The 67,519-nt window shown below is 41.3% G+C and overlaps 3 protein-coding genes across 3 annotated transcripts; 2 read left to right on the top strand and 1 right to left on the bottom strand.

Annotated features, from left to right (window-relative positions):
* Positions 1–7,353: 7,353 nt before the first annotated feature.
* LOC136561279 (polycystin-1-like protein 2) lies at positions 7,354–42,954 on the top strand. The gene is given in 44 exon segments (XM_066557522.1): positions 7,354–7,393; positions 7,396–7,800; positions 8,354–8,518; positions 11,067–11,252; positions 12,071–12,181; positions 12,604–12,751; positions 13,311–13,540; positions 14,188–14,592; positions 15,680–15,778; positions 16,495–16,544; positions 17,650–17,755; positions 18,355–18,562; positions 19,177–19,297; positions 19,550–19,691; positions 20,722–20,907; positions 21,077–21,222; positions 21,688–21,882; positions 22,716–22,841; positions 23,686–23,868; positions 24,870–24,994; positions 25,806–25,932; positions 26,823–26,957; positions 27,648–27,873; positions 28,127–28,320; positions 28,722–28,952; positions 29,174–29,275; positions 29,468–29,646; positions 29,993–30,139; positions 30,654–30,853; positions 31,008–31,234; positions 31,716–31,929; positions 32,870–33,098; positions 33,862–34,093; positions 34,533–34,629; positions 35,321–35,461; positions 36,169–36,354; positions 37,171–37,498; positions 37,597–37,730; positions 38,633–38,760; positions 39,092–39,252; positions 39,919–40,129; positions 40,646–40,747; positions 41,903–42,034; positions 42,829–42,954. Coding segments are annotated over 44 exon segments (7,566 nt in total).
* Positions 42,955–43,710: 756 nt separating this feature from the next.
* Positions 43,711–50,728, top strand: GCSH (glycine cleavage system protein H). The gene is made up of 5 exons (XM_066557315.1): positions 43,711–43,836; positions 47,203–47,282; positions 48,271–48,334; positions 49,891–50,022; positions 50,599–50,728. The coding sequence occupies exons 1-5, from the start codon at positions 43,716–43,718 to the stop codon at positions 50,694–50,696; spliced, it is 495 nt and encodes a 164-aa protein (XP_066413412.1). The 5' UTR covers positions 43,711–43,715; the 3' UTR covers positions 50,697–50,728.
* A 5,825-nt stretch (positions 50,729–56,553) lies between these two features.
* Positions 56,554–64,084, bottom strand: LOC136561375 (protein phosphatase 1 regulatory subunit 3E-like). Its single transcript, XM_066557668.1, has one exon. The coding sequence runs from the start codon at positions 64,082–64,084 to the stop codon at positions 63,131–63,133; it is 954 nt and encodes a 317-aa protein (XP_066413765.1). The 3' UTR covers positions 56,554–63,130.
* Between the last annotated feature and the right edge of the window lie 3,435 nt (positions 64,085–67,519).

Raw genomic sequence — 67,519 nt, 5'->3', positions numbered from 1 at the left:
CAGAGTAAATCTTAGGCTCCATTGATCATGAAGGATAAAGAAAATCTTTGCACAATTATATATTATGCAATTTCATATGGGGTTACCCTAAAATCCGATTTTTTTCAGCTGAATCACCGTTGTTCCCAAAATGTTTAACATCACTTCTTAAGACTGACTGATCTCTTAGAACTATAACAGCTATTTTATTCAAAACACAATTTGTGCTACAGACTCTTCTGACACATTTATTATATATTGTTCCTCTTCTCCAAACCTCCTGTCTTTTTGATGGCTGATCTTCACTCCAGGAGATCACCAGGACAGCATGCCTTGGTCTCTTTTTGGAAAGCACTGACAGAAGCACATGATAACAAAATAAAGAGCCAGATTAGAAGAGAAAATATAAGGTCTTTGTTTGAATTAGTAATACTAATAAACGGCAGGATTGATCCAGAAGGCTGTAGGAGATGAAGGTGATCAAAATCCACAAATATCTGGAGATACAAACATAGACAGGCACATCCACTGTACATATGCACATGGGTACTTGTGTATATGTGAGAGTGTGTGTGTGTGTGTGTGTGTGTGTGTGCATTCAGATGTTGATTCCCTTCATGCACAAAGCCAAGGAAGTGATTTTTAAGCAATGTTAGGGACTCAAAAGGATCTGGCAAAAAACCAAAGCTGCCCAACTCTACTCTCACTAAGCCATGGGGACTTTTTCTCTCTCCACAAAGTTCTGTTTTGCTTTAATATGTTTGTTTCAGTGTATCCTCATCCATTTATGTCTGCACTCTTAATGCTGCAGTTTTAATTATCTGACATGTGAGATGTCTAATCTGTAGTGATATTAAGATTTCCATTGAGCAAGCAAGCAATGGAAAGATTAATTCAAACCTCTTTTGCCTCCTCCACACCAAGTGTTCATGTAGGTTAAGGTTCAGCCATATGAGATAGCTGGAAACTGTGTTAAAAGTTGTCTGAATGGAAGAACAAGGAGCTGCAGATATCCAACAGCTTCTGAAATCAACCTAAATGTGTTTGGTAGCTAATTTTAGGTGTCTGTGACTGAAAGTTTTGTCTCATATGTTGGACAACTTAAATAAAGAAGCTTTATGAAGTTAGTTCTTCCTGCTTGTCAGTAAAAAATACTTCATTTACCAGCAAAATAATTTTTTTGTTGTTTTCCTCACACTAATGACAAATAAGCAGTTTAGTACAGTATGTGGAGATTAATTTTCTTGCCAACTGTGTGATTTCCCCCCTTTTTACATTGAAATGGCAACATATCAAAGCATTGATTTACAATTATAATGTGCAATTCTCAGCAGTAGAGGATGTGGATTAGGTGACTTTTCTAATTTTATTATTTCACAATGTTTCTTCTTGTTGCAAAACCCTTCAAATAGAAATCTTCCCCCAACCAAAATCTCACATTTCTCTCCACAGTTTCCTCTCTCTATTCACCCTCCATGACAATATTTTTGAAGTCACCAGCTCCCCACCACGTGCAGATTTGCTTATTTCTCTCTGCCCTAAACAGCTGTGGTGAAGGCCACAAGCTGCTTCCTCTTGGGCTCTTTCTCACTTTCACTTCCCTCCAGTCTCTGCATGCCCTGAGCTTCTCTCCCAGAATTTAAAAGGGCCATGAAGACATTTTTGGAGCCTGGAGTTTGCATTTTGGGTGTGATCTCTGTGGTTAATCTAAACAAAGCCTTCCAAGGCAGCAGAGCCTGTTAACTGCATTTCTAGTACAACAATAATGTCATTGACCTGTGCCTACCTTTGTACTTTTGGTTCACTTAGCAAGAAGCAAGTTATTGCCTTACAAATCACAAAGAGACCAATTAAATTCCTTATCTACATTGTACTTAATTTATTTTAATCTCAATCTTTTGCTTCTAGAAATTAAGTTCTAAAGAAAGCCCATTAACAAAGGTCAAATTGACTTGACATTTATGACTTTAAGCTGTGCTAAGAACTTTAGCTATCAAGTTATCTATTACTAACAAATAAATAGCAAAACTGATATCAACTTAGGAGTTGTTTTTGCTGAAATCACACTGATTGCTATCTCACTTTCTAGAAACACAAGTTCTTATCTTTGTTAAATACTCTTTTATTGGCATGATCTCATTTCACAAAACTGCCACCAGACTGTTTAGAACCACATCTCTTGCACTGTCCAGATATAACTGCAAACATAAATTACTAATGTAGTTTGTTCAAATTTAAATAACAATAGTTTTTCTATATTATTCTGACCAGGTATTATTTGGGTCAAAACTGCTTTATCATATACTATTTTGCTCATTATTTGGACAAAAATAATTAATTTCCTTTATAAGATTTTAATTGTGGGAAGGGGAGTTTTTTGTGGGATTTCATAATTTCTTTGATAAACAGAAGTATTGCTTTCTTTTTTACAGTCATAGTTTTAATACCTACCACGAGAAATATTGAATTGTTCATTAAAATAAATACATAAAGTCACTTAATATTAAAACTCTTCAAGTACTGAGGCATGGAACTGCTGGCCTACCCATACTGAGTATCCATCAGACTGAGCCTCCCCAAATATTTAAACACTAGACATTAAAACAAATAAACAACCACAGTGCCCACATAAACTTCCTTGCTGTAAGACTTCTATAATCCTATTTGCACCTTTCAACATCCTTATTTACATGTTTTAATATGTAAATTATACAGTTCAGTCATGTGTTTTCAAGTGGGCAGGATGTCAATGTGAAGGTTGGCATTCACTTCCATGACTGAAGGTGTAGAAATGGGGTTCACAAATGGGTACAATGACAGAAATTAATGTTGCTGCTCTGTCCTACCTAGTAGCCTACTGTACATCTTTGGGGGAACATAAAGAAAACTCAAAAGGCCTCTGTTCTGGTTTTTGTAAATGGCAACTGAGCGTAGGGGGCTTAGCACAAAAACAGCGTTCCCAAACAGGGAGGCTGCTGAGCCTCCAGTCCTCTCATGGGGATTGTGAAGCTGATCTCTTTTGCAAGCTGTTGAATATCTATTCATAAGAGATATTATCAATGAAAAAAACTTGTCACAGAGCTTTTTTCCCCTCTCTGTTTCCATGCCCTGTAAGCTCTGAAATAGCTCATAATAAGCAGAAGAAAAATGTGTAACCAAAGATAATTAAGATAATAATAACCAAATTAAATAAAACAAACAAGAGGTGGAAACTGAAACACCTTGGAAGTCTGGCCAGCTTTCCACTTATGGAAACCTGGAGAGACTGCAGAGACAGTGGCTGTAAATGATGGCTGTAAATTCAGATCCAAGCAATTTATTTTACCTCTGTGTGTGGTGGGCAAAGTTCAGTCCATTTGTATCTACCAGTTAATGTTTTACCCAAAGAGGGCACCTTTAACACTCTATCAGTTCTCTAATTAAGATATTAAAGCAATGGCAGATCTAAATTGTGCCACTTAGTCAAATATGATCACAAGGACACATGAGGTGTCATCAGGTTCTTGAGATAGTTCTGCTCCTTTCTGTGTGAACTTGGGGCTCAGTTTGGCCATCAATAACCCCAGCTCAATAAATGTTCTAAGGGGCCCACTCATCCTTTTCTTCCTGACAGTCAAAGTTCTGCTCTGAAGGCAATAACACAGGGGAAAGAGCTGGGAAAGAGGCAGGGACTGAGGCATCAACTGTGGCAGTGAGAGAAGGCCAGCAATGAGCCCAAAGGCAATGCCAGACACTTCCAAGGGGACAATTCCTATGGGAAGACCCTCAGGGACTTATCTAGGTGATGAATTATCCAATTAACCATACACATCTTAGAAACAGAAGTGATGTTCAAACCAACAGCTCCTGAAGTAATCCTACTTATCTTTATCCTGACCCCATCATGCCAGGCATGAAGGTCTAATTTAATTCTTGCACCCTGTACAGATAAGAATTGTTTTCCCTGTTTTTATAAACAAGATAACATCAAAATTGCAACTTGGCAGGGATCACTGGTAAGTTCAGTGTGTTGCCTCATGGAAAATTAGACAGTAGAAGCAACAACAAGACCAAACCCTTTTCAGTCAGCAATAGCTGGGTCTCACCATCAGGATAAACAGCACAGGAGAGCAGCAAGGAAGGAAGTGGGGTTGTGATCCACCTTCTTAAACTAATTGGCAAATGGGCATTTTTAAAGCCAGATGAAGAGATGGAAGGTGTAGATGTGGAGTCTGCTCAGGACTCAGTACCTCCTACCTATCAGGGTAACAATGTTCTTCACACTGCACAAGTTTACATGACACAGTCAAATGAGGTACTCATAACCTTGTCTCAAGTTCATGATACCTGAAAATAATCTTTTTTCTACCTCAAAGTCAAAGCAATAGAAATAAGTTTTCCATTTTTATGTTTATTCAATTAATAAATTAAACACAGAGATGTTTATATTCCTGATAAAAATCAATATATTACATTCAGTAATATTCAGGAATGTAAAGATGGTAATATCCTCCTATGGAGAGTAAATTTACTTGCTCTTCCTCAAGGCAAATGAACAACAGCCAAAATGAGCAGGGGTGTGATTTATTCCTTCTCTTTGGCAGCTCTTCACTTCCTTAATTCTTCAAATCTAGCATTTTCTGGTCTCTATTATGGATTGTCAAGCTATTCTGCAGTGCTGCAGTTTGAATCCCAGGCCATTCTCAGGCTGTCATGATGCAGTTTGATCTGTGATCTGCACTGGGGCACAGATCAGGACCACTCCAAAGCCAATGACTTCTGGCATAAGAAAGCTATTTTTAAAAAGAAGTCATTCTGTTGAGGAAGAATGCAAAAGACATGTTTCCCACAAGAAGGTAAATTCAAGGAGCACTGTTTCCTTGACATCAAGTGAGTTCTCACTTATGAGTGAAAAGGGTTTTCAGAAGTTCCTCTCTTCCTGGAGACCCTAGCTGCTGATTTTGATGCTTTAAAAGCAGCATTTTCTTTTCATGTAAATGCTTTTCTCATTCTTGTGGCAAACAATAAACTGACAGAATGCTTTCCTGGCATTAAAAGTATAAAAAGTCAACAAACTGCCAAAGAAGGAAATTGTCTTTCTTCCACTCCCCATCTGCTGCAGGCAGCTGAAGGGTAACTTATAGCAACCGTAGATTAGGAAAAAAATGCATATTGCTATAGAAATTGCCAACAGTAGACTCACTTGGAGAGCTTGGCTTTATTTGTAGACATTTCCAAACATTATTTGTTCTTTTTCAGGGCCTATTTCAAATTCCATCAAAGCCAGAGACAAGACTTCCATTAATTTCAATGCCTTTGGAGCAGATTCACAGGGGAGAGCCTGTGGCACCCTCAGCCCTGGCATTTTTAGTATGTTCATGTAGTCAGATTTCCAGCAGCAGAGAAAGAATTGGACAAGGCTACAGAACACATTCACCATAAAAGTGAGCTCCTACTGGAAATATCTGTATCACCAAGCCAGTACATTCAAGTACAGTCTCCTTCATCATGCCTGTGCTTTCAGAAACAGGCTGTGTTTTTCTTAACTAGAAGGATAAAGTGGGAGGGCTGGATGCCAGCTGCTGTGAAGCCTGGCAAGTCAGCAGGGCCCAGGAAGAAGCAGGGAGTCTGAAGAAAGCATCATGCAAACATACAGTGGCCAATTAACTTAAATGCAGCTGCCCTCAGCTTTGGCTGCTGCAACAGCTTGAATATAAAACCCTTGGACTGGGTGTTCCCAAACTGAAGCCTGTGAAGATTTGTATGGGGCCTGAAAGGGACTCCTAATTTGCAGACACCCCCAAGAGAAGCAGCTGATAATAGTAGTTACACAGTCTAATCTGGGAAGGGGATGGGTGTCTGGGACAATTAGCTAATTAGAATATGGATTGGCCTCCTCCAGAGCTGGGAAATCCAGTCAGAATATTCACATCTTAGCTTCTCCATAAGCTCTCCCTATTAATCAGTCAGAAATTCATGTGGGATCTGCTCCAACAGTTCCATAGCTGAACTCTTGATTTACAGGTATGGTGAGAAGGAAGACATCCAGAATAGTGTATTTTCTTCTCCTTTCCCCTCATCCCCCATTAGTTTTCTACCCATTAAACACTTTCCAATTAACTTTATCTTGAAAACCCTGATAACAGTCATGCTTTTTCCTGCTGAGCAAGACAGCCATAAACTGCAGATCCAGAAAGGTCTTGGGATTGAAGTGCACTTTCAGATATTGACTGGATGCAGTGCATGCACTTGGCTTTGGCAGAAAGCTTTGGAGCTGGACTGGCACACTGCAGGGGTGGGCACTGCCTTCAGCCCAGCAGTGCAGGGCAGGAGGAATTTCTGCACTGCAGGAATCCATCAAACATCAATCCATGCTGACTCCTCTGTGCTCTGCTAACTGGCTCACTAACCCATGTCTAAATATAAGTGCCTGTTCTTCCAGTTTTGGGTTATGGTGGTATAAATTAATAATAATGGCATCAAACTCAATGGAGTTAATGCCAAGGACAGGAGGATCACAATAGCTAAAATCCTTATTTGTACTGTGCTTCTACTAAGCTGGTGGCTTTGTAAACCTGATGGATATCTTTTATAAGGAAGCTGAGATGCATTTAGAGATTTCAGCTCCTAAATGTTGCTGGGCTTGCTTCCCAAAGTCCATCATCAGCCTTTGGAATGTGCTAATAGGGCTCTCAAGTAGTTCTGATGATTAAAGCAATATTTTCATCTTTCCTAAATCATTGATTTAAGTTATGGCCTTCTCTTCTGCCTCCCAGCAGGTATAAATACTGCAGCTCTGAGGAGCTGAGCAGCTTATCTTTTAAGGGATGATGGGAGCATTTCACTTGGGGTGTGGAATTCTAAGCAGACACACCAGTCCAAAATGAAGCTTACTTGGAACAGCTGAGATGAATCTGCACATGCGTAAACAGGAGGGCAGGATGGATCTGATACAGTAATTATAGACATTGCATTAGCATCTAAAGAGGCACCTCAATAATTATTAAAAATAAAGCAATCCAGACCAATTAAATGTATCTAGAGAAGCAGTGTGTTTTCCCATCTCATAACTCCTTCTGTTTCTCTTTTTTTTTATTCTCACTATTTTATCTCTTTGCTGTTGTAAAGACCTCCCAACCTCAATGTTCACACAATGAAGCCTTTGATGTAGGAGCTTTATCTCACTTTTCCACATGTCCAACAGTAGCATATATCAACTTTATCTTCTCTGCTCACAAGGAAAGCAATGATTTCATGTCTTCTCCTCAAACTGATCTAACATGGGATGTGACATTTGTACAATAGAGCTCACAAGGGTCAGTGCAGGGACTCAGCATCAGCACAACACCCCCCAGGCACAATCACAATTATATATTAGAAGTTCTGTTCTGTTCCATGTTCTATTGCTGCTGTTGTGGCAAGCAGCAAAGAGGAAGGAGAATGCTGATGACATGAGAAGGATGACATCTCAAGCTTTTGAAGAAGGGAGCAAAAAGAGTGGTGTCCTGGTAAGCAAGACCAGTGTAATGCACAGCTCTGGGCTGAGAATGTGGCTGGGGATCACAGTTCTGATTTCTCTTGCTGTGAGTTTGGCTGTGGAGGAAGCAACTGATGAAGGAATACCTTGTTCAAAGTACCAGCAAGCTTTCAACCATTCATGCTATGAGTTTGTTAGACTTCAGCAAACCTTCACAGGTGCCCAGAGCTGGTGTGAGAGAGGAGGAGGGCATCTTGTCTTTATTCAAAATGAAGAAACTCAAGAGTTCTTGCAAAAACATATTGCTGAGGATCAGGAATGGTGGATAGGTTTGATCTCAAACTCCTTGCTGAATGAAACTGATGGTAAGTGGTTTTAAAATCTCATCTTTAAAATTCTATCAGCTCATGATGCTTTCTTAACATGGTAGAAAATGCAGTAAGTCCCTTTGTAGAAATCTGCTGAAAAGCCTCTTTTGTTGCTGTATCTTCAGGTTTATATTAAGATGTTTAATTGCCTGCTTCACTTCCTTGTTGCATGTTATCACCCTTTCCATTAGCTCTTGTGGTGGTATGAACACTTGGTGAGTGAGAGCAGCTTGCTGAACCCAGTGAAACAAATGTGCTGGGTTAGGTCTCCAGTGGAAGTCAATTCATCCCACTAGGAAGTGCTGCAAGGTCTGATGCAAGGGAAATGGTGAAATCTTGAGGCTGGGAGGCTGGGAGCACAGCTGGAAGTGGCAGTGTCTCTTTTCATGATTGTATCAGGTTCAATATAAAATTTAATTGAAGATCATTACCCAGACTAAACCATCTCTGCTTCAGCAGGAGCAGGGCTACAATCCTGCTCTGCAGGCTCTGCCTCTAATTGTATTACTGTGGAAAATAAACATTCAGGACACAATTTCTCTGCTTGCAGGGTCAATAACTTGGCTGGACACTTCAAATATCATCTACAGTAACTGGTACAAGGATCAGCCATCTTCCTTCTCATCCATGTGTGGGTACATCCTGAAGAATGCCAAGTATCAGTGGGGTGTGACTGAAAATTGCAGCCAGGAATTTGACTTCATTTGCGAGTTTGGTAAGATGCACAACAGCTGGAACAGTGAAGTGAGTGTGCTGTGATCATGATGGGGCATAAATTGCCTTGTTGCTTTCAAAGTAGCTGGGAAATAACTTCATGAATCTTACTAAATGTGAACAAGCAAAAAGTAATATAACCCCAGCTGGTGCTCTTTTTCCAGTGTGCTGATAAAATCTGATCCAAAGATCTGACCCACAAATCACTGGGAGATGTAGGTGCTCAGCAACCAGACAATAAGGTCCAGGGTTCCAGCAGAGGGTTGATAAAATAGAAACAGATCTGAGAGTGAATATAATGTGTAGCTGTCCACATCTTCAGTGGACATAAGCTGGCTATGTTAAAGCATGGCTACAAGAATAAACTCCCACGGGACCATAATACCTGGGGCTAGGTAGGACCCGTATGGCTGTACCATAAAAACACTTTTTAATGTGTGCCAGAATAATTTCCATTTGTAACTGAAGCAAAAATACAGGCAGGCTTCCAGAGGCACCACTCCTTGCAGCCTGGAGTCAGCAAAAGTGAGAGCAAGTTTTTCTTGTTTCTTCTGAGACCCTTCCACCATGTGAAGTTCAAGGTTTTCCCAGGTTAAGGAAGCAGACAGGAACCTGTACTTCCTGTGCTCAGACAGAAAATCCACAGACATTGTGTCACTCAAATTGTGACTTGGAACAAGCAGTTCTGGAAAGGAATGCTGGCAATATCATCCCTTGAAACATATAGATATGAGGGGAATTTGTGTTCCTCCCACTTTGCACAAGAGTACTTTTAACTGCAGCTACAGCTGTGGTCACAAGCACTGGAAGGACAGTCTGGCTGTGGGCTCACTAATATAAAAAGGCTTCCAATCAAGTATGTAAGTACAGGTTTCCACAAGCCCTAGAACTGCTACTGCCCTGTCCAGCAGTCTGCTACTACTGACATAAATAACAAGTTGTTCTGCAATGAGCAAAGGTAATAAAGTTTTGTTTCCTATCCTGAATTTCTGCTCCACATCCCTTCTCTACTCTCCTCAGCATTCCCAGTTCACCTCCATATCCCCAGCAGGTCCTACCTCTGCAAATACTTTTCAGTGCCTCAGCTCCCTCCCCTACAGCTACTCCAGAGCTCCAGCTGTATGTGCTGGTCACTTGAATTCCATGTCCATGGTATTGATGTAGCTCTTTCTCTTCTCCCTAGATATTGCATTTCATGAAATTTTAGGGTGTTGGAGGTTTATATCTATACATCAAATTTAGCTGAAGATGACTAACATTAAAAATGACTGGGGGAGAGGAAACTGGCAGACAGCACAATCCCTTAAGCTTATTTTTCTTGCAAAGACAGACTAAAATTATTTTTCCATTACAGCCACAGTAGACAACTGTCTGTTTGTAAGGAAACTATCATCTGTTACCATAGGATCTGACTGAGATCCCATTAAATTCAAAGAGCAACAATATCCTACACTACATTCATCATTCCACTACCCAGGAAACCAAGACCAGATCAAGGCAATTCTACCATTTGGTGTTCTGTAGGTTAGCAGTTTATTATAGTAAATATATATGTATCAAAGCAGGCTTTTTACCTAGACACAGACTAAGTTTTGTCCATCTTTCCATGTAAAAGTTGCTGAGACAGCAAATACTGTGAGAAACCTGCATATAGAGAACAAAAAAAAAGGCATGAGATAATGGTCCATACTAGAATTTACCAGCAAGTTATTTTTCAAGCTTATTTAGAGAGCTCTAATCTGCAAACTGATCATGTTGCTATAGTTACAGCCAGGCTTAGCTTTAGCCTTTAAATAACAATAGCACACAATTATTGCAGTGTGCACACACTGGCACTGTTAATCAAGGGACTTGAGGGGAATGATCCAAACAACAACGGGAGGACAATGTATTTAAACCTGGAACAGCTGAAACAAAAACATCCTTTTGCAACACTCCCATATGAGAGCAGTTATTCACATCCTCCTCTTCAGGGTATTAAGTATCCTGATTACTACAGGAAACTAAGAATTCTGAAAGATAATTAACTGTCCCAGATTAATCAAAGAATGAGGTGTATGTATTTAGAGCTATGACCTTACCCATCTGAGCAGTCCTGCTGAATGAAGTCAGTCAAATATCACACAGGAACAAAGGAGTCTCTGTAGGAGAAATGGGATCAGCTCCCATACTTAATATGCAAACTATTCTCCAAAGCAATTACCTGGATATTATGCAATCCATACATCTCTTTCGGAAGTAAGGAGCAACTTGAAACCTTCCAGTATTTCAGGTCAAACAAATGCTAAGAGTTTTTCACAAAATACTATCTATTTTTAAAATTAAAATATTTTTGCTTATTGAAAATGTCCTCAGTATTTAAAGGCAGTAAAAACATTAATCTATTAATTTTTACTATTTTGTAATTTTCTTACATTTTCTTAATTGTTTAGCTTAAAAGGGAGAAAAAGAAAGAAGGACAAACAAAACAAAATGGACATAAAGTAGAATTGTAGCAAGATTTTTCAGAAATTCAAAAAGGTAATATTTGGGGTTTTTTCTCCTATTAGAATCTGGCCAGAGCATTGCTTGTGATAATTCCAATGCCACTGTACAGTGTGGATCAGGAGAAGTGATTCAAATTGAAGAGAGCTTCTATGGGAGGAAGACCCCTCACTACTGTGTGTCAGAGACTCCTCTGCAGTTCGACAGAGATGAAGGCTGCAGCTGGCTCAGTGTCAAGGATGAAGTAGCAGGTGGTATCTCACAGCATTGCTTGTCAGAAACACAGAGCATGGACCAAAGTTCCTCGTGCCTCAAACACTTTATCTGTTTTCCCAGTAGAGTTAGCAAATGGGAAAGTGGATTATTCCTAAAATTAAGGGAATCACAGAGAACTTCTGATGGGGAGGAGGTTGCTACAGGAGGCTGGATAGAAAGGAGGGGTTTTGTGAGAAGTTCCAGAGAAGGAGAGGAGGAGCTAAACGAGGGATTTTTGGGAAGAGCAAAGATTCACAGGAGGGGAGGAGCAAATGAAGGGCAAGGGGTGTGCCTGACCAGGGTGTGGCTGGCTCCTTAGTGTAGGAAGAAAATATGTGAACGCACCGATTCCTTGACAAATTCAGTGTGATACACAAGCTTTGGCAGAGATGGAAGGCAACACATCCAAACAAACCTAACTCCAAAGCAGGGGGGGGTGACAAGGCTGCCACCCACGGGGACATGAGGGCAGGAGGGACCTGCTGCTCCCTGCCACCTGTCAGGCACCCACCCTGCTGGAGCCAAGGGCTTGGATTCTAAACAGTGACTGCGGCCGGTCCCCCGGGAGATTCTTAGGGCTTCCAGCCAAAATTAAACGAAACAATTTTTTTTTCTTTTTTCCTTTTCAAATTCAGCTTTGTTCCAATAAAATGAATTGTTGCTAAGAAATGCCACAAAATAAGCAACACACTAAAGTCAAAGTGATGTGGAAATTTGTCTAGAAATCCTTTTTGTTTCTCAATCATCTTTCATCTGAGCTGTTGTGGCAGTAAAGGCAAAAGCCATGTGCTGATCTGAAATGCTCCCTTTGCAGGCCAGTGTCACGGGCTGCAGGCCTGCCAGGTGGCAGCAGATGGCACTTTCTTTGGAGACCCTTGTCCAGCTTTGGGAAGCTATTTGTCTATTCAATACCACTGCAAGGAAGGTAAGAGGGAGGGGGATGCCCACACAAGAAGCCTGTCCTGTTTTGAGCTGTAACACTGAGACCACTGATATTGATCTTAAAAATCACTGTTCCATCCTCAGGGAAGAAACTGGAATAGTGGTGGTCACTGAAAATAGGCACAAAAATATAGATTCCCTGTCCTAACTGAGGGTTCTGGGTAGAATACAAAGCCCAGAAATTCAGACACATAAAACATATTTAAATGAAATTATGTTCCAACAAGAATTTTGATTACTAGTCATGGAAAAGAATCAGCTCCCTGTCACACCACTAATGCACACAAATTAGCAGCAGTACCAGCTGTGGTTTGGAGCATGCTGGCTCTCAATGCCTGAAAATAAATTGAATTTTGTAAGGAAAGTAGACAAACACTGGCACTGAATTGGGATTGTGCTTTGCAGGTCTGCAGCTGGTTATGAAAGACACATGTTTTGTCTTTGAAAATATCACGGTCACTTTGATCTGGCTGCTCTCACCGTACTCTGGGAACCTTTCCTGTACCATCAGCACTGGAGATGGTCACACCATTGATCCTTACTACCCTCTAACGTAAGATATAGCCTTCAGTTCTCTTCAGACAAACAGTACATGTCATTGCTCGCACTTTACTGAATGTGCAAAGTCTCACAAATGAGATGTTAAAAACTAGATAGCTCAGTAATAGAACATACCTATGAGAGACTTGGATTCTGCAAAAACCTGATTAGAAATCAATACAAAATTTTATATTAAGCTGCCAACCACAATCTTTCTTCTATTATAACAAGTGTTTCCTATTTCCAAGACTATTTATTCCAGGTCTTAAGACTCAAAATTACTGAAAACATGTCAGTAATTGCCAAACTACAAGCAAATATTATTTCCTTAAGTTTAAAGAGTGGGGTTTTGATAACAAAATATAACAAGGACAAATTCTGTAGTTTTTATTTTAATTGCATAGATATCCTGTCTTTAATAGATTAAACATTTTTCTGATGGATTTAAAAATCAGATTTTGTCTTAGTGGTAGGAATGACATTTAAATTAATGAAATTTGGGGATGTGTTATCATGTAAGGTGAAAGACTTCCCAGGATGATCTTTCACAACAAGTTCTCTTTCTATTCTAGACTGGTCAGCAACCTCACATACAGGTACTCGTCTCCTGGGGAGTTTAGTGTTTTTGTGGAGTGCACCAGCAGTGAGTGGCACGTGATGGCCCAGAGGCAGGTGACAGTTCAGGAGCAGGAGGATCAGCTCAGCATTACTGGGTGCTACAGCCAGTACGGGGCAGGGAACAGCTCCTGCTGCCGAACGCTCTATGGGGAGCTGCTCTGGATCCAGGTTCAGCTCACTGGAGGTGAGGATCATTGCTCTGCATGATTTAAAGGGAAGGATTATTATTGCTATCCATCAGATAGAAGCAGGATTGTCATGATGCAAAATAATAATTCTTTTTAGTCAATGCTTTCCCACTAATTGTATTCCTGTATTCTCTCAGTTCCCTTGGAGGGGTCCTTTCTCAGAAATATTTCACCCCCTAAAGCATAAGTATAAACCCTTTTTTCCTATTGACAAAGCTGACATGTTATGTACAAGCATAACTTTAGTCACAAAAATCTATGTGATGCCAGTCAGAATATTTCTATATTTGAAGTCAGAAATTTATGGAAATGCTCCTCTGATTAGATTAAGAGGATTCCACTCTGAGCTGGACACATTTGCTGGTGTACATTTCTTTCTCACTTCAAGTTCCTGGAAGCCACATATGTGCTGAAAAAAATTAAAAATGAGTAGTGTATGTTTGAATTCTCTTCTCAAAACATTCCCAGCAGAAAACACGCAATAGATTTGCATTAAGTCACCTTAAGTGACTTTATTAAAAATGACTGCATTGCTGCAGTGTTCTTGTGACTCCTGTATAAACACTGGAATTCTGCACAAAGCAGCTGGAACTTGTTGGCCTGTTGCACAAGCTGTGAGAAATTTTCATCTGTGTTTTTGCAGGCGATGGAGTAACCTACAGTGTGCTAGCAGATAACATGACACTGAGTGAATCCAGTGCAAAGGAAGGTCTTGTCCCCCATAACCTGACACTCAGCAGGGCCTCTCAAGAGCTGATAGGCCCAGGGATGCACCAGCTGGAAATCCGAGCATCCAGGAGCACGATGGCATCGCAGATCTCTGCGACTATTGCTGTTCATTTAATTGAGCCAGTATCTGGAATTCAGGCTGCAGTGGCTTCCCACACTCTGCAGCTGGGGCAGGACTTGGAGGTGAATGTCTCTGTGTCCCATGGTGCCCCAGAGGAGCTGGTGTTTGAGGTGATTGGATCCAACCAAAGCCAGTGGCACAAAGCAGACGGCCCTCGTGGGGAGCCGCGGGCGTACGGCGTTCCCGTGCCCTGGGAAGGTACAGCAACAGCAGCACCTCCTGTGCTTCCAGGACATCACACATCAGCACAGGTCACATAAACAGGCACAGCATCCTGGGCTAGGGGACAGTAATGCACAGCTGAATTTGTCAGCTTTTCTGACTGCCCAAAGTCTGCAGAGCAGGATGAACAGCACAGTCCTATGTAAGTGAGCTAAAAAATGGAGCAGACAAATGGCTCTGCTCTGCAGAGTCAGAGCAAGGCTTCACCTGATTCTTGCAATGGAAGACACACAGTAAAGAGACATAGGGTTTATTTTTTCATGGCTCCCTCTGATTGAAGTACAAATGAGGACATTTGCTTGAACAGCAAAGTGTTTTCCTCCTATTTGTTCATTATGTTTCAAGTTTAGACTGCTCTGCATTTTACATTGAAGTAATTCATAATCTGAGGAGTTCTCAGTAGAGACGACAAAGAAAAGGGGAGTTTTTCTGCACGTCCATTTCCAACACATAACTTTTGTTGGAGTTAATTATGAATAAACATTTTACTAATATTATCCTTCCATTATTACATAGTCAAAGCCTTTAAAATGTGGAATTAGGCAGATTGTGCCTAAGAGTTAATTAACAGTGGCAGAAGATAAAAAAGTTTCCACCTCTAATGAGCTATTCCAGCCCCATGCCAAAGTGGGAACAGTAGAAGCTAATTATGATTTCATTTCATATTTTTAAATTATTCAATATGAAAGTTTTATTTGTTCTCCCTGTACCCATTTGAACATCCCTTCCCCATAGCCAGAAATTTTCAAACAAGATAACTGCGGTCTCAAGATGCTTAAACTCATTTGGCCTCCAGTGTTTGTACACCTCTACTTTCCTGTGTGGTATCATAGTCAGTTGACAAAGAATTGCATGACAAGGGCTAGGAAAAGGGCAGCTGAGTTATTCAGACGTTGAGATAAAGGGGAAAAACATCCAGGAAAAGCCTTTCAGCAGTGGCCACCCATCAGAAAGCCCCCTGAAAACTCTTAACAGAAAAGAAGGGGGTTTCCTTTACAAATTTACCTCAAACCTGTTGGACTGGGCCCACTGCTACTCTTAACTGGCCCTTTTCCTTCTCTAGGTACTTATCTAGTGAAAGTGGTGGCCATGAATGACTTCTCAAACATAAGTCTGGATCTTGGATTCATCACTGTGTTGGCAAACAGCTCCCATAAAAAAGGTAATTACATTAATCTGACAGTGCTGGTTTTCACCATGGAAGTGTCTTTTTGCAATCAGAGCATTTCATGGAGTGTTTATGGTTTGCATGTAGTAATTGCTTTCCTTCCAGCAACAGTGCTGAAAACTTTTGTGGAGGCTTCTTCCTGATGAAGGCAGATTCCCTGACTTTGATGTAGTCATAAATTAGCATCACTCTGTATATGTAACACATTGCACATTTGCTGTTTGTCCTAGAAATAATGAGTGAAGTTTATGGCTTGGGACATAGCTTTGAAACCAGAAAATATTTGCATCACAGCAGTCTCATAAATTGCTGTCACTAATGGCTTCTAGATGGCTCATCCTTACATTTACAAGAGCAGATTATACCAGCAATAAAATAACCTTAGCACTAATTGTATTGAAAGTTTTCCAGTGCTTTCTACCAATTTTCCTTTGTACATCAGTGAAACTCCATCACCTTCTGTGGATATATTTTGATTTATACCATTATGTTTGAAGAATCAGGATCCTCCCTTGTCTGTGATGAGTTTGTTGTTACCATTTTACCCATTTGACTGTGCTGTTTGTCACAGCTCTGGAGTCTGATTCTTACAGCCCCATCTTTCACACTGTCACAAGTCAAATCCTTTGGATTTAAGTCATATTCACTGAGGATGTCTGAAAGTTTTACAGGTAGCACTAAAATACTCTGTTCTTTTTTGCATTAAACAGATTCTGATAAGGAAGAAGGCAGCTACAAAACAAATACCCCAAAGAAAAATGTAAGTATTATTTAAGGACTTTACTTTAAAATTGCTTAGAGACTTTTCTTACCAGTGAAAGTGCTGTATAAGGCAGGGAAAAGAAGTATTTTCAGCACAGTAAATTATGGACTAGATGTTCTGTTCTCCATATGGCTTAACACATAATCTATACCACAAGTCTTGGAGACAAATGTGTTTACAGGCATTCCATCTACAATGCATAAAAAAGATTAAAGAAAATGAACTTTTCACAACAATTCAGTTTTGTAAGTTAAAATATGTTTAGATGAATTTTTAATTCAACTACTTGACTAATGTAAACCTCTCTCTGGAAAGTGATCCTTCAAGTAGAGTTTAATACATTTTATATCGTTCCCAAGTGTTTTCTGCTTTTGTATTGGAGTGTTTAAATTATCTTGCAATGAAAAATCTCCCAGTTTTTGGCAAACTAAGAAGTTAATGACACACCAATTGCTAGCAGCTGTCCAAATTTAAATAATAAAAATGCCAGATAGAATGTTTTATCATGTTAAAAGTCTAGTTTTCAACTGTAACACTAGCAGATAGACCTCAGACATCTGCTATGGGAGATACACTCCTTCACAAGAAGCCATCATGCTTTACAGATTGCCTGTAAAAATATATTGCATCAGAGGAATATAAATCTAATCCACACCCAAGTTTATCACAGTTTGGTACACAGAAAGACAAACTCACCTACCCCTTCTCCTCCTTGTTTATAGCTGCAATGTATCCAATTAAGATAAAAAAGGAATGCACCAGAAGACAAGTGGTTGTTCAAGGGTTAGAAGTCTTGGTCCAGATGTGAAGGTTTAATAGGAATTAATTTCCTAAGTACCTAGTTTTGAAAATGGGAGCTGCACTCCTAAACCAATTCTGCAATTGGGAAAATTTTGCCACACAATTTTTCTGTGCCATCTTCTTCTATTCCCACTGCTTCTACTGCCACACTACCTCTGCTAAGAGAAAGATCATATAGACTACAGATCTGCATCCAGTGATTTGGGGTCTAAATTTCAGACCTTTTTCATTATAAAGAAGAAACATATGTATGTGTTTATTCATATTTGTGTTCTAACTGATACATTTACTTCTTATTTAGGATCACAAAATATATATTAAACCAAGTCGCCATGTGGATCCTTTCACAACTGTTACACTTGGCTGGCCAGACAACAACAATAATTTCAGTTTTCTCTGGACCTGTGGTTTGTGCATTTCCTGAACTTTTTTCACCAACTTGTACTTGATGAGTAACAAACTCACTGTTGTGTCAGATCCAGTGTTGAAAATCTGACTTAAGGATGCTTCATTTTCTGGCTTTAAAGTTTGTCACTCACTGTACATGAAAAATGTCCTTCTACCCAACCCTAGTTTTGGGACCAAACTAATTATGTATATATTTTGGCGTAGTACTCCATTTTGTCTTCTCCCAAAGGTTTCAGTTTTTCAGTTTTTCAAGATCTACCTGTCCTAAGCTTCTCTCTCATAGCCAAGGACTAATCCCAAGTGACTTACACAGGCACTTGCAAAGTACATGTGTCTCAATAAAACAGCAATAATTAACATTAAACATGATGCAAACACATTTCTGGCTGAAAAAAGGATTGGGATTCAGGCCATCTGTGTTCTATCCCCATAATTATCCCTGACCTCATCCATGACTTTGGGAAAGCCTGAATCTGAATCCAGATTACCAACTCTTTAAATTGTGTTCAAGAAACTTGTCTCTAAAGCTCTTTGAAACTTATGGCAGGAAAGTCCTTTATAAGCTGCTGTTCTAACTATAAAGGAAATGTTTCTGCAGGAGCTTGCTGGCCTGCCTGGAATGAATGTGTGAAGCAACAGATAATCCTAATCAACCAAAGTGAGGTGCAAATCCCACCTTCCTGCCTTCCTCCTCCAAAATCAGCTGTGACTGTCAAGATTACCATCCAAAACCATGGCAGTGAAGAGAGGCAGGATGAGCAATGTCTCTATGTGACTGCAAAACAAGAACTGCAACTGGAAATCAGGTCTGATTTTAAACCTTGGTATTCACAGGTTAATATTATTACTGCACAAGCATAGTGCAAGGCCACAGTTTCCAATAATAATGATAATAAAGTAGTATTGTACTTTTAGAATCATAGAGAACTAGAATCACGGAGTACTAGAATCACAGAATGCTTTGGGTTGGAAGGGACTTTAAAGATCATCTTGTTCCACCCCTCAGTCATGGGCAGAACACCTTCCCCTAGATCAAGTTACTCAGAGCTCCATCCAGCCTGGCCTTAAATACTTCTAGGGATGGACCATCCACAGCTTCTCTGGGCAACCTGTGCCAGGGCCTCAACACCCTCACAGTAAAGAAAACTTATTGTTCTAAATCCGTTTGCATCTTACCATGGTAAAAATTACTGACCAAATAAGTCTTGCTGCATTTTTCAGTCCATGTTTTTGAACACAAACCTTTTACCAACTGAAACACATTCTTCTGAAAACCACTTAGGGTTTTTGACCCCACTGCAGTGTTGGAGATTTCAATGTCAACCTCACTGAAACAACAGGAATAAATGCCATATGATGTGTGTGAAATTTCTCCTAGACATCTCATACTATGTGTAACTCCCATCTTACTTCCTTACAGGTGTGAGGCAAACTGCAAGCCAGTGAATGTTAGTGATGAAGTTGTTTTGAGTGTCTCTGGACAGGACGACTCCCAGGCCATATATTATAACTGGTATTTAGAAAACACATTCCAAAACAAGGTGAGAGCACCAGATTTGTCAAAAATACTGCACACACAAAAATAAATATCCACAAAGCCATATGGCCTCAGTGGGATATTTTGTCAAATGAATGCTCAGAAAATACTAGTGAAGATGGAGACAATGAGTGCCTGGATTGGGAGGGGTTACAATGAAGGGCACCAAACTGCCACCCTGCTCCTGATAAATCACAGGAGAAAGAACAGCAAAAAGCCTCTACTGCCATGTGTTCTCTTCTGTCTGATTTTCCAGTCTACAACACTTCCTCTAGCCTGTGGCCTGACTGGTTTCCAGCAGAACTCTTTGAATTTGCTTCAAAGCAACTCATCCACGTTGAGAATGACCAGCTCCTTCTTGCAGACACAGGGAGAAGCTTTTCAGATTAAAGTAACAGGTAGGGGCTAACAGGGTTTTTAGGGTTTACAGATTCCTTTGAGATAATCTCTGCTGACATGACATATTGATGTCATACATGCATAGCCTCACTGACAAATATGAAGGTAAATTAGTCCACAAGTTGAAAGTGTTACTTTATATGGAAGTTCTTTAAAATAATGAGGAGATAAGTTTGTTCTGGGGTGTTGCACAGCAGGAGAAATTCAGTTATCTCACTCCAAGCTGTTAATAACTTTGTTAAGGCTCACCTGAAACAAAGTTATGCTAAATGCTTGATCAAATAGTAGCACTTTGCTTTATAATCAGACATTAACATACTGGAAATAGTTCTTTTGTGTTATGGTTGATTCAGTAGCAAGATTTCATTGCTCGTTAGCCCAGCCTGCCGTGTGTGTGCCCGATAGGCAGCCCGGTTACTGGGTGGGCTCGATGCAGACCCGGTTACTGGGTGGGCTCGATGCAGACCCGGTTGCTCTGCACAGCAGTTGTTCGGTGGGCTCGATGCAGACCCGGTTGTTCGGTGGGCTCGATGCAGACCCGATTACTCGATGCAGACCCGGTTGTTCGGTGGGCTCGATGCAGACCCCGTTGCTGGGTGGGCTTGATGCAGACCCGGTTACTCGGTGGGCTCGATGCAGACCCCGTTGCTGGGTGGGCTTGATGCGGACCCGGTTACTCAGTGGGCTCAATGCAGACCCGCTTGTTCAGTGGGCTCGATGCAGACCCGGTTACTCGGTGGGCTCGATGCAGACCCGGTTGTTCGGTGAGCTCGATGCAGTCCCCGTTGCTGGGTGGGCTCGATGCAGACCCGGTTACTCGGTGGGCTCGATGCAGACCCGGTTACTTGGTGGGCTCGATGCAGACCCGGTTGCTGGGTGGGCACGATGCAGACCCGGTTGTTCGGTGGGCTCGATGCAGACCCCGTTGCTGGGTGGGCTCGATGCAGACCCGGTTGCTGGGTGGGCTCGATGCTGCCCCAGGCTCTGCTGGGCTCGCTCCTGCCTGACTCCTGCTCCTTCCTCTTGCAGCCAGGACTGAGCGAGGCTACGGGGAGCGCTGGTTCCTGCTGAGCACCGTGCCCCCGCCCGCAGCCCCCGGCTGTGCCCTGAGTCCCGAGCGCGGCTCGGTGCTCACCGCCTTCAGAGTCTCCTGCAGCGCTCCTGGCTCGGCCGGTCCTGGCAGGCAGCTCACCTATTGCTTCTATGTGACACCAGGTAAGTCCCCAGGCCAAGTGTTTGGCTTCTCCTGACAAGAGCAGAGGCACAAGCCGCCCTGCTCTGCAGGGACCTGCTCACGAGTGAACATGCCCTGGGTCCCCTGCTCTCAGAGAGCAGGAGGTGGCTCTGTGCTGTCTGCTCCCTGACCCCTTCTTTCCTGTTTCAGATTCTCTCCTGGATTGTAGCCCAGATCCTGAACTCTTCCCAGTTTATCTTCCACTTGGAGAAGAGGAAAATGATTTTATTTTACATGTGAAAATTATTGTTAGCAACAACTTTGGTGATACAGTTCAAACAAATGCTTCAGTGAAGGTACACAATAGAATTAATTTGTTTCAAGAACTCTCAAGTGGATAACTAACCCATAATTGACTTTTGGAGTTTCCTCCTCTTTTAGATGTACTACTTCCTTCTGAATGTGCCATAATCACCATTTTTCTACCTAACAGAGACGATTCTCTGTGCGCTCAAGGTCAAAAGATCTTCCACTCCCCCTTTTTCTAGAACAAAAGTCTAAAATAATTGTTTGGATATTGATTGAGCAGTGTAAGCCTATTTACTGAGTATCTGTGTAGGCCCAAAAGCCTCTTGCTTCTTCCCCAGTGCCACAGTAAGGAGATCCTTATCAGGCCATTAAAAATAAAACATTGAAAATGGGGAACATGAAGTTTTATGTCCCACTCTATCTAGGCTGTGATTAAGATGATCATGGAAGCTGTCCAAAGAAAATTATAACAGCCTTGGCAATGTTGAGGGCATATCTGATTCCTTCACCAGGTTGGACCTGCAGATATGATGGATGGGAACCTGACCCTGCAGGCTGTGGTATCTGAGAAGGCAAACACCATCCTAAAAGATGGGAACAGCAGCATGAGTCTCTTCCAGCTGTACAAGTCAGTGGCATCTGTCCTTAATCAGCAGATCCAAGAGGAAAGTTTTAACATGTCTTTACAGACAGACACACGAAAAGAGGTCAGCAAAACACTTTCTTGCAGTAAAATGTCATATAATGGACTCTTCATATTCTTTGACAGCTCTTAAGTAATAAAAAGCTCACATATCACCACTTGAAATCAATGAAGGTTTCAAGTTTCTAGCATCTGTCTCAGTGTTTGGCACAGGTCTCAGCTAGTTTTCACTATTTGTCTACATAAATTATTTGTTTTATCATTCATCAGTAAAACAGTTAATTCTCAATTGTTATTTCATTAATTTAAACTAGTTAATCTAAACCTAATTTTCCCAAGCAATTTAAATATCAAATATCAATAAAATGGCATATCTAGAGGGATAAATATCCTATCTAATTTCCCCCAAAAGCACTAGATGGCAGGTAATTTTCTTTAGTCCATTTTAGCCACCAATTGATGTTTCAGTCACAAGCTGATATTTGTACAGTGCTTTGAGTGCCTCAGATGAAGAGATCTAGAGAATGTATCCTTCAATTAAGATCCATTATTTAAATAACATCAATCACACATGGCTCTGCTTTCTCTGGAAGTGGCATTTACACAGTAATTCACATACATTAGTACAAATTCTCACAAGTAACTCTCCTTGCTCTTAATGGATGTTAAGTGTATGAATTCTCTGTGCTGGGAGGTAACATAAAACTCATGATTATATAATTACTAGGGCAAGTGGCATCTTGTCAGTAGAGCTAATATGAGCTCAAATGATCCTTGTTGTGGAGTCTTACTCTACTGCATAACTTACAGCAAGCCTGGCTGTCAATACACAGCACTATTTTCACAGTCCTAATTAGCATCTTGTTCCTTTGCCTAATTATCCCTTTTCATCCCAAGCTCCGAGGGCTGATGCTGACAACTCTCTCTGTTGTTAACATAACATCAATGCAGACTGCTCTGAAGATGTCAGAGGTATTGAAAGAAATCACTTACAGGAGTGAAGAGCTGTCTGTCTCAGCACAGGTAAGAAGCAATTCATCTTAAATTTCCTCACACTAATAGTAGTGACTCTAATTATCCCACTGACCTTGGAAGAGTTTCAGTGCCTTATAATTATCTGTTCTTACCTGTTTTTTCAACTGTACCAGTATGTGTATTTTGACCAGCTGTATTTTGACTCTGTTTAGAGTAAGTAAATTCAAGTCTCAGATATTATCTCAGCAATCTCTACAACCAGGCTATGACCATTACATTCATCATACATTTTTGAGACAGAATCCTTAACTTTTAGTCAGAAACATGTCAGGGTGCACGTTTTCTCCTGTAAAGCACTTTTAGAACCCTGAAGAAGAACTGCCCCAAGAGGGTTTTTCTAGAATTGCCCACATTCGTTCATCCCTGATCCTGGCACTGCACAAAATGCAGATAGGCAATGGTCAAGGATCATGTCAGCACCCAGGGGAGCTGGGCACGAATGTGCAGGTTGGTCTCACAATAGTATCTCTTGAGTCTTGTCTGGAAACAAGGCATTATTAGTAGCTGATGCTATTTATGGTTATGGGGTGAGGATATGGCAGGACAGAACAAACTGTCACTGGGGGAAGTTTCCCAAATATGCAGGCAATAAGAACAGCTGCCCTGATTTCTGATGTATTATAGAGTTGGAGCGTGACAATGGCTTGGAGCATTTCAGCAGGATGTGGTTAACTTTGGCAAGACAAGAACACAGCTCAGATCCAGCTCTTACCCAACAGAAAGGCTGCTCAGCATTCACAGGCTGTGGGGAGGGATGCAAGCCTGCAGTGAATTTGCTTGGCTCCTTCACTATCCTGGGCTAAAATCCGGCTAATGTCAGTTTCTTCTGCAGGTGGAAGCCAGCAACACTCTGAAACATGTCAGTGCCTCCTTGCTCACTGTAAACACAGAGCACAGCAGAGATGGTCAGGAGTTAAAGGAAGCAGCCAACTATTTGTTTAATGCAGTGAGCAGTGTTCTTAAAGCTTCTGTAGAAATCAGAGCTGGGAACACTTCAGTGCCAAAGGCAAAGCAGGTAATTTAGATTTGGTCCAGTTTGTACTGTACCATGTGTGAATATTTGTTTGCTTTGGGAGGTTTTTAAAATCTCTGCTGTCTCTTGTATTTTTAAATTGCCACTGGGAAAGGTTCATTGTGACACCATGATAGACTTGAATATCAGAGGAAACTTCTCCCCAGTTAGACAAGTTAGATTGGATATCTGTTAATGAAAATGATAGAGGCCTCTTAAGACTTGTTACATTGAAAGCTGAACAGGACAGGGAACAGAGCATCAGCTCTGACCCCTCATTGATGACAAGCATGTTGCGATTTTTTTCAGATTTGCTTCTATCCCGTCCTTTTGCCCCATAATTCAAGGAAGCCACAGGTATTAAACATTCATGATTGCCACCACTACTTCACAACTTGAAGGAGCTCTGGTTGCTGCTGACACTTTTTCAGAAAGCTCTGATTATCTGTTCAGAAAGACACAACTTATCTGTTTTGTCCTGCCCTTTCCTATCTATATGTGAATTGTCACAGCTAACTCTGTGAGTGTCCTGGGCTTGAACATATTTTAATTTCATCACTGCAAGGAAGTAGGGATGAAATAAATCTGAGAGAAAAGATTATCAACTGGACAAGTTTTCCAACAATAACCCACTAATAATACACAACTGACATGTAATGAGGTCTTGCTTTTCCAAGTAACAAAACACTAACACGTGCAGCTAAGGGCATTAATACACAAAAGTACATGAATGTATTGATAGATGTCATGCTTGTAATTTCAATATATATAGGTTATAAATATAACAATATAGAAGTAAAAATCTGTAAGGCATTTATTTGCCACAATGAGAATTACAGAAACTAAATTGCAATAGAATAACTTTCTCTGAGATTAGGAAGCTTATCACCAAGTTTGTCAGCTTAGTAAAACACCAAAATTAAATGGAAGCAATGACAAATAATGTGCAGCTTGATAATCCTGAGTACCTTTGTTGTAAGTTTCCTCCTCCAATTCTTTTCCAGAGTTCAGTGTCACACCAGCTCCTGAGTACAGTTGAAAATCTCCAGAGTGCCCTTCTGTTTGGGAAGGCACCGGGTGATGAGCCAACAGTGCTCACCTCTCCCTCTGCCACAATGTATATGCACAGGTAAAAGCTGCAGTGTCCCCCACCGAAGCTTTTGTGAGCTACAAATGTTAATTCCATTGTGCTAAAACACAGTCTTTGAAAGTAACTAAATACTGTAGGATAATGACAATTTCGAGAGTGCATCAAGTCTGTTGTTAGTGACTGATAGTAAGAACAGTTTGGACTCCAGAAGCATCACCTTAGAAATTCCCATGCTGTGTGTTCTTTAACCAGCAGAGAATTTGCTACAATTTCCTGAATGAGGCAGTAGTCACTTACTTTTGAAATTATGTCGAAAACTCATGTCATACCAGCTAAGGGTTTCTTCTCTTTTCCAAGTTGCCAATAATGACATGTTATATGGAACTGTAAGCAGCTTGGCAGAAGCAAATAAAATCCTGAGGAGCCTGATGAGCATTTTCCATTCCCTATAATCATCCCTAAATTGTTCCCTGAGAGCCTGGTTTTCATCCACATCAAACTGTGCATTCAAATCAAGAGCATGTTCACACAGAAACCAAGGCTTTCAAATAAGTACACCTTGGTAAAACTTCCTCTCCAGATGTGCCAATTCCACCCCTTTTTTGATGATTCTATGGTAGTATTACATGGAGTACTGCATCAGGGACAGATTCATGTACAAAGTATTTACTGGCAGACTTAGAAATAGTTTTGCAAATAAATTATATTCTTGAAGAGAGAAAGATTCCTCTGTAGATATTAAGTCCATGCTATTGATGTTTGGGGTTTTTTTTTCTGGTGGCTATTCTTCCTTTTATTATTTTCTTTCTCTTTTATTCTGCTTTGCTTATGCCCAACCCTAACTGGACAGATTACAAACAGAAAGCATGGATAGCACATCCATTAACATCTCCAATTCCAGCTCTGCCAGCTTTACTCTCCCACCTGCTTCCTCTCTCAATATTTCAGGAGTTGATGGCGAAACAGTGGATATAAGGGCAAGTAAACAGCTTTCATCTAACTGTATTTGATATCCAGCTTACATTCCTCATCTAATGGTTTTAGAATTGTTTATCCTTTCACAATGAACACACAAGCACGTGTCCTTCCTCCTGTCATGCCAATAAAATTATTTGAAATTATTGGTCAAAGAAGCCTTCATTTATCTTAGTTGCATGAGGGTGGTTCAGCAAAAACAACTGAATTCTTAAATTCCCCGTCCCATCAGCCCCTTACATACACTTTGATTCACACGTTCATGGCAGGAGCAGGCAGTGGAATCAATCAATACCTCCACATCTGTTTGCTGTTTGTTTACATCTTATGCTCTGAGGGGGATGAAACAGCTCAGAGTCCATATCACGTTCAAACTAACCTACAGCAGCCTTCTTTCATCCCAGCAGGAAACAGCTGAGTGTGGGGACTCAGATCCTGCAGGAGACAAATGTGCTGATGGTAGCACATCCCCCAGCTGAATTAGGACATGGTGGTTTTTTCTCTCAGAACAATAGATTGCATATCATTGTCATATTTTCATAATAAATTTTCTGAAGATCTCTCTGGTTGGTTTGACCCTCTCAGGAAACCCCTAAAATCCCTGCAAACATTTTTTTTCATTACACCTCTTCCAACTCTACCGGAAAGGTGTCACGCTGTATGAAAACAATAAAGATTGTTGTACACATTCCAGAATAAAAATCATTTTCAAGGTTTATAGACCCACCTTAGAGATAAGGTAGAGTCTTAATAAAATCTTTATGCAGACTTCTTGTAAGTTTACTTCTATTTGGGTCTGAGCTCATTCTTTAACTATTCAGCAATTCAGGGTGTGAATAAAATGAAATATTGACAATAGCTCAGTTGTCTGATTGTTAATATCTCCTAACAGATGGTGAGCTTTGCCATGAATCCCTTTTTCTCCAGTGACAGCAGTTTTGACATCAGTGGAACGGTGGGAGGTCTAAGTCTAACTGGTCTGGATGGTTTGATCATACCAGTCAGCAACCTCAAAGAGAACATTGAGGTAAATCCACTATTTCCTAACTTTCACCCTCCTTTCTCATTTTTTTCTTCTCTCTATTAACAAATTGTCATTTATGTTATCATTTGTGAGGTGAACACAAATGCTGGTAGTGTTCATTACATTAGATGATGTAATGAACACTACCAGCATTTAATGAACACTACCAGCATTTATTGGGGTGAAAAAAAAACCCAAGTATTTCTGACTTTTCTTGAAAATGAGGCATTTTATTCTTCCTTTAAATGAATGTAATAATGCTAATGGTTGTGGAAATAGATTCCAGATTACAGTCATCCCAAAGCAGAATGTGAAATCTGATTTCACCAACCAGCTACTGTATTTATTGAACTACACTTTGGCTTCCTAGCCCATGTATAAACTGACACGTAAATCATTCATACATGTGCTTTATGCAGCCATTGTCTCAGTCATAATCACAGTTCTCAGTTCAGAAATGCACTAACCCTAACCCTAACCCTAACTCTAGGCTTTGTGATGAGTCTACACAGATTTCAAATTAATTTTTCAGAGGTTAGTTGACATTAAAAAGAAAATTACTTTGAAAGTGGTATTTTTTTCTGGCCATGATTTCCTGATGTTATGAAAAAAGATAATCTAGCATGTGGGCTGCATGCTAAGAAGAAAAATGCTTTTCTGTTTTTAAACCTATGTCTTTTTGTTTAAAAACAGATCATGTTACCAAGGCTTTCAGCAACTCAGGAAGATAAGATTCTGCTGAATCTGGGCAGTTATAGCACTTTTCAAGTAAATGTTACCTCAGAAGGCATGTCTGTAGTGATCCACCTGGAATCTGAACACGACATTCCACTAATACTTTACTTGGGCTATGGTTATCACCCAAATGAAACCAACTATGATATGAAAAATCATTTGTTCTATAAGAAAACCTCTGGAGGTAAGAGAAGTGGTTAGTGACTCATGAACTTGCAGAATGAGCCTTGACCATGAGTTCAGGTGTCTAGCTCATCCTTCAAATTTCCAATCTCTTGAATAAAGTATTCATTAACAGGAGCAAAGATTGGGATGATTTGATCAATGAGTTGCCTAGAATGATTTCACACCTGTTTCTTTGCTTCATTTATTACATGCATGCTTCTGAATTAGCCTTTCTATATATATACGTTGAAACTAAAATATTTATGTTCAAGGTGAGATGAACAGCTGGGTTCTCAGCCCAGAAGAACTCATTTTTGGAGAGGGAACCTACTATTTCATGGTTTTACAAGATATGGGAATGGATTCAACAGTCTACAGTGAGCTAACCATAAATGCCACTTGCTTTGCATCCCGCTGTGTGTTTTGGGACGAGCACCAGGGAGGCTGGAACAGCTATGGCTGTCATGTAAGTAGAGCAAAACAAAACACTGTGTCTGTTACACACTTCAAAGCCAGCCCTCATAACCACCATCTGTAGTAACTGACACCATGAAATAAGATCATTCTGAGATGTTTTAATAAACTCAAGAAGTTTAGTCACGTTGAACTAACCTTTAAACATTCCCATTTCCTGGGATGAACTTCTATATAAGAAATTGAACCATTCTGACCAGGTCATAATGTATTGTAATGCCCATTACTGGTTAGGTGTTAGAATTAACATTCTTTATTGGAACTTGAACAATTTGGTGTGCAGCAGCTCTCTACACTAACTTACCAATCTCAGCACTGTCTTTTCATTTGCTTGGTAAGTCATTTAATACTTTGAGGCCAGATGTTTTATCAAAAATCTTTTCTGGGTTTCAGGTAGGACCAAAAACAAACCCTAGCAGCACACAGTGCCTCTGCAACCATCTGACCTTCTTTGGGAGCTCCTTCTTTGTCATACCCAATGCCATAGATGTCAGCAAAACAGCACAGCTGTTTGGTACATTCGTGGACAATCCTGTGGTGGTGACAACTGTAGGATGCATCTTTCTGATATATGTGCTTGTAGTTATTTGGGCTCGAAGGAAAGACATCCAGGATGATGCCAAAGTAAGTCTCCAGCTAATAAAGTCCATGTATTCAGGCCAATTCCCACCATGCCTAGCCTGTTTTAATAGGAAGTCTTTAACCAATCCTACTCCTTTCCCTGTAACTCTCTGTTTACTGGTTTGTAATCATTGTTCACAAGATCACAAATTCCTACTCACAGCTTTCAGGAATCTGTACTTACAGGAGAGCTAACACACTGCCCATGTTGTGTGGCTCTGCAGGTGAAAATCACAGTCCTGGAAGACAATGACCCCTTTGCTCAGTACCGTTACCTTGTGACAGTTTTCACAGGACACCGCCGGGGTGCAGCCACAACCTCCAAGGTATCAGTGCACTGTGTGGGAGGAGTTTATTTGCTTTGAGAACTGGATGAATAATAGAGCACCTGAGGCTATTGAACAGGAGAACTCAAGTGCACTGTGTGAGCCAGAAAGCCCTTAGATTTGATGAAAGAAGAAATAATCACATTTAGGATGGAGATATGCAAATCTTCATTTTGCCTTTTTATTTTCCAGGTGACTCTCACCCTCTATGGACTGGATGGAGAGAGTGAGCCCCATCATCTAAATGATCCTGATTCACCAGTCTTTGAACGTGGAGGAGTGGATGTTTTCCTCCTCTGTACCTTCTTTCCTCTTGGGGAACTGCAGAGTATTAGATTGTGGCATGATAATTCAGGGGACAGTCCATCCTGGTAAGTGGAGATCTGGAGATGCCGGGAGGTAAAAACCCACTAAAACCTTTTTATAATGTCAACAGCTTTCCCTTTCTAACACTTGAAAATTATCCTTTCTGCAGTTCTAGAAAGAAGTGTTAAATTCTAGTTTTTGCAGCTAAATAGACCAAATCACTGCCTAAAGTGCAGGACCAGGAGTGTTTCCCATATCCCATGTCCAGTACAGGATGGGATATGTCCTGTGCCTTACAGTTTAGCCACCCCAAGTAGCTGAAGGTCAGATTTTGTCCTCCACAGTCTTGCTGAGCTCTGGATTTCACACACTCAGTGGTATGTGACAGTGCCCTGTGTGTTTTTCCAACAGGTATGTGAATCGAGTATTAGTCCATGACCTGGCATGGGATCAGAAATGGTACTTCCTCTGCAACTCTTGGCTAGCCATTGATATTGGAGAGTGTGTCCTAGATAAAGTGTTCCCAGTAGCAACAGAACAGGACATGAAGCAGTTCAGGTACCTCCTATTTCATGGATTTTTTTTTTCTCTTGATAGCAGTCAGTCTGGAAAAACAAGGATGACAAAAACAGACCAAAGCCCTAGAAAAAAATGAAAACAAGGAAGGTCTTCCACTGTCCCTAAAGAGTTCTGAATAAGGGGGAGAGAGAGGGAGGATGACTACATAAATCATTACCCTAACAGTAGTACCATACTGAAAATATTGGTGCTAAAGGATAGCCTGACAGAACAGAACCTACAGAAACCTACAGAAACCCAAACATCTTCTCTTAAGTGTAATTTTCTTGACAATTTAAATAGGAACTATTTGCTTTCCCCCTATGCTGTGTCCAAAAGAAAAGGACATAAGTAGCTATGACCATGCAAATCAAGCCATGGTATTTGATCATTTCTCCTAATTATTACTTTTGCTGATAGTGCCTAGAAGCATAAAAAGGTTGGAACCCTGAACTAGGGTTTTGTTCTTTCCTCTCCTTTCTACATATCCATTTGATTTCCCTCTTCTTCCCAGCAATCTGTTCTTCATGAAGACCTCCAAGGGTTTCCAGGATGGGCACATCTGGTACTCGGTGTTCAGCCGCTCCCCTCGAAGCTCCTTCACGCGAGCCCAGCGCGTGTCCTGCTGCTTCTCCCTGCTCCTGTGCACCATGCTGACCAGCATCATGTTCTGGGGTGTGCCAAAGGACCCTGCTGAGCAGAAAATGGATCTGGGTAACAATCCTCACCACTGCTTGGGCAGGCAAATAGAGAGACAGCAGAATCTGGAAGCAAGAGTTGATTAAATGGGTTTTTCCCAAGAAAGAGACTTGATGGTTTATTTTGCCTGGGGTTATTTTTCCTTCTCTGCTCTGTTTGACCTTGACAGGTAAGATCGAATTCACATGGCAGGAAGTGATGATTGGCTTTGAGAGCTCCCTCCTCATGTTCCCCATCAACCTGCTCATTGTGCAGATCTTCAGGAACGTACGACCCCGGCCAGCCCAGCAGAGCAGAGAGAAGAAGCCGGGAAAGAATGGCCGAGTGTCCCCAAGCCTGCCTCCCACCCCAGGGGCCACCCAGGCTGCCTGTCTCACTCCGGAGGCTGTGACAAAGGCAAGTCCCAGTGAGTCCTGCACTGCCCTCTGCTGCCATACACTACCGGCTTCCCCAGCTCCACAAATTTCCCTGTTTCAATGCTCTTCAGCCTGTCTGAAGAGAAAACCCAATTACCACTGGTGCAAAGTGCCCACCTAAATGCAATCCTTCATTAAGGTCTGCCTTTGTACATGCCAGCCCTTGCACAGTTATTGTGTGTGACCAAATCACTGTGTTCAGGGGGTAGAGCAACACAGTGAAGATAAAAGGTATCATGGACCACATCTTCTCAGGCACGCTGCCCTTTTGAACCACAAAAGCTGCCTTGCTGAACTCACTGAAATCTGCCTGTCACATCCAGCACTGTAGGATGTGCTATTCTTATCCATTCTGGAGATTTTAGCAGTTGGTGCAGCTCCCAGCCAGTGGTACTGTCAGATCACATCAGCTTAAGCCACTGCAGCCAGAGTCACTGCTGTGTTGCTGCTGTCTTTCCTAGGACATAAGAAGAATTGCCAACTCACTCTTTAAAGCCCTGAAGACTCTATCTCCCACCTCAGCACCAGACCTTGAAAAATCAGCTAATATCAACACACTCCTGTCATTGGTTGAGGATGTCATCTGTCAGCAGAACAGAGCTGGGCAAGGGTTTTGTGATGACAGCAAGAAGGATGGCCCTATAATTGTCACACTGGGTGCTATGGATATCCCAGGTAAATAACACACTCTGAAATACCTGCTGAAACCCTTGCAATGAAAATGATGATAGCACTGGATGTGATAACCCAAGCTCTTCTTACACTCTGACTCAAAGGCAACTACAGAATCACAGAATAGCTGGGTTAGAAGGGATCTCTGGACCCCACCATGCTGCTCAGAGCAGGGTCAGTGGGAGCAGGATTGCCCAAGATCAAATCAGTCAGATGCTGAATGGCCCCAAGGATGAAGACTCCACAAATTCTCAACTGGAGCAACCCATTCCAGTGTCCAATATCTATGTTTTTTCTTATGTTCAGAAATTTCCCATGTTTTAAGATGTGCCCATTGCCTCTTGTTCTTTCACTGCACCACTGAGCACCCAACTAAGTAAAAACAAATGTGAAATCTCTGTTTCTTATGTTGTAGAATCAAATGTTTGCTTTGGCTTGGGAGCTGGATCAGCATCTACAAATGAAAAGACTCACAAATATCACTTGTTTCACAAACTCTTTGACCTGTCTTCTTTTTTTCTTCTTGGCCTTGTGCTGTTGTTCCTTTCAGTCTGACTCTCAATTAAACAAGAATATATGAGTAAATAATCTCACTGATTTCATTAAGACTCACATTTAGCTTTTCCAGGGAGTCTTCCAAGCTACTAATTGCACAGGTAAACCATGAACAAATTAAGAGTTGATATCTGATCTGACCTATTAAGATTTTAGGACTGCTGTTTAACTCAGTTGCCTTCTGGAAAACGTTGCAGGCCATGCCAGCAGAGGAGTATTAAGTGCTAGTACTAAAGCTGCTTTTACATGTCCTTTCATATGTTACTCTTCACTTCATCACATTCATGATCTTTAGCTCCAGAGAAACCATCCTTTGAACAGATGTGTTCTAATCTATTTATTTTCTCAATAAATAAATAAATTTAATAAATTTATTCTTTGTCTGCAGAAAAAACAAGAAGTCCAACTCCAGAGAAGAGAATTTGTGACCAGCTGAAATACAGTGGTTACCATCGCTGCTTGTACATGCAACTCCAGCATGTAGAGATGGAGCTGGAATTACTGGGGCCCCATAAATTTCAGATGCCTCAGAGTTACACACAAGCTGTTTGTCAGGTTCAGCATATGAAGAACCTCCTGGAGAACCAAATCTGCTCATCAGCATCCATCAGTGAGGGGTAACCCAGTTCTCATTCTAAGTATAAGTAAATTCAGGTCATGAATTCAAAATTGGACAGGATGACACAGCCCAAATAATTGCTGCTTAACATGTGCTAGATAACTATTATTAAATCTGTAAAAATAAGTCTTACTATTATACCACTGCAGGAGCTACAAAGAAATTTCCATGCACTGTGAACTGCACACAAAAGCAATAATGACAGATCATTGCTGTTTGTCATTTTTGCCTCCAAAGTGGAAAGTTACAATAAATGCCATGTGATAGTAAAGGGCTGGGATAATCACCCAGCTCCAAAGTCACAGAAGTCTTTTAAAATGTATGGATAAAGAAAAATTAATAAGCAGACAAAAATAGTTCTGTGAAATCTGATAATTAAGTTGGAAGTATTGAAAACAATTGCACTAATTATGTCACTTGGCCATTATGGTGATCACAAGAGATGCATTCAGCAGATTTAATGCACTCACAGCTTTGTCAATAATTCTACTGGAGATTCAGTTGTGCATGAACTGAGGAGTAAAGAAACCCATCACATTTATTTTGATTTTAGCTGATCTCTGCACACCTCATTATTTTTTCTCACTTTTTGTGTATGGATACTTTTTGGTATCTATATATCCTATATAACTGCATTAATTAAAAGAATATTATGATTTTATATCATAAGATGTTGCCTGTTCCCAGTGAACCCGATGGCTGCGATTTTGGTTCCTGTTCCATCACAGACTAATTTTTTTCAATTCTCGTTCACTCTCAAGGTGGTCCCATACTCCAAACTTGTCCAGTGATGACAAGAAAAGTTCTTCTCCCAGAGGGCTGCCCTGGTGGTTTGTGTTCATTGCTTGGTTCCTTGTGGCAGCCACCAGCAGTGTGTCCGGGTTCTTCACCATGCTCTACGGGCTCCACTATGGCAAGGAGAACTCCATCAAATGGCTCATCTCCATGCTCATCTCCTTCTTGGAAAGTCTTTTCATCACACAGCCCTTAAAGGTGAGAGCCTCAGAAATGCAACCACCAGTCAAGATGAGCTCACCTGCTGCCATTGCAGGAAGACAATGTAACACGTTCTAAAGAGCTGCAAGATTTAAGATATAAAATGAGAACTCTTTGCCCTTCAAACAAGAGCAGGCAGGTGGTTTAGAGTTCTGATGGGTTTTGCTGACATCAACTCCATTAGTTTCAACTCCCTTGCTTTGTCAGGGTTTAATGAGGCTTCTGACTAGTGAGGATGTGTCACAGAATCAGTTTAGCTGGACAAACCCCAGCACTGTGCACTGTTCTCTTGTTTATGGGCTTCAGCTGCATGGGTTCAACAAACCCAAGCACAGTTGTATTCCTGCAGTGCCTGGATCCAAAGTGATCCAGGTCAAAACCTGAGCTTCATGATATGAAATGGGAATATGGTGACTCTACAGCTGATTCCTTCCAGGTGCTGGGATTTGCTGCTTTTTTTGCTCTGGTTCTGAAGAAGGTGGAACATGAGGATGAAGAAAACACAGCTATTGATGGACCTTTATCTGCACCAGGTAACTGCCTGCAAAGTTAAAAATTATTAAAGAAAGTGCAGAATTCTCCAAGCTTTTGGAGTGCTTCATGAATAATTCTTGACAAAGCTCAACTGGCTTGCAACAAAACCTCTAACTATTCCACAATTTAGTGAAAATAAATAAGTGAACAGTAAAAAATTCACCCTTCATGTAGAGTGGTAGGTCTTTATCTGACAAGCATAACTAAAACCTCTCACAAAGAAATTTCCCACATCCTTTAAGCCCTATATGGATGTTCTCAGGTTACATACTTTTCCACAGCCACAATTATCTGTATTATTCCCCTAAACTGAGCAGTGGCTTCTGCAGTCATAATCATCTCTAAATAAAGCCTTCACTAGCAGACAGGAATCCTAGGGCACAGCAAAGTTATCTGATCTGCAGCTTCCTCCCTGCTCAGCCTCAGGCTATGAATACACCACCTGCTGAGATGCTCAGCCTAGAGAGAGACACCTGGAGCACACCTGGTCCTAAACCCAACACAGTTTTTGTGAGCTCCTTCCCTCTCCACTGTTTGCCTTACAGTTGCTATAGTAATTGTTTAAATCACATCCTCTATTCCTGAGGGAAAGCATTAGATAGAAATGTTTCCTTAGAAAGTCCAAACAAACAAAAAGCAGGACATGGATGATAATTAACTAACTCCAGGGTTCACTGCTCTCCCTCACAGGTGATTCATACCCTCTCTTCGGGGTCCGAAGGGACAGTAGGAGCAACATTTACCGGCCACCTCCTGCTGCTGATGTGGAGAAAATGAAAATCAGCTACATGAAGGAGCAGAAAGCATTTGCCCTCATCAGAGAAATCCTGGGTATTACCCATATGTAGATTATCTTGTTTTATTCAGTAATACTCATCAGTAATTTTACTTCAGTGAAAATATTGTTCTCTTGGGTGACAAAGTTTTGGCATATCTTCTTTCTGCCAGCTTTCTGCCAGCCATTATGATGTACAGACAGGCTGTTCCCTGGCAGCTGGAGCTGCAGGGAGGTGGGAATGTTAGCTGGAGCTAAAAGTGTGGCTAAGGCTTCATTTTATGGTAAAAAAACACATCACAAACATAAGAGATTAAAGAAAAGCAGAAAGGATAAAAGGAGGAGGTCAACATTAAAATCAAGCTGAAACCAAAGAGCAGATGGAGGCCATCTTTCTAAAAGCATATAGTATCTATAGATAATGATTTATGCCCCTGTTTATTTCCTCTAAAATCAATGGCAAAAAAAAAATTACCTCAACTTCACTTGGAACAAAGTAACTTTATTTGGAGCTACCATGACTACTTCTATTCAGCCTTCCCACTTCTTTTCTTGACTGCTACTCATATTCCAAATGTGAAACACTTAAACTGCAGCACATTGAAGTAGTTTGGGTGTACTCATTAGCACTGATCACTCAGAGTCTACAAAGAACCTCCCTGCCCTCATGGCTGCTGGCAGCAGTAATCATTCATGAAATCTATTTTGAACAGCTTTGTTAAGCCGGAGCTCACATGTGTTGTTTCTTTCTGTTTTTTTCCAGCCTATCTGGGGTTTTTATGGATGCTGTTACTGGTTGCCTATGGGCAGAGAGATCCCAATTCCTACTATTTAAATAAACACATTGAGGACAGCTTTACAGATGGATTCCGTGATGTCTACAGTTACCAGGATTTTTTCACGTGGGCAAACACTACTTTACTCAAAAATCTTTATGGATCATATAAAGGTGCAGATTCATATTGTTTCCCTTCAGCTTGACAGATTCTGAAACTTTGTTTTTAATACTTATCTCTAACTTTCATATTTGAGTGGAGAAAGGGACTGTGAGTGTATGAGGCTAGCAAGGAATCTTATAATATGAATACCAGTGGATAACAAAACCCCACAGCTTGACCCTAGGTTAAACATCCCCTGATATTTTCCTTATATTTAATATAACCCAAAAGTTCTGCACTGCAATGCTAAATTTTTCACATTTTTTATTACTTACTCCAGATATTCAGATATATCAGAAAGTTTACACAACTTTCTTTGCATAATTAAAAAAAAAAAAGGCAGACAGGTGGCACCATACAGCTTTCCCTCGGAGAGTTGTTTGCATCATGACTTGTGTCAATGTGAAGGCAAATTATGCAATACCAGCATGTTTCTATCCACCCATATCCAGTAAAATATGACCCACTTTCCAGCTCACATTTAAGGGTAAATATTGAAATATATTAGCAGAGTTGTTCTTTGGACATGAACACTGCATGAACACTATGGGACTCGAGGTGAGTCCCTTTTCTCCCCCAGGCCTCACTTTCCCTGTGTATAAAATACTGATGGGGGTGACACAGAACTCTGTTATTTTGAATATTATTTAAGAACTCAGTTCAAATCAATATGAGGGTTTCATTTTCATGACTATTTTGCTTACAGTGTTTCCGAGAAAAAGAATATATGGCAAAATATTAATGCATCAGTGAATCATAAATGAAATGAAGAAATATTATTAATTTTGTCATATTGCCAGTGCTGCTCTTTTCCATCTCCTGTTCAGGATTCATTACAGATGGCAATTCCAAGCTGGTGGGTAGTGCTCGAATTCGCCAAGTGAGAGTGAAAGGAGACACCTGCCCCGTTTCTCCCAGACTCCAGCACGTAGTTGAGGAATGCCACGCTCCCTACTCCCTACAAACAGAAGATACATCACTTTATGGGGAGCACTGGAATACCTCAGGCCCTGATAACTCCTCTGACTTGAGCTCAGCATGGCACTATCAGAGTCAGTCCAAACTGAGAGGACACCCCAGCTGGGGTAAATTTGCTGTCTACAGTGGAGGGGGATATGTGATTCACCTGGGAACCGACCCTAAAAATGCCTCCAGGTACCACTTGTGTTCTTGTAAATTATCAGTGCATCCTCCATGTGATACTGTCTCATTCCTGTATGAATTACATCACTGGTTACACATTCTTTTGGCAGAATTCTCCAGTACCTTTTCAACAATGTCTGGCTTGACACCTTCACAAGAGCAGTGTTTGTTGAATTTACAGTCTACAATGCCAATGTGAACCTGTTCTGCATTATAAGCCTGATGTTTGAAAGCAATGCTTTAGGTGAGAGCCTTTCCTAAGTTACACATTTCTGAAGACAGCAAGAAATGCACCTACAGAAGGTAGATTTACGCATTATCAGTGTTTTCCTAGTTCTTTCCTCAGGAAACACAAGTGCATTAATAAATCTAATCATGAGAGAATCAATGCAAATTTTTTAAACCATTTAGGAAAAATGCAGCATCTCAGTGATATAGACCATAATGGAATATCTTATGTTTGCTTATGCCGTGGTCATCTGTTGACAAAGAAAACACGACACTGAAACTTGATCTTGAGAATTTACACAACAGGAACAAGAAAAATTCTGTTTCCTAATCACTTCAGCGAATCAATACAATATTAGGACCAAAATGCAAATAATGGTCTGGGTTTTTTGCTCCTGATGACTTCTAATGTATAGCTATGTAATCATGTAATATATAATCTGGATACAACAAAGAGAAGAGTAAAAGCAGATTCTGGTTTAGGGGGTGTAAGAAAACATTTAGTCTGGGAGCAGCCTCCTTAGACTGTGTCCAAGTATTGGAAAATGCCCAAATTGAGCTCATTTTGTGTTTAGAATGAGATTCAGATTTTTAAAAAAATTCGAAGTCCTCCTGCTGTATTTCTCCATTTGCAGTCCAATCCAAACTCAGTCCTGCTGGGATTACTATTGTACTATCAAACAAGACTCAAGCAGACAAGCACAACCACTCTAAAAGCCTTGACTCTCTGAAATTCCTGTTTGAGGAAAATTTCAAACCCTTGTAGGGTTACTCATACAGTCAAGTCTAAATCTTAGTTTGATGGTTGAATTCAGCCTCACACCGATGTGAAAGCAAGTACAGAAGTCTCACTGGTGAACTGAGTTGTTTGAATGAAGGCAGAAGAAGCCCTGAGGTGACCCCTGTTTTCTTTTTTAGGGGCCTTCTTCACAAGTGCAGAGCTGCAAAGTGTCCGGCTGTACCCCTACACCGACAGCCTCCATATCTTTGTGGTTGCAGCAGAAATCATTTATTTCCTCTTCATTGTGTACTACATGATAGTACAGGTGAGCCCCACTGGAGAGTCTGCTTGAGAGCATGACCTTGTGCCTGCTGTTAATTGCATTTACAAAAGCTTTAGGACTGTACTTGATTTCAGTAGCATTGATGCTGCTACACCAATGCAAGATTGAATCAGGTACAGTGTCAGTATTAAATAATAGGAAGGCAACACTTTTTTTGGCTTGGATGCTGTTTTTGAGAAAGATAATGAGAATCTAGTGCAAGATGTAGTTTTATTCATGCAGAGCAATCTGCTTTATTGTGGAGGGCATTGCCCTAATCTTCAGAGGTGCATTGTGTGGAGTCATGAGACTGAAACAGTAAAACTCCTCCCAGGGAAAGCTGCTGCAGAGTCTGAGATGGAGATACTTCCACAGCAAGTGGAATCTCCTGGAGATGGCCATTATATTGATTAGCTGGAGTGCTCTGTCAGTGTTTGTGAAACGGACGGTCCTTGGGGCCAGGGACATCAGCTACTACCAGGAACACAAGGAGGAGTAAGTACTAATGCTATTTACTGCACCCTTTGTTGTTGCTACTTATGCAGAAATAAATCTGTTTTTCCTCTTCCCAGACAGCACCTTTTCTGTGCTAAATATTACTATCCTAGATGGCTATGTATTAATGAAGCCTGTGTGTCAGGCCTTAGATTTGTATCAGCAATAGGATTTTCTTCTGATACTGCTCAAATAAAATACAGCAGACTTCAGCACCAAGTTCCCTTCCTGTCTGCATCACCCTCTTGTGAACCAACAAGCCTTTCTGCTACAGGACATCCACCCAGAAAACACATAATCTGCCTTGTTCTTTGTTGTAAAAAGCCACTGGTTAGGAGATAATAATGGAATACTTAGTGCAGAATGGAAAATTATAACGTCTTTTAAAAGATCTTTCAGGAAAGAAATTACAGAATCACAGAATAATGAGCAGAATTTGGGCGACAGCCTCAACCTCCTCTCCTTAAAAATGTTAGCCATGCACAACTGAACTTTTTGTGTGCACACAGTAGGAAGTGCAAGTGGGAACACTCAAACAGGAACTCATTAGGTCTCTACTGAAATCCCAGCACAGGGTGACTGGCTTTTCCAGCATACCCATTTATGCACTTCAAAGGATTCTGTGTGCATGGTATATTATGCATTTTCTTTTTATTTTCCTAACAGCTCCATAAACTTCAGTGAAACAGCAAGAGCTGATGCAGTTCTTGGCTACCTGATTGCATTCCTGGTGCTTCTCTCCACAGTGAAACTGTGGCATCTGCTGAGGCTCAACCCTAAACTGAACATGATCACTTCAACACTGAGGAGGGCATGGGGTGATATCTCTGGGTTCATCACTGTAATTGCAGTCATGTTCCTTGCCTATTCCATTGCTGTGAGTACCACAGTGCTTTCTCTTGTCTGCAGTCTGCTCCCGGGTACTGTCAGGTTAAATCAACTATTTTTGAATGCCAAAAGCAACATAGCTTTGCCATGTAAAATGGAATAAAGCTGCCTGTCTATATCTTAGTTCAGCAGCTTGGAGCCCAAGTCTTCTGTATGAGTGAAAGAGAAGTTAAAACATCCACTCTGTCCTTAGCAAACTGAAATTTAGTGAAAAATCAAACACTGAGCTGAAAAATAAGGACTTTTTATGTGCAATAGATGTGACAAAGAACAAAGTACTGGAAAAATTATTTTCTGGATAAAGCTTAAATTGTGGAGCATTCAGAAAGTGCCATTTTCTGTTTGGCTAGTTATAAGTGGGAAATAGTTATATTTTTTACATATCTAGTAACAGGCTGAGCACATACAAGACATTCTCAAATCTATGATAAAGATCTTCAAGCTAAACACATTTTGCAGCAAGGACTCTGATCATGACACAAGACATGACTTCTGTCCTCTGCAGGCAAACCTGATATTTGGCTGGAAGCTCTACTCTTACAAAACCCTCCTTGATTCAGCAGAGACCATGGTCAGTCTTCAGCTGGGAATCTTCAACTATGAGGAGGTACCACATGTAATTTGGAGAAGTTTGCAGCCATACAATTGGCATCTCAGCTATCAAATATGCATTGACCCAGCAAATAGAAGGACTTTCAATTAGTGCTAAACATTAATCTAATTTTGCAAGCTCCACAGCTCCCTAAGGCAGTCACCCTTTCTGAGCAAGACAAGGACATCCAGTGAAACCTCTTTCATTTTCTATTTTGACCACAAGGAGGCTCATAATGAACCTTTCATTAAGAAACCTGCTCAAATTTCTACTAGAGATGTTACTAATTGATTACAAAAAGTTTTGAGTAATTTCCTTAGAAAGCTACAGATAGAAATATGAGGAAAGCCCTGTGTTTGTTCTGAACACCCCTTCTATCTTCCCAAGAAAGGCAAGGCCTTCCACAAGAGAACTTTATGTTAATTTTTTTGTTGTTGTTATTCTTTATATACCACTTTCAGTAAGATCTTTCAAATATTTCAATATCCTTTTAACATTTTTTGTGGATTAATTTTTGGACATCTCTGACTGTGAACTCCTCCTTGGTGTATGTTTTTAGACAATGGATCCCATAGGATATGAGTGGCTTTGAAGATCAGTCATTTAGCACATTTGGCACATTTTCAACTCTACATCCCACTCATGTTAATAATGAAAATACATTCCTATGTAGTTTATATAAAAATGAGTGTTTTGATTTTTTACAACCTTTGGTTTACAAGTGTCTCTTACAGTCTGACTGTGCTTCTTTGTAAAGCATACAGTAAAATAAATGACATGCATACAGGGATTTCACCTATTTTGAAAGCTGAGGCATTAGGAAGCTTCAGCTGTTCTGTGGATAAACAGATCTCCAGGCTTGTTAACTTTCACAGGAAACTGGCATACCATTACAATTAAATGCAAATACTTAAAAACCCCCAAAGACTGCCCATATTCACACACATATATATAAAATATTCTGTTGTCTTTGTACTGTATCATATCAACAAAGGGCAATACTAGAGTAGAAAATTTATATATGTGTATAATGAATATGTCATAATTGATTAGACACAGGATTCTCAAGGTGATAGACTTCTTATTGGGTCTTAACTGCTTGTATGTATGTATGTAGATAGGTATGTATGCTTTTTGTTTGTTTTATGTCTTACCTTATGCATTATGCAGGTCTTGGACTACAATCCAATTTTAGGCTCCTTTTTAATTGGATCCTGCATCGTTTTTATGACATTTGTGGTACTGAATCTGTTCATTTCGGTGATTCTGGTTGCTTTTAGTGAGGAGCAGAAGAATTACCAGGTTTGTTCATCTAAGCTCTCTTGCTTTTAACATTTTTTGTTCAGTGCTTACTCAGGTATTCAACCATGGATGAAAGCCATGTAAATTCAGTCCAATCTTCAGAAGGCAACATTTGCTCAGAAAGTACACTTCAGATTTTCCAGATTTACACTGTCTATTCCTGTTCAGATGAGTCCCTGTTCAGATCTGATTTGTAGTCTTCTGTTCACATACTACATCCATCAAAAAACTCTTAGGTTCGTGCTGGGCTGTATTGAAATCAGTGCCAAAACTGCTACTGAAGTGCATGAGGCTTTACAGCTCCTTTTAAAACTCTTACTGTGAGTGCCTGACCCATTCAAGCTATTGATAGTGTGGTGTGAAATCCATCTCAACACTCCAGTACTGCCCAGAAATGTTTTAAATAAAGTCAAGGGAGATGAAAACAAAGGATATGGTTGATAGAATAGAATATATATTTCATTTATCTCATTTACTTCATCTCAAAATGGTGGATGTCTCATTGTGTATACCTCGAGCTGTATGGGAGCTGGCAAGTGCACTCCAGGCTCCTGTAGAGAGATTTCCATGGGATTTGACAGCCAAAATTTCTGTAGTGTCCATACTCATCTGGGGCTTCTGTCTGGATAAAAATATTGGCACAATGTTTTGCTTGGCAGTCACTCATGCTCTGCTGAAAGTTGGCATATTTCACCTCAAGTACAGATTTTGTCTTGCAACTTGCCCTGGCTTCAGCAGAGACTGAATCCACTTTGGGTGTGCACCTCCAAGTAACATATTTGTTATTATTTCAGGCTTCAGAAGAAGAGGAGATTGCTGATCTAATGCTAATGAAACTCTTCAGTTTCTTTGGAATAAAATGCAAGAAGGAAGAGAAGCCGGTCACTGGCGAACAACTGGAACAACCTGTCAGCAAGTGAAAGAAGAGCATCTTGAAAAGTTACTTTGCTTGTGGGCAAATGATTTACTTGTTTGCTATTAGCTGCAGTGGTTAGTTAGGTTAGGCTGTAGGCTTAGGTTATTACAGCTTCTGATTAAAATGAGTTTACCCAAAGGAATGGCTGGACTTGTGTCAGAGGAGGTTTGTGCTGGATATTAGGAGAAGGTTCTTTCACCCAGAGGGTGTTCGGGCCCTGAACAGACTCCCCAGGGAATGGGCACGGCCCCAAGCCAAGGAGAGCTCATGAAGCATTTGGACAATGCTCTCAGGCCCTTGTGGGATTGTTGGGGTGTCTCTGCAGGGCCAGGAGATGGACTTCGATCCTTGTGGGTCCCTTCCAACTCAGCCTGTTGCGCGATTCTGGGAAAAAGACGCGGCGTTCACCCCTAAAGCGCTGCCGGCACTACTCTGTAATAATAGCTAAGAAATAGCGGTAACCCTAAGGCGAAACGTCCCACGTGCACTTGCTGTAGACTTGGCGCCTGTATTTATTTAATAAACACCGAGCGGCTGTTGCACTGTCTGGCTAAGTCCTCTCAGTCTCCGCCGCGGCGGCGCACGGAACATGGCGGCTCCGCTCCCTCAGGGCCCGGTGCCCGCTGCCGCCGGGGCGCGGAGCCGAGCCCGGGCCGCTCCCCAAGGGCCCACGGCGTCCCCACGGGTCCCCTCGGCCACCGCCGGCCCCGCCCCGCCGCCATCGCCACCTCCCGCCGGCACCGCCCCCGCCCGCCCCCGGCAAAGATGGCGTGGCGAGCGCTGCGGCGGGTCGGGCCGGTGCTGGCGCCGCGCTGCCCGCTCCTCTCGCTGCCGCCGCGGGAGCCCGCGGCCCGCAGGCTGGGCACCAGCTCGCTGCTGCTGGCCGGTGAGTGGCGGCCCGAGGGAGGGAGGTGCGCGGCGGGCGGGCGGGACAGCGGCCCGGTGCTGCGGGGAGCCGGCGGTGCCTGTGCCCGGGAGGGTGGGCAGGGTGGGCTGCGGGGGCTCGCCCCGGCCCAGCCCGCGGGGGAAGCCCTCGCCAGCCGGGACTGGGTGCGCGGAGCGGCAGGAGCGAGGGTCCCGCTGGCGGCCCCGGGTGGCAGCCGTCCTCTCTCCTTCTATCCCTCCCTCCTCCCCTGCCTCCCGCCGCGCCGTGTCCCGGCGGCCCTCGGAGCGCGATGCTGCAGCCGCCCGGAGCCCCCCGGTGCCGGCGGGGCCCGGAGAACCTCGCAAGATGGCTGAACCCCGAGCGCCCCTCACCTGGCCCGGACGCTGCTGGCGCTCCCACAGGAGCAGCTGCACCTCCGTTAGTTGGCCAGAAACTTTTACCCTCATCCCCACGCTGCAGGGTTGAGCAAAGCGGCTCAGTCCCCTCTGGTCCCACACAGAGGCTTCGCAGAGCGGGCCGAGCTGGAGCACGCCAGCTTGCCCGAAATAGCGGAGGGCTTTTCCCGGGATTGCCGCTCACAAACAGCCGGTGTTGGCTCCAAGGAGCACCAGCAGCACAAGAAAGGGGCAGGGGTGGGTGTCTGGCGGAGGCAGAGCCGCAGCAGGGACTGGTGTGGGCACACAGACAGAGCCGGCCAGGCTCGCAGGGCCCTGAGCCGCTCGGGGCTGCGCAGGTTTGGCTCTGGCTCCTGTGCAGCCACAGCTGCACCAGCGGCACGGCAGGGGATGGACCCGTGCATCACTGCTTGCTGTGATTTTGCCTTTGGTGTAGTTCATTCTGAAAGCATCTGCTGGTGTCAAAGCTCTCTTTGAATGGAAGTTATGCACGAAAGTCTGAAAAACAAAATCTGTGGTACTCTAGCAAACAGAAATGTTTAAAAATTGGGCAAGAAGAGGAGGAGAATAGGCTGTGAAAGTAATGACTACCACTGAGAAGAGCTCATCCACTTCTCTCCAGATATCTTAAACATACCTGTTTAATTGCCTTCTGCTGCAAGTGAAAGAAATATTATTTATTGTTTATTACTTGCAAACTGAGTTAAGATCTAAGCTGTTGTTCACTATTCTGGCCAATGTACCCATTGCTTTTCTATACACATCACTCAAAGGAATAACAGTGCTTTTGTTTGAGGCAGAGAGGAAAAGCTTTGTATGCCTCTTTGTGGAGGTGTGAGTTCACTCTTCAGGTATATATGAAATACTTAATAGAGGCAGGCTACACTAAATGAAGGGCCAAATTCAGAGTGTGCTAATTAAGCCTAAACCAAAGTCCTGTTGAAGTGAATGAAGCTAGAGTAAATTCAGGTGCTCTTCTGTAAAAGAATGCAGAGAGAGATTTGGTATGCGTTGACATTTCATATTCCTTTAGGTTGATTTATTTAATGGGCTGACCACATAAGCTCAAAGTTCAAATTTTGAGATTACTGATTAACTGTCTTTAATTTGACCTTTACTTCATTTGCAGTGTTTTTTGTTGCATGCTCAGAATTTTAATTTTTCACGATTTTTTGTTTTGGTTTGTTGGGTTTTTTTCTTTTGTCCTGCAAGAAAGTTATGTGCTCTTCTAACTGTTTGGGACATTTCACTGCTGTATTCCAAAGTGGTGTGAAATATTCTGGGGTTTTTTGTTAGCCTTGCTTTATAAACAGATTCCATACACTATTATTATCCTGAATAAAAATGTACTGCTTGGCTTCTTTGTGCCATGTGTAACATCACTAATGTTCAGCTTGAGTTTGAGATTTGTCAATTGTCATTCTCCATTCTTACACTTCATTACTCATTTCCAATAGAATTCCCGTGGCTTTAGCATCTTGACACAAAATGATTTGAGACATTTAAGACTCTGTTCATTAGAGTGTGTAATGAGATTTCTTGTAGTTATAGAAAACCATGCTAGGTGAAATTCTGTGTATTTTTGACTGATAATTCATAGGAAAATACTTTGTGTTTGCAGTTTACTCATGTTTGTTTGTGTATTATACTTGCAAACCCACATATTGTTCTACGGAGCTCTATAAAATTCAGGCCCTATCTAAGACAAACAGCTTTATCTGAGACTTGCTACTCTTGAACTTTTCAGACACAAGAGGATCACTGCAGCTGAAGAAGCTTAAAGTTTTGACTGTCTGGAAAGATTTTAGCAGGTCTACAGTGAGAGCTTCTGTTTTCCTTCACGTATAATTTTAGAAAATACACAAGGATTTGCAGAAGTGTAGTTTCTCTGGTGTTTGCCTTAAAGAGTTCAGCCCACAGGATGAGCTTGAGAGGAGAGTTGAACTCAAAAGGAAGATGCAGCTGTACTACTGTGGCACCAATCCCTCAGGAAGCTGTTTCAGCAGCAGTTTTTACAACATCCCTTGCCTGACTGGATGGGTGCTGCAAGTGGAAAATAAAAATAAATTAATTAAAATTTAAAAAAAAAAAGGTAGTAAGGCATCTATAGGGAAATTGTGTAGAAATGAGAAAACAGACATGGCAGGCTGAAAATTCTCAGAGAAAGAAAAGTTCCAGGAAAAATGTTAGCAAGAAAAATGTTGCTTGCTTCAGTTACTTCTTTTGAAGTTTCTCCATATGACTTTATAAAAACAATTGCCTCTAATAAAGCTGTCTTGAATCTTCCAGATCTGAAATGTAAGGAGAATTGTAACCTTGCTGTGACAGAACTTAACAAGGTTTTAACAGAACTATTTTATAGAGATATAGAATAACAACTGTGTTCTTCTCACAGTAACAATATTAACAGAGAGCAAAGTCTATTAAGTAGCAGTTGTCAGTATGAGTTGCCTTATTAATTTGTGCTATATTAATTTGCCTTAATAATACATAGAACTGTGCCAGCTTTGCACTTTAATGAGATGCTGTAATGCTCACAGTGTTTCTAGAGTCACCAACACTGGCCTTCCCAGCCACAATAAGTAGTTATCAGAAATCAACACTAAATATGTTTGAAAAGCTACTATGCTTTCATAGACATGTATAACTATGAGTAAAATACACATCTAGGCTTTAGATTTGCACTTCTGTTTGAAGTAGAACTGCTCTTTTTGCTCCTGTACTTTATCAGTCTCCAGATGGTTGCACAGGAACTGATAATACTCTGAGCAGGACACCCAGTGAGCCTCTGCCCTGTCACTGAGCATGTTCTGAGCTTCTCTCTAAATTGCATGTGCTGGTTAAAATATTTTCCAGGAAAAATGAACAAGCTCAGTGAAAAGCCCCACAGCTTAAGGCTGCAAATGTGTTACTGTGTTTAAGTGAGCAACATGTCACTTCTTTCTGAAATGTCGGGTTTGTTTCCTTTTAGCCCGCAAGTTCACAGACAAGCACGAGTGGATATCTGTGGAAAATGGCATTGGAACAGTAGGAATCAGCAATTTTGCACAGGTATTGATCCCTCTGCCCTTGCCCAGCTCTGCAGTATTTATTTATGCCTATCTGCTCTGTCCTTGCTCTTTGGACATTTACGGGGGTGTTTTTATTGCTTTAATTGCATATGCGACACAGTGAGCATTATTTGTGATATTTGTGCCACCTCAGCATTCTGATGAGGTCTTAATGGCCTCAGATTGAACCTGTGGAGAGCTGAACTTGGTGGGAGACTTCAATGTTCAGGTCCAAGCCTGAGCAGTTCATGGCTGTGTGAAGAGGACATCGTGTCTGCTTTTAGGTCAGGTTTCCTCTGAACACAAATATGGTGAAATCCCCCTGGCTAAAGAACAGTTGTGAGCAGATGTACAGCATGGCATAGAGGTTTTACTCTAGGACAGGAGTTCCTTTGGACTTCTGTTCTCATGCTGTACTTGATTCGGAATAGTCACAGGAAAATTCTGGGCTGTATGTAAAACTTAAAAAGGAATGGGACAAGCCATCAATAAATGGAATTAATGTTTCTCAGGACAAGCAGCATTTCTTTTAATCTCAGGTTTCTGTCAATAACTGATACTCTCTGGTGAGTATCTGTGAGATGGGTTACATGTGTCAGAGAAGAGTTGAGCCCATTGTTATGGTGCTAAGGGTCCCAATGAAGTCAGTGAGGACAAACTGTGTGCTAACAGCTCTCTGTAGCTGATGCTAAGATCAGTCAATGTTATTCCTCATTCTGCCAGAAGAAATCTGCAGATGAATTGAGCCTGAGGGTTATTAGCACTGTAATAGAGAAACAGTAATTTGGTATTTGGGGCATGATAACACGACAGTTTGTTCACATTAAGTGTTTGCTAAGAAAAAGTGAAAAATATACAATCTGTAAAGAATGAGAACAATATTTAGAGACAGAGAATACTTACATGCAGATTCTAGAGTCACTGTATCAGTTCTCTCCTGTGTGTAGTTTTGTTAAAGTATGCTCCGATGCTTTTGTTTTTCTTTTAAGGAAGCATTAGGAGACGTTGTTTACTGTAGTCTTCCAGAAGTTGGGACAAAATTGAGTAAACATGGTAAGTTTCAGTTCTAGCTGCTCGTGAAGTGATTATTCTACTCAAACCACTCTTCCTTTGCAAAGATAAATTTTCTGAAATCATATTTATGATTATTAATACCATTATAAAGCTTTTGGATGCAAAATAAATTTAGGTATTTCTACAAGAGACAGCTTTAATTTTAAATTCTCACTGTCAGACTGTGCTTAGCAGCAGAAAATACAAGCTTTTTAAACTGTGGAGATACTGATTCAAAAATAAAGCATTAAAATATTTTTGTGATAATTTTATCTATACTCTGTTTTCAAAATATTTGTACTTTGATCTGAACTTGCAAGCATTGATTTGTAATTCTCCAGTTATGCACTTTGTGAATTGCTTGATGTGAAACTTCAAATTTATATCAAGCTCTAATTTTTCTATGAATATAGAGACTCAGTAATTTTGAGGTATCAAATATGTTCACAGAGTTTTTGCTTGTTGGTGGTGTACAAGTTGTTACATTCTTAATCATTCAATTATGCAACTTTTCCTGTTAAAGAAAGTGAACGTTAACAGGAAGAAATGAAAAGCCTTTTCCTATATTAATGTAGAGAGCTGTCTCAGTAGTATATGAAGAAACAATTGTCATTATTTGGAGACAATTTTTAAAACAGAACTGGGGGTTTATGAGGTAAAGTAGAAGGCCTTTCTTCTGCTATCCTTCTTGTGGAATAGAACCCCATCAAACTATTTTGGCCAAATCTATTACATTGAATGCTGACTGTTAGACAAAAGGTCTCTCTGTGTAGGATTTTAATTAACCAACTTGTAGTTTTGCTTTATTTGAAGGAATTTCATTTCCATTTAAGTTCTTCTCTTTTCTACCCATTCTGGCCTCAGTCTAATTCCAAGCTTTCCCAGAACAAGTTGTTCTCAGATCCCTTGTCCTGGTGCCTATCTACTCTTGTGACAGCTCCCTGTTCCTTCAGCCTCTGTCTTGTTTGCTTGTGCCTGAGGGCTGCTCTGGATTAACATTGCTCCAGGCACCATTTCCACAACTCCCTACAAAACAGGAAAAAGGGAAGAGCTGCTGGGTGCTTCCAGTGTGGTGCTTCTGAATACTAATGTGTGTTTTCCAGTGAGTGCAGATATAACACTTGATAGTGTTTCTGAAGGAAAAATGGGATTGCTGAAATTGTGGCTTTGTTGATTTTGTAACCAAATTACAAATTAAAAGGTTTAAATTGTAGATAAAAGGCATATTTAAGTCTCTTGCAGCAAGAGCTGGGTGTTGTTCCTTCTAAGTCAATATCATGTGTGCTGTGGGCTTCAGGCAAAGGATTACCCAAATGTAAGGAATTCCTGTCCCTTCTGTAGCAGCCAGCTAGCACAAATTCCCCAGAGTTCAAGAGCACAATCATCAAATTTAATAATGCTGATCCTTGTCATAAAGTGGGTGACTTCAATCTGTTTTCTTGCACAAGATCAGACATTTCTTTACTGCTTGAGTCATCACCAGAGTGTCTAACTGAACAAAGGGAAGTGCTTTGTGTTTTCTCCTTAGGAACATTCAATCATATTCTCTGTTTCAGATGAGTTTGGGGCTTTGGAAAGTGTGAAAGCTGCTAGTGAACTCTACTCCCCTCTCTCAGGAGAAGTGACTGAGATTAATGCTGCCCTTGCAGATAATCCAGGGCTGGTCAATAAATCCTGTTATAAAGATGGTAAGATGCCACTTTTATCTTTAAATAATGAATACTGTGTGGATTCTTGCTACTACAAATGGCTCTGCAATTCCTGTTCTTTCAGTTTAATGGTGTGGAGACTTAAATGGAATATACTGAATATAGTTCAAGCCCAGTAAAATTTAACATAAAGCATTATCACAGTGTCTTCTTTGAACAGCTGTTTTATAACATCCTAGTTTCAGATATACACTGTGGCTGAATTTAAATCTGTTTGCCTTGATTGCATTTCTGGGTTCTGGATCTTGTAAGAGTCCATGACACTGAGAGGTCAGACTCCTTTATTCTTTTGAGGCACCATCTGCCTATGCCACTGTCACAGCCAGCACTGTAATTACACAACTGTTCTGACTCAAAAGGACATTTCTTATCATGAGTTGGTTGGTTGTTCATTTTTTAAAATACTGAAATGTTGTTTTGCCTGTACAAAAACCTGGCTGATTCTCTAGTGATCCAAAGCTGGTTGTTCCTGCTGGGAGTACTTTCCTAAGGCAGTAACATGAATGAATTGTTCTTGTAGGATATTAGCAATTCTTTTTAATTTCCTAACTACAGGTTGGCTTATCAAGATGACTGTGGCAAACCCTGCTGAACTTGATGAACTGATGACCGAAGATGCCTATGAGAAATACATAAAATCCATTGAGGACTGAGCTGGAATAATGAAATAAATTCATATAAAATATCTCAGTGTAGTTTGTCATCAATTAAGGAAATACTGAATATCCAGTTTTGGCAACTTGAAAAATACCACTTAAGATCACATATACAAGACTATAAATAATTACAGTGATAAATGTGTTTCATATCTGTGTACCTGTGAGAGTTTTTTATTCTGTTGTCTGATTCATGTAACTCCAGGTGTAATCTATAATATTTTGGGAAACAAAATTCACTTGCTGAAATATATAGTTCCATAGATTCATTTGATATCAAATTTAGTAGCAGCAGCATTAACATGTTAATTTTGTCAGAGGCACATGGCTGTTCTCATGACCTGGCCTATAGTTTTCCCTTAAGTACTTTCCTATTGCTCCCAAAGCACTCAAAAGCAGTGTCTTCCTAACCTACTCATGTTCTTCTTTCTTAGGGTTACAAAGATGATACCAAAAAAGGAGAAGCCATATCAACTACCTCTCTGTGTGATTTTTATTTCTTTACACAACTTATTAATCCTTTGCTTTCCTTATTTTTTTTTTAATTGTGTAATCAAGTAGTCCTGCCTGTGAGGCAGGAAGGATGGGGGCCCTGCCTTCCCTTTTCTGTGCTTTCTTAGTGTGCAAAGGTCCTGCAGTGATTGTTTATCAAGGTTCTACAGTGGATTATTTAGGCTGTATTTTTGTCTAGTAAACACTACCTAAGTCACAAGTAATTAAGGAATTAATTGTACATCTTTTGCCTGGCAATTGTGGTGATTTCAGCAGAGCAGGTACTTCTGGAAGTTGTGTGATCAGCAATAGTCTGACATATCATGTGCCCATGTGTGTCTGTATTTAAAATCAAGTAGCCAACTGCTCTAGTGACATCACAGGACTGAACCCAAAGCTTACCCTTTGCAAACCAGTGAACTAAAGCAGCTCATTCCATTAGACTTAATATTTAATGAATCCACAAATGTCAACTCAAAGTTGATGTGACACCTGAACTTTAGGAAAACACAATAGTACAACAGAGTTTTGGTCTAAAACTTTTCCCCACAATTTTAAAATGGTTGTTAGCAGCTAAGTACAAAATGGGAACAAACCCCAACGATTTAGGTTGATCTAAGAGGAAGCAGGGGAATGCTTAATTTGTGTAAGATGACTAAAGCAAAATTCATATTGCTTTGAAAGTTCCTTTTTTCTAAAGGGATGTGAATCACTCACCTTCTAAAGTGCATAAATACACTGCTGGTAATATAGAAACCTTTCTAATGTGTAAAAAGAGGGTTTCTTTTATGATCTGAAGGGATGTCAAAGTCATTGCTCTGGTGGGTTTTGGGTTTAAATCCTAGGAGCAAACCTTTGCTGCACAAGTCACACATCAAAGGCCTGCCAAGAGAGAATCCACTGTGTATTTAAGATGGTTTCATCTTCTCCACAGGAGTTAAACTGCAAAATGAGTAAGAGGGAAGAGGGAGTTTGACTGTTCCACAGGAGCTCTAACTTGGCAGTGGCCGATAAATAGAAGGCTTTTGTAAACTGAGTGTAAATGTTTTAAAAACTCTCAGTCCTTATCCATTATTCACAGTTCCATGCAGTATTTATTGTGACAACGTTCAGGGCTCAGAGAGCTGGGACCTTGGTCCTGGCCTCTTTCAAACTCCCTGCCTCAGTTTGTCTTTTCCCCCTGTGCACTTCCGAAGGGAAAGAGAAAGTTTGTTTCAAGTACAGTAAGTGTGGGCAAATGGAGATGGGAATGCAGGAAAATGTTTCTATTTGATACTGTTTCTTTCATCATCTTGTTTCCCACTTGACTAGAGAGTAACAGGCCCTTCATTATTTTCCATGTAACATGTGGCCCTTGTTGGTCTCCTCAAAGAGGTTAGTCCAGAGTACTTTAGTGCATTTTTGTACCATTTTCCTTTAAAATGTTTGTATTCTTTCCTTTTGATCAATAAAATAGTAATTTCTGTAATGACCTAGGGAACTTGGGGAACAATAAAAGCTGGCAAACCTGGTCTCTTCTCAAACCTTGCCCATTTAAACTGTATTAGCAGTTTACATACATCAATGTGGATAAATGACAACTGTCTGGGAAAAGTACCTGAAACAGAATTCAACCTCTCTTTCATGGTGTACAGGTGGAAAAGTGATGTTCTGTTGCTTAAAGAGGATCAAGAACATCTCTATCCCTAATTCTTTAAAAATTTTATACAACTTTAAAGTGACTTATTCCTCTTAAAATGGGAACAATAATACTTAGGTGATTTTTTTTTCATGTGGTTTATGCCAAGAGCTGTGGTGTTCTGTGGTTTAGGACAAATTATGTCTATTGGACCAAATATTTTTATACCTTTTTACAATTCACTCAGCTACCTGAATTATGCTGCCAAAACAATGTGTTCTTCCTTGTTTGATGTTTGCTACCCAAGCAGAGCTCCAAGCAGCTCATGGCTTCACTAAGTTCAGCAGCAGCAGCAAGCCTCAGGCAGACTGCAGGAGCATGAATGCAGCCCTTGCTGACATGAATCCACAATGAATGTGTTTATCAACATCAAAAGATGGAGTGAATGTGCATTACTTTTGGTCTATGACACAATTTTAAGTGCTTTTGTATAAATTCTTGGGAAAAACGTCAAACTTGTTCACCAGTGTGTGCCCCTACAGAAAATTAATAAAGGAGGTGATTTCTTACAAAAATAAGCAGTCCATCTGTGACCTCTTAAGAACTTAACAATTACAATTACAGATAATTTATATATGTTATAGATTCAATATAGAGGGATTTGGTTTACAGCAAGTTATAATCCCACGGCCAAAAATTACATATCTGTATCTCCTGGGGGTTAATTATATCATTATCTTTCTTTGTGCCAACACTTCCTCACTGTTCCACAAGTACCAACCCCTTTATCTCTCCAATTATCTATCATCTGACTAATAGAAGCTAAACTTGGAACTAAGTTTTTCAGTCCATATTTTATTTTTCAAGATTTTTATCGATACCAGTCCCCAAAAGCTTGAACACCTTACATTTTGTCTGGTTTTTAGCCAATGGGGTGCTGCATCTCTCTGTGACTCTTGGGCTTGTAATATATATAAATAGAAATAATGTGTTTGTTACTTCTTACTAGAGAGAGAGAAAAAAATCAGTGTTTAAAACAAAAAGAACTAAAATACTTGGCAGTGTTTTGATGAGCATAAAAGAAGGGCAATGTCATCTTCACTGTCACTAAATTAGCAGTGAGACAATCTGTTAAGCAGCTCTGATCAGAAGTGCAGCAAATCTCGGTATCTGATGGACTGGTGTCTGCAGACCAGTGATGGCTGTGGCTAAGGATCCTCTTTCCTTTTCCTTCACACTGATAGGTTGGGAATCTAAAATCTCTCCATAGAAATGGTTCCTGTCACTGAGTTTTAATCTGCCAAACTGACACAGAAAGGACACAACATCCATCTTCAGCCCAGCTGAGTGAGTAAACTGAACTGGGCACACGAGGCTTTTCTCTGTGCTCTGGGGAGCTCCCACAGCAAAGAGGCAAAGGGAACTGCACCACCTGCACTAAATATTCTGGAGAGGAGAGAGAAAACCTGAGAATATCGCAGAATTATTTAATAAACACGGGTCACCCGTGGAAAAAACTCTTCAGGTCGCAAACGGTGCTCTGACTGAAACGACTGCAATTAAAACCAGGAATTATGGCCCCAATTCACCACACGGGGGCACTTGGAGCCTTGGAGCCGGGCAGGGAGTCCCGGGGCTGCAGGCTCAGCGCAGCTCAGGGGCCACCAACTCCCCCAGGGCAGCTGCAAGAGCAGCAAAAACGATGGAGACACCATTGGAAATGTTTAAAACACGCAAACACATTTGTCACTGCACTGCATGTAACAAAGAAATTAACTTAAACCTCCTTTCATTGTACCCATTGTTATGTGACTGAACTGGTGGAAAGCAGCATCCTTGGGGATTCTATTTCCAGGGAACAGGAGCTCATGCCTGTGAGGCAACATTAAAACTCTCGAGCAACGTCCAACCATTGCAAATTACCATCAAGAAATGCTGCAGCTGGCACAGACAAATTCTGAGAGCAGCTTAGGAGTGTCCTTGATGCAATTTTCTCCACTCTCCCCACACTGCTTGAGACAGTCCAGGAACAGTCCTTGGCAGGAGAATTGACTCTGTGGTATCTGGATTGCTTAGAGTTTGCCCACAATATTGATGTCTCTCTCTTCCTGACAAAGCACAATTCAGTCATTTCAGACCTGATCTATTTTAATGCAGTACAAGTATCCTACATCCTTTGCTATTAGGCTGTTTTATTTGTCGTTTGTTTATAGTGGTTAATTATTTATGCTGTTGAATGTATTTTGTGTAAGAAGCATTTAAATGCAGGTACAGCACTTGTACCTTTCTCTGCCCATGAAAGTCAATCCACAGCACAGGAGGATGAGTCTGCACTTCTCAGGACACAAACTTCTTCTTTCTGCCATCACCTGCCTCCCTTCTTTACTGTGTGGGTCTGGATCAAGAGAAAATGACAGAATTAAGTGTTCTTGGCAACTCCTGGCTGTTCTGAGAAGTCCTCACTTGTGCCACAACTGGTAAGGCAAAGCCAATGATAAAAGTGGTGTAATATCACCCTTGTACAGTCCTTTTTCCTGCAGTGTATCACCCTCATCCACAATGATTATTATTATCATCATTAGTAGTAGTAGTACAACTGCCTGAATACTTCACTAATTTTAACTCCTGATATTAATAAGACTATCTACAACATGTAATTCTGATTAATCATCAGATGAATTACCATAGTCATATACTGTCCAAGGAATGGTGAACTAAAAGAAAAATTAATCCAAGAACAATGTAAAACTACGTTAAACTTCATGATAATCTTCACTCAGAACTGTAATCTCATTACTTCAGGACCATTCAAGTATAACAGCAGTTTTAAATTCAAAGCATATTCCTTACCAAAAAGAAATCTAAATTACACTCTGTGATTCTAACTAATGCAGTCTAATATTTATGTAATGGTATGCTAAGAAAATAGTTCTGGATTCTGTAATTTATGTGGGCTAAGAGTTCACTTTTACTTGAACAGAAAGATTAGATAAATGTTAAATCATGAAAAATTCCCTCTGGGAAACAAAAAAGGAAAGAAATCTAGGGCTAATATAAATTACTGCACCCTTCCAAAGAAATGCATGCACCAAAAAAATTATTAAAACATCTAGGCAGATGTTTCTGAAATAGGAGAGAAAAATAAGTTGTACCAATTACATGAGAACAAACAGAGAACATTTTTCTCCTTGTGGCTATATGGCTTTTATCTGTATTATAAAAAGGCTTAAAAAATGTTATTTAAAGAAAAGCTGAAAACTGTTCTTGGCATTGCAAGAGAAGATGCTGAATACACTAAAAGATTGAACAGCAGCACATTGTAACAATTCAAGAAATAAATATTTTAAAGTAGGCAATGAACAGAGAAAGAATATTTGGAAGAATGCTTGGGATCATTTAGGTGATACAGGGACAGCCTGAGCTCTGCAGTTCAGGCAGCCCTTCCTCAGCCCCAGAGAGCTGACATGGAGCTGAAAGGGTGCTCTTGAAACAAGACAATAAAAACAGCCATGCACATTTACATCCACTCCCATCCCCTCACCAGAACTCCTCCTGCAGCTTCCACTCCATGGAGACACCCCCAGGACAGGCTGAAATATCCCAAATATGAGGTGTTTGTCTCAGATTTGCATCCCAACATGCACTGTAGAGCTTTTGGAACATCCTTTCTTCAGATCCTCAACAAAAAAGTCATCATGGTTTGTGGGTTAAATAAAAAAAAAAGAGTTTATAGTCACCACATGCTCATGATTTGTCTCATTAATCTTTAATGGCAGCTAGAAGCTACAGGCTTATAAATATCTCTTTTTCATAATTGTGACAAGCAGTGACTAGATGCAGTTTTGGTGGAAAATTTTCTGAAATACTGTAAGGCTAGGTAAATTACAAGGCATTATTAGAAAATGTTGATTTTGACTTTTGGTGATATTACATTAACTTTTACAAACATTAGAAACAAACATTATTTGGTGAAATATAAACATTGCAGAAGACACTACAAGTAAAAGTAATTTACTAGTCAAGTACAGAGTTAAGTAACAATTTTTTTTCAGAACGAAGTCACAGTAAATCAAAGAAACAGCAATAAATCCTGCATGTTGAAGAACACTCTCTCCAACAGACAGAACCTGTGTTTGTGTAATGCTACAAGGGAGGAGTTGGCTTTGTTCAAACCTCTCCAAGAACAGCAATTCTGTCACAGCAATTTTCCTGCAGTGCAGCCTGGATTCGTGTCTGGATGTTGGCAGGTTTTGCACCCAGGGTGCCCCTCCATGGAGGAGGCACAGGAGGGTCACAAACATTTTTTATACCACAGTTCAGAAACTTGACACAGGAGTAATCACAGCCAATTTTAGTTTGACTACTTTTGATCAGCTTTCCAAACACACTTTGTGTTTACAAGTGTAGCACAGTCTGGCTTTTTAAGATCCAGAAATACAAAAAATTTTAAAACTCACAACAGTAACACAACTTTTGTCCTAGAAGGTGATAAGTGTAATGTGTGAGACCTGATTATGCAATGTTATGAAATATTGTCTGGTTATTGTTATTCAGAGGAGTTTCTTATGATTTAGTGAAGTCAGATTAGACAAAAAAGAGCCTAAAGTTGTAACACCATTTAAGACACACAGTTTCCTTAATGACACTTTAAACAGAGTATTCTAGACATACCACACTGATACAGGAACTACACCAATCAAGTTAATCCCTATAAAAACAGGTGCACCATAGAATTGCATAGAAAGAAATCCCTGGCATTAATAGCTTGCACTGGAGTCTAGGACTTTCTCCCTGCCTTTCTAGTTCAAAGCACATATGTTTTTAAAAAGCACATCTCACACTTGACATTAGTCTTAGCTATATTCTTTGGAATTACTAGTGCATAAGTAATTTCAAGCAATTTTTATACTTCATGCTATTGTTTAATATCTATAAAGTGAAAATTGCAAGGAAAACATCTCCCTGCCTTCCCCTCCAAAAATCTAATGTAAAATAACCTTCCTATGTAGCATAAAAATAAAATCAAATCTTTCCTCAACAACAGAGGCTTCAATCAAAAGCCAGAGTGATGATTAATGAAGAGGATATTCACATGAGATGGGGAAACCCAGGCTCAGAAATCCTTTCTGTGAGGGTATTTTAAAACTATATTTGTAAGTTGGATAAAGAAAACCTCCAATGATTTTATAGCTCAGTGTCCACTTTGCTCATGGAAGACCTACATTCAAGCCCATACACAACTGTAAGGAAATACTCTTATCACTTCTTTATTTTAGGGCAATTCTCTCCCATCAGCTGAACCTGAGAAAACCTTCACTGAAACAGGTGTGTTTCCCTGAACATGTTTAATTTTGAAATGCACCACTGTCTTCCATTTAAACAAAATACTGATCAGCTCTTCATAAGGCCTGGGCTTTGTCTTACAGCAATATTGACTATATTTACTTCTTGCCTTGAACTACTTATGTTGGAAAATCCTTCATTTTAGTGCTCAAAAATATTTCCATTCCATTAATAATCCTTCCATTTACTCCAAGCATGATGTGGATGATGTGGAGTAGGTACAGGAAACAGAATTGCTGGGGATTTGCCAAAAAGCCCTGCAGAACAGTTGGAAGGTAAAAGTAATTTACTTCAGGTATTCCTTGCACTGAGCACTTTTGTTTCATGATATAAATCCTGTGGACAGATTAAACCATCAAAGAATTTTAATAATACACCTTATGCAGCATCAGATAAGTAACAGTAAAGTTGAAAAGGCCAGGTATCCAAGAACAGATTTTGTAGAAAACTAGAATTTCTGGCTTCAGAGAGAATATATATTTAGAGTATTTGTGCAAGAAGTGAATATATACAACAAACATACTCTGTTATGTTAACTGTAGTCACAATTGGTTTTGTTTAGACATATTTCTGACTGACAAATCTTTCACTGTATTATGGGAAAATATTACCAAATCCTTCTGGCTGCTATAGATACATGATTCCTGGCACAGCTAAAAATGTGTCAGGAATTAGGATTATTGTATTTTTGTAAAAATTTCATTTTAATGACAAGTTCATTATTGGACTTGTGGTGGGAGAGCTAAGGAACACATGAGCTTTATTTCTAGGAAATGCTGAAAGGCACATAAAAATTTGAATATTTCATATGTTAAAAAAATCAGATTCTGAGTATTTCTGCAGGTTACTTTACATTAAAATTAGCAGCTGCTTGCCTGTTGGCATTATGGAAAAACATTTCACATATCTGTAAAGGGATGATGCTCATGCATGAACAGACATTTGTTCATTCAAGTGATATATTTGCCCTTCACATCTGCTGAAACAACTGAGTGTGCACTTACTCTGTTGTTTACTGAGATACTGAGGCATACACATTCACATCAAAAAATTACTTACAAATGGTAAAAGGAGAAAGAAATTAATTTACCCAAAATTATGTACATTTAGTGAAAGTAAGTACAACACCTTCAGTTATTGATTTTATGCTTATAAATAATATGTTTAGCTAGCTGAAATTCCATTTATGATCACTTAATAGTTCTCATTTGTTTTAGGATTTTTAGTAATTAGGGTAAATCTCCAAAATATTGCCACTGAAGGCATAGAGTCACATGCAAAAACCCTCCCAGTTCCAGTGGGAAGCAGCAACCATCCATGATCCATGTCTATCAGACATACAGGACAACCCAACTCGCTGGATAAATGAGCATTCTCGTGCCCACAAAACAACATGGCACATTTCATAAAGCTCCAGCTCTGCACCATAAATGACAGACACATTTTTACACCTGCAGAGACGCAAGCAATGAATAATTCACTTTCAAGGGAAGTACACAACCAAAGGATTATTGCCTTGCCTAAACCATCCTGGTATCACTTGCCATTAACCCCATTCATGCATATAAAACAATTTTTTTCCAGAAGCAGATTGGTTTGAAAATTTTCAAATATTTAACTTTGCTTGTGAAAGTTTTTTCTTGAACAATATTGTTTAGAAATACAATTTTGAAACAATGTTTTGCTCAAGCTAAGCTCACAATAAAATAATTGGTGTCCTGCCAACTTGAAAATGACCCCCTTTCAACACAGGTTTTTCTCCTCAAAGTCATTGTTTATGTATGATATAAATATCATTTGACATTTCTATTTCATCTCCACTTATCACAGTGCTTCTAGCAAGTATTAGATGGAATAGATGGGCTCAGATTGAAATCTAATGGATTGAAAACTACACGAATGCTGCCAGTGGAAGAATACTCCCAGCCACTGAACTGAACACGTATTTGAAAATGTGAATAAACCTTTCTCAGAAATAAATTCATGTGTCAGAAGTGCAAATATGTAATTTAAGTAGTGCAGTTTTGGCATATGCAAACGAGAATTTCTATGAAAACACCTCAATCTCCTTCCACAGCCTTCACCAACAGCATTCTCTGGTCAAAGCTGGTGCAGCTTCCCAGGCATTACAATGGAGCTGTCTCTAAACCTCCTACAAGACCATGTCTTTCACTGGACTTGCATGTGTCTCATCAATAATCTCTGACAAAGTTACTCACAAAATTTAGGTTCAGGTCAGGACTAACTGCTTGAAAGCTCAAGAGACTGTTTTGCAAAACACTATCCTGATATGCTTCAAAAGGTTGAATATTCAGATTTGTGTTTGGCAAAGGTGGCCATAAATAAAAGAACAATAATAGCTGAACAGTATTATAGAGCTGTAGCCCAACTCTGCCTGCAAAATTCCAACCAAGAACAACAGAAGTTCACCTAAGTCATGATCAAAAATAAAGTGAAATACAACAAACTCCTTGTGCACTTGACGCAGGTACATCCACTTAGGTAATCCAGATTGAAAGTGTTTAAGCCACAGCCTCCTTCACCTGCTGGAAGGAGATTTTAAAACTTTTTTAGAGACTTTTTGAGAATTTTTAGAGACCTACATATGCTGCATAAATCAAACGACAATGAAAACGGCATAAATCAAACAACAATGAAAACTGCCAATCACTGGGAAATAATTTTGGAGTTCTAGAATTGCTCAGTATTAAAAATGGGTTTTAGAGCTGTCCATGTTTTTTAAAGCCATTGAAACAATTAACAGAAAATCCTGTTAAAACTTCTTAAGCAAAGTTGCAGCATCAGTTGATCTAAAATGCATAGAAACTACTTTTTCTCCAAGCATTTTCATTAGTCCACATAACTTTGTCAGTTAAAAAGGCCAAGCTTTGGAAAGCTACAACACATAAATAAATGATGGTTTGCTATATTTCTACCAGATTTCAAAGTGCTTTCAAATGGAGACAAGTCCTTTTCCTTCTCTCCAGTATTAAGGCTCTTATAAAAGTATAAAAGTTCAACTAAAAGACACTTGGGCTTGCTTTATCAAATACACCACTTAGTATGTTTTAATCATGAACATTTTAAGATCCTATTTGTGCAATTCTAGCTTTATAAATGTGTTCTAGTAACTTACAGGATTACTGCATTACAAGATGGGGACCTTAATATACTAAAATGTGAAATACTCAGTAGATGCTGACAGTGTATTTCTGTTAGGTTTAGTTTCATTAAAAGCACAGGGATTAGAACAATGACTGGGAAATTAAAACCAAGCCACCAATACTACATAAAGCAGTCTTGCTATTACTTCCATTAAATCAGAACCAGTAATCTATAGAAATGAAATTAAATGCTCTTTTCCCATTGAGTTTCCACACCTCTATTTCCCCCAGAATTTATAAGTTTAATTATTCTGACTGAATCCAACCCTCAGGAGACAAAACTGCTCCCAATTCTCACCAGAGTCAAAAGGTTCTGTGAGAACTCATTACTCCAGACATTACTCAAGCTGCTTGGGACATTTAACCCTTTTAAGAAACACCAAAATGCAGTTTAAAAAATTGCATTTCCTCCTGAAATCTACAGAAAATTCAAAAGCGAAATGCCTGATCTTACAGCCCTTCACAACCAGAAATTCACACTGACATGGCTTTACCACTCTCATTAGTTATATTTGCAGAGGCCCCTCTCCATTCATGCCTCAATCCTGGAAAATTAGCACCCAGATTTGGCACCAGCACAACCTGTATTCAGCTGAACTCCTGAAAAAGCATGTTAAAAAGGAAAATGTTTTGTTTAGTGCTGATACAATTTAAAACATACCTTTGAAAGCAGAAGTCAGTATGCTGTGTAATTTTGATTGATATACTTTTATATGCCAAGGTAGTACTTTCTTTGATTTCTCTGATTAAACCTCACCAGTTTTATAAAATCCATCACTTACTGAAATTATTATGAAGAATTTGGAGCAGGAAATTCAGAAAGCAGGCTTCTGCACTGATACAGTTTAATTAAACTGTCAAAAGGAATAAAAATGAAGGTGTTGCTCATGATGCAGACTGGAATTACGGATTCAACTCTTGTCGTCTCTCGCTCTTTTGGTGCAATTCCACGACTTTCCTGCTGACCTGAACACAAGCAGCTCTGTGGGACCAATCCTATTGAAACAAACACCAGATCCTGACAAACTTTTCCATTAACCTACCACATGAATTCTAAACCAAAACACTTTCTTTTAAAAACCTCTCAGTGAGTTGCCTTTCAAATAGGATATGACACGATTTTTTTGCTTTCTAAGTATGATTAAATACCCGAAACAGGGTTCAAAAGTAAAAAAAAAAAAAAAATCTTTGCTTTAAATCGAATACTTTCACTGCGTAATGAAACAAAGCTACGCCTTGGGGCATCCATACTTTTGTCTTTTTGGGTTCAGACTAACCCGCCCCTCTGCAGCCTGCACTATCAGGCCCTTGACCCCGCGGGACAATTAACAGGCGCGGGTCAGCGAGGGGCTGAGGGCGGATCCGAGCTTTGCCTGAGCAGGATTAGGCAAACACGGAGGATGCCCTGTGGCAGTGCCTTCCGTGTAAGCTGCGGAGGTGACAGCAGCTCAGCCCGACCTCCGGGGCCGGGAGGATGCGCACTCACCTGCGGATCCCGGTCCTGACCGGCGAATCCCGCACATTCCCGGCCCTTATCACAGGAGCCCGGCCGGCAGCCGCTGCTTTGGTGAAGCCACAGTGCTCGGAACACTGAGGGGGAACCCGCGCCCGGCCTCCCAGCCCACACCCCGTGAGCGCCTGGGAGGCGAGCCAGGGTTCCCCCCGGCCCCGCTAGAACACAGAAAACACAAATTCCCCCTCTGTAAACGCAACTCGGGAGAGCTCCGGGCGGCTCGTAGGGAGGCGGCGGGGCAGGCTCCGAGCCCCCCGGGAGGGCTCCCCCGGCCCTGCGCGGGCTCCGCGCTCCCCCCGTTTCAGATGAAGTGGATCCAGGCAGAGCTGTCGGGGTCCTGCGGGGGCCCTGGGGCGGGCGGGACGCGCTGCCGGCCCCGCAGCCGGTAGTTCTTGCCTTCGTTGTTGTCCCAGTACTCGGCGCCGGCGACGCGGTAGCGGACGGCGAACTCCAGCGTGGTCTCGGCGGCGGCGGCGCCCAGGGGCAGCAGGAAGGCGAAGCGGTCGCTGATGCCGTCGGCCGGCGCGGGCGGCTGGTACGTGGCGGCAGCCTCGGCGCAGCTGGCCCAGCCATTGAGCGTGTAGCGCACCGACACCACCTTCTCGTAGGCGAGGTTGAGGACGCGCACGGCCCCGCGCAGCCCCGCCGGCTCTGCCCGCACCCACTCCAGCCTCACCTTGTGCTGCCGCACCCGCTCCGCGAAGCCGGGGCTGGCGCCGGGCTGCGGCGGGAACAGCGGCTCCAGCAGCGGCGGCGGCGGCCCGAACAGCACCGGCTCCAGGTCGCCCAGAGCCGGCGGCTTCCTGGTCTTGAGGAGGTCGGCGGGGCGCGGCGTCGGCGGCGCGGGCAGCGGCACCCGCGGCAGGTCGGCCTCGCAGAAGAGGTGCACGGAGGTGAGCTCCAGCCCCAGCGAGTCGGCGAACCGCACGGTCTTGCGGCGCGACGGGCTCTGCTGCAGCGCGGGGCGCAGGCTGCGGTCGCCGGGCGTGGGCAGCGACTTGGCGCGGCGGCGCTGCGTGGGGCTGGGGGGCACGGCGGGCAGCGTGGGCTCCCGGCCGCGGGTCGGCGGCGGCTTCTCGCCCGCCGCTTCCCGCACCACGGGCGTGGGCGCGGCGTCGCCGTCGGGGCTGCAGCCCGCCCTGCACTGCTCGGCCAGGCTGCCATAGAGGCAGGCGCTGCAGCTGAAGTTGCGCGGCAGGTAGAGCCGGGGCGGCGGCCCGGGCACCGAGCTGTGCAGCGAGCCCGCCTTATCCATGGGGTGCCGGCGGGAGCGGCGGCGGTGCCGGCGGCTGGCGCGGCACCCGGGGCTCCTCCTCTCGGACCGCGGCGTGCGGATGGCGAGGCGATTTTAGCGCCCGGTCCGCGGGCTCTGTCTCTCGCGCGGACCCAGCGAGATGCCCTCGGCACTGTCCAGGTCACGGCCGGCCCCGGGGGATGCCGGCGGGTGCATGTGTGCGGGGGCGGCGGCGGGACCGCGGCGCTCTGGCTGCTGCCGCCGGTGACGTGCCGCGGTCAGGCAGCGACACACGCCCCGAGCCATCCTTCCTTCCCCATGGCTCCCACCCGCCCCGGTTCCCGCCTCGGTGTCGCTCTGCCACGGTCCCTAACTACGCCCCGCGGCTCCCCCTTCCCGCTCTCCCCGGTACCGCGGCTACGCCGTCCCTCTCCTCCTCCTCCTCCGCCTCCTCCTCTCCTCGCTCTGTTCTGGGTCTTTCCTCGAGGATCTCATCCAAAAAGAGGAGGCGGCAGGGATTCCCCAGTGGAAGCATTAAAATTCATAGCGGTGCTCTCGCTCGTCCGATCCCGTTACAGAAATAGCTGCGAGAGGAAGAGGCAAAGCCGGGCTCGGGAAGATTACACGGGCCGATAAAAAACAGCTGGCTTGCAAGTTGGATCTCACAGTGTACATTTAAAGGAAGAAATCCAGCTGATCTGCTGTAATGCGTTTACAGTACATCTGCCGAATAAAATACACCTGCCGCAGTCCTGCCACGCGTCTCCATCGGGGGCAAAATGAGCTCCGGCCGAAGCACGGGGCGTTGATTGTGTGAAACATAAACTGCGCCGCCTCTCCTCAGAAGAGCATCTGGAAATTGCTGAGCAATATTCAAATAAATTACATTTTAATGACAGACTCTGATGTAGCCTGTTCAAGGAGCTAAACCACCACTTTAGTAAGCCGCTTCATTCCAGACTTTCCGTAATCTGGGACTCATTTTTAATTAGTAAATGGCATTAAAAACAATGATCCTACCATCCTGCCAGAGCCTGAGCCTGAACTGTGTTGACATGTGATTCTGATTTAGCTTCTGAGCAGGAGCTTTTTACACCTCTAGCATTTTATCTTCAGCACTTGGTGTCCCTTTGACAGTCTAGGCAGTGGAAATGCGGCTGATAAGATTAAGAATAGGACAAGTAAACCTGATAAGGACTAAGAGGAAAAAAAAAAAAAAAGCCACCAGAACACAGGGAGAAGTTACCCACTGCCTCATATTAGCACAATCAGCTTTAATTCCTTTACTAATAAGTATGAAAATAATTCCTAGATTATTGCTGCTGGCTTCCAAATATTTTTTATGACAGATGATTCATAAGTAGAGAAAATTATGCCCATTGGTATTAAATTTGACACCATTATGTTTCATTGTGCCATTGTCTCACATTTGCAGCCTGATTAGAGGTCTTGAAAAATCAAATAGTAACAACATAATTAAGTACCTCTGAATTCATTAGTCCAGAATCTTGAAATTATCTCACTCGTCCTTTAATGCACACCATGGGAAAGATATTTTTAGGTCTCCTCCTGTGTCTCCCTCACAGAAATGAGTATTTCAGTAAAAGAACATGAACTCATGTGTGGTTTTTGTCTACTCATGTTAATATGGGGACAAGAACAGACTCAAATAATTGTCAAACAGGTTTTAAGGCTACATCCTTTTGAATTAATTTTTCTGTAATTTCTCTCTGTCATAATGAACATTTTCTAATGAACTAACACTTGGTTTTGCTGACGTTCATTTCACTTAAAATTGAGTAGAGAACTTTATTTTTTACATCGATATGCAAAGTCTTTGCATTCTTAAACCTCTGTGAAACTATCAGCACAAATAAGCTAAATTGGTTTAAACCAAACTACACATTCCATCAGGTCTGGATGTTTTTGTGGTACTCCTGGGAACACAACTTCAGAGTAAATTGGCTTCTGCTGTACTTTACACAATTGGGGTACCTTTGAAAAATTTCACTTCCCCTCTTCTGGTAATGTTAGTTGCCCAACTTGTTCTTATCATAAACTGTGTAATACTGTTGCTTTTTGGGTTTCTCAGGTCTCCTCTTTCCTTCCACAACCATGGTATTTCATGGAACAAAAACCCCAACTTCCTTCTTCTCTGGTGATTACAGGTGAGGTAGTTCATGTAGCTGAGTTGAAAATAAAGATTCCTACAAAGTAGTAAGCAAAAAAAAATAGCATAAAACCTGAGAAATCACAGTGAAAAGAAAGGAAAAAACCCCCAAACCAGCACAAGAAGCCTTTTTTTTTTTTTTAGCCAGATGAAGGCAACATGAGATGCAGGGGCACCTCAGCCTTGTCTCAAGCACTGTCACTGTGTAAACACCACCAGAATTCTCACAATGGTATTTCTCACTTCTCCCAATCCAAACATTCCCAGCAAGTCTCACTGAATCTGAGGATGCTGCTGCTTTCTTTTTACTCTTGCTCACTTGCCAAGTGTGCTGTGGGGACTCTCACCCACGCCTTTCACTTCTGAGGGTGTCCTTACTACCAGGCTGGTCTGCCCCCTCTGAAGAATTTTAAGACAGATGCAGTAAATGAAAGTCTTGAGCACTGAAATTTAGCAAATACACACGCAGACATTCCCTCAAATAGCCTGCAGCTTTGTGCATCCTTCTGTGATGTGGAAACTGTGGTTTCAGTTAGAGATGGGAAGCATCAGGCATGGTTTGTAAAAGGAAATTTAAAAAGAAATTTTGGGTTTGCCTACTATAAATATTTGTACACAGCAAATGCTGAAATCCTTAGAGGCAAGCAAGCAGTTCCACACACAGAAACTATGGTTTAATGTATGCAGTAGTAGGCAGCCATCCACCACCCCCTCAGTCTTAATTTAGTTCACAACATTTTGAACACTGAAGTTTCAAAGCCTTATCTGTCTCTGCTTTTATAGTGCTATGGTAAGGACATTTTTCAAAATAATACTGTCAAAACCAAGCTGATACAGAAATCATTAGTACTGCCCTAGCTACCCCCTTTAAAGAAATACCTATTATCTCTTTGCTGGAAAGTAGTATTTTTATGAGAAATAAATTTGAAGGTGCCAGCAGTAACTGAGACAGCATCCTGTAAATTCTAGAGCTATTCAGGTTTGCTCTATTACAGGGCAGGAAGAACAGAAGGTCTTACATTGCAATTAGTGTTGACAGCCTTAGGAAATGGTGCTCAGGCATGGTTTCCATTCCTCCAGATTCCTCTCCCTCTGCAGATTTAAATAGCACGGTCACAGGATAAAGGTTTGTCCTAATTAACATTGTCCTAATAACATTTTGTTGACCTGTCTCTGTGTCTTTCAGCTGATGTCAAAATTTTTAAAGACAGCCTCGTTTGCCTATGTGAGCTGAGTGCCCCTGACATTTCTGCCATGCCAAAGTGCATTTAAAATCCGTCTGATGC

This window comes from Molothrus aeneus, chromosome 11, assembly GCF_037042795.1.
Source record: "Molothrus aeneus isolate 106 chromosome 11, BPBGC_Maene_1.0, whole genome shotgun sequence".
In the NCBI taxonomy this organism is placed as follows: Eukaryota; Metazoa; Chordata; class Aves; order Passeriformes; family Icteridae; genus Molothrus; species Molothrus aeneus.
The sequence above is the reverse complement of the archived record's forward strand: the minus strand, read 5'-3'. Positions and strand labels throughout refer to the sequence as shown.

Excerpts from the sequence above, each read along its gene's own strand:
- GCSH (XM_066557315.1), top strand. The coding sequence starts at position 43,716 with ATGGCGTGGCGAGCGCTGCGGCGGGTCGGGCCGGTGCTGGCGCCGCGC. Across the intron at positions 43,837-47,202 it reads CAGCTCGCTGCTGCTGGCCG|CCCGCAAGTTCACAGACAAG; the intron begins GTGAGTGGCGGC and ends GTTTCCTTTTAG. Across the intron at positions 47,283-48,270 it reads GAATCAGCAATTTTGCACAG|GAAGCATTAGGAGACGTTGT; the intron begins GTATTGATCCCT and ends TTTTCTTTTAAG.
- LOC136561375 (XM_066557668.1), bottom strand. The coding sequence starts at position 64,084 with ATGGATAAGGCGGGCTCGCTGCACAGCTCGGTGCCCGGGCCGCCGCCC.